At 34.5% G+C, this 72,089-nt stretch overlaps 1 protein-coding gene and 3 long non-coding RNA genes across 4 annotated transcripts; 2 read left to right on the forward strand and 2 right to left on the reverse strand.

Annotated features, from left to right (window-relative positions):
• Positions 1-6,731: 6,731 nt before the first annotated feature.
• On the reverse strand, positions 6,732-9,122 carry LOC147405820 (uncharacterized). The gene is made up of 2 exons (XM_086432738.1): positions 8,833-9,122; positions 6,732-8,246 (listed from the first exon to the last, which is right to left on the reverse strand). The coding sequence occupies exon 2, from the start codon at positions 8,132-8,134 to the stop codon at positions 6,821-6,823; it is 1,314 nt and encodes a 437-aa protein (XP_086288864.1). The 5' UTR covers positions 8,135-8,246; positions 8,833-9,122; the 3' UTR covers positions 6,732-6,820.
• Positions 9,123-11,240: 2,118 nt separating this feature from the next.
• On the reverse strand, positions 11,241-12,999 carry LOC147405821 (uncharacterized). Its single transcript, XR_015175749.1, has 3 exons — positions 12,783-12,999; positions 11,686-11,755; positions 11,241-11,596 (listed from the first exon to the last, which is right to left on the reverse strand). It is a non-coding gene; the product is annotated as an uncharacterized LOC147405821 (long non-coding RNA).
• A 9,491-nt stretch (positions 13,000-22,490) lies between these two features.
• On the forward strand, positions 22,491-24,631 carry LOC147405822 (uncharacterized). Its single transcript, XR_015176106.1, has 3 exons — positions 22,491-22,747; positions 22,958-23,030; positions 24,360-24,631. It is a non-coding gene; the product is annotated as an uncharacterized LOC147405822 (long non-coding RNA).
• Positions 24,632-50,320: 25,689 nt separating this feature from the next.
• Positions 50,321-51,120, forward strand: LOC147405823 (uncharacterized). Its single transcript, XR_015175750.1, has 3 exons — positions 50,321-50,621; positions 50,835-50,882; positions 50,975-51,120. It is a non-coding gene; the product is annotated as an uncharacterized LOC147405823 (long non-coding RNA).
• Positions 51,121-72,089: the final 20,969 nt, after the last annotated feature.

Here is a 72,089-nt window from a genome sequence, read left to right on the forward strand (position 1 = left end):
AGGCAATAAAAAAAAGTGGACTCGACACTAAATAAAAAATTGTCAAGTTCGACAATAAAAATTATGAACTCGATAGTACGAGGGACCATTAAGAAAGAAAACGTTTACTAAATGTCATGTCAAGCTAGTATCCACAACTTAGGGACTATTTAGAAAGGAACTCCTCCGTGATAGTCCTTAAGGTAATTTTTCCTAGGTAAAACCATTGAATCATGAGGCACCATCAAATAAAAAAAATTGAAACTGGTTGCTTCAGTGCCCTCCCATGTCAAATATTCTTTGGATTCACTAACAATTTCATTGTTTAAGTTAGAGTTTTAAAATTCATCAAGTTAACTAAAATGTTTCCAAGTGGACTTAACTTGAATGAATTTTGAGACGGATAGGCCCCCAAAATTAAAGGAATCAAATCATTAACCCAACTCCAGAAAATATTTTATCAACTTGACTACATTGTTCATGAGCTCGAAAATGCATCTAGACATGTCAAAAAAGTTAATTATTTGGGTACAAGACTTTTGTACACAATAAAAAATTTATTCATTTTAAAATATTTTTATTGACTCATCCAAGACAACTCTTTAGTCAATTTTGTTTGTTTGTTTATTTTTAGTTTATTTTTATTTTCATTTTAAGAAATGCTAAATGGGCGTCGTTTTTGGCCAACTCCCAGAGGCCCTATGGCATGTTGGCTCACAGCCCAACAAACGTTAGGCATGTTACACAATGATATCAACAATAGAGAGAGCTTCTCTCTCTTGCCCGTTGCCCAAATACTTATTTTTGTAGATTTCAAAACTAGAAAACGGTCGTTGGGCCCACATTGACAATCCAACAACACAGTCTTTTAGATTTCATGAAAATATTCATAGTAAAAAAAAGTAAAGAAATTAAAAAAAAAATATTGTTTTTCGAGGTTGATCCAACGTATTCAAAATGGATGGCCACCAAGCACCTATATTTAAAATAAAATCAGAAAGTTTGCTTTTTTCACTATGGAAAAAAAAGAGAAAGAGACGTTCGCCAAAAATTACGTCCATTTAGCATCACTCTTATTTTAGTTTTTTTTTGCTTTGGCAGGCTGCTCATACAAACACCCTAGCATGTGCTCAACAACTAAATATTTAGTCGCATGCATACTAAATTTCTTAATTATTTACTTTTACAGATTTCAAACAATGACCTACCCCCCGCGTGTGCCGAGAAGGACGTGGTTGTCCCTCAATTCTTTAAATATTTTACAGATTACCTTCCAAGAATAGTTGGGATACAGCTATGTTCCAAACTGATCACATGCTCCTCTTGATCTCATTCTTCTCTAATAAACTACTAACAAATGCCAATAATGCCTTAATTTTAATTTGTAGCCAAAACCATGAATTTTTCACAAAAAATAATCATCTTCAAGCTCTTCAATCCTTGTGATATATATATATATATTATCAAAATATGTTGTGGAATCATCTTATTTTTCGGGAGAATACACTTTTCTAGACTATTAAATAAAAAAAGTGTTTTTGGTTGACAATTAATTTTTTAAATGATTAAAAGCTATTACTAAATATGTTAAAAATGACTTTGATATTAAAAGTGCAAAATACAAATTTTGACCATGTTGTCCTAAGGTTTGAAATACACTTCTTTTTCCCCTTAAAATTAATCACATCTTCGGCCTTTGATTTAATTTCTTTCAAAACAATCATCTTCAACCTTAAGATATTATATCAACTTCAACTTTCAAATTTTAATGAAATATAAGATTTTTTAGGAGACGCAAAATGAGAGAATTTTGAACAAAACAATCTAGGATTTTCTTCAAATGATTAAGGCAAGGATGAAAATAATGGGTAATTTATATATATCCCGCCACATTTTAGTGAATATTTGATATATCCCTTTATTTTTTAAAGTGATGAAATACTCTTTGATCTCAATCTTCGATGAGAAATGATTTTATTGGACACTATTACCAGACCAACATTTATTGTAGTTTTTCCCTTTCTCGACACTGTCATATTAAAACATGGACAATTCCCAAGATAAAAAATTGTGGAGTCAAGGATGACTGTTTCAGCAACAGAGGTTTGGGCTTGAGACAACAAATGGTGCAATAGGATTGATACTTGCACGTCTCATGGAGTAAAGTTGGTTGCTTTACTTCTTTCTACTTTTTCTTTGGGATACCATTCTGTTGGAATGATTGATACTTGCACTCCTCATGGAGTAAAGTTGGTTGCTTTACTTCTTTCTACTTTTCTTTGGGATACCATTCTGTTGGAAAGAATCCTATTGGAGATAATGCTGCTGAAATGTAGCTCAATCAGAATCCTATTGACTGCTGAAACGTAGCTCAACCAGAATCCTATTGGAGATAGAATCCTATTGGAGGAACAATTCTTCCTCAAGATAACGCTGCTGAAACGTAGCTCAATCTGTTGTTGAAACGTAGCTCAATCAGAATTGCGATGGACTTAAGATTCAAGACCGAATCAGAGATAAACCAGTTTCCTAATAAGAAACTCATTCTCTATTGTCGATTGATTTTATTTACTTATAAATAAGGAAAAAAAACGAAAATAAAAATAGAGAGAGAAACAAAGAGAGAAAACAGAGAAAAAAAATATAGGGGTTAGAAGTTTTGGATTGAGCTGATTTTTTGTGAGGATGATCTCTATGATGGGAAGATCATCCGGAAAAAAAAAAATCAGTCAAATCTGAAACTTCTAACCCCATTAAAAGTGATTTAGAATGTGCACCGTCGATTTTTGCCAATTTTTGTTAATAATTTGTAAATCACTTTTGATGGATTTAGAAGTTTCTTATTAAGCTGATTTTTTGTGAGGATGATCTTTTCATCACAGTGGCCATCCTTGCAAAAAATCAGCTCAATCCAAAACCTCTAACCCATGTTTTGAAAAACCATTGTTTTTTCATATGTTTTTACATATGGCCCTTGAACCGCCCCCTTTTTATATATATATATATATATGGGTCCCGTTCAGCACCTTAAGTTTTACCACACACTTTAACAAACGCGTTTTGTCCTACATGGGTTAGAAGTTTCGGAATGGGCTGATTTTTGGTGAGGATGATCTCTATGGTGAGGAGATCATCCTCACCAAAAATCAGCTCATTCCAAAACTTCTAACCCCATCAAAAATGATTTACAAAAAATGGACGGTCCACGATTTTTCAACGTCTAAACATGGGGCTAAACATTTCGGAATGGGCTGATTTTTGGAGAGGATGATCTTCAAACGTAAGTTAATTTACAAGTTGAAAAATCGTGGACCGTCTATTTTTTGTAAATCATTTTTGATGGGGTTATAAGTTTTGGAATGGGCTGATTTTTGGTGATGATGATCTCCTCACCATAGAGATCATCCTTACTGAAAATCAGCCTATTCCAAAACTTCTAACCACATTTTGGCCATTGAACGCTACTCATATATATATATATTTCTCCTTAAGTTAATTTATATGATAAATATGTTTTTAGGAAAAGTTGAAGAGGATGAATTCAAGTAAGTATATATATATATATATATATATATATATATATATATATATATATATATATATATATATATATATATATATATATATATATTTCTCCTTAAGTTAATTTATATGGTAAATATTGTTTTTAGGAAAAGTTGAAGAGGATGAATTCAAGTAAGCTTGAAAAGTTTAATAGGTTAAAATAGGAGGTTTTAAGAAACAAAACAAAAGGTTTCTATCAAAATTAAATTGAAGATAAGGGTGTTTTGATCATCCATATTAATTTCACATGCAGGCCAGGTCTGGATGGATTAAAACCCATTAAAAAATCTTGAGATCCACCAGAGAAAATTCAGAGTCAAGCTGATTGTTTGTATGTGGCTTCCCAGTTGAAGTGCAAAACATTCATTAGTTGGTAACCATAAATAATAGAAAATATATAATCTTTAACATGCTAATAAACCATCAAAATGACATTAAGGCTGGTCTAGTAATCTTACATAGATATATTAAAAGAGAATCAAAGCCAAACTTCAAAACAGAACCACCACCACAACACTATGTGAAAAAGGCCCATATTTGACGGTTTGTTCATATATGGGGTTAGAAGTTTTGGAATGAGCTGATATTTTCAAAACTTCTATTCATATATGGGAAATGTTCAGCACCCTAAGTTTTACCACACACTTTAACAAACGTTTTTTGTCCTACATGGGTTAGAAGTTTTGGAATGGGCTGATTTTTGGTGAGGATGATCTCTATGATTAGAAGATCATCCTCTCCAAAAATCAGCCTATTCCGAAATGTTTAGCCCCATGTTTAGACGTTGAAAAATCGTGGACCGTCCATTTTTTGTAAATCATTTTTGATGGGGTTAGAAGTTTTGGAATGAGCTGATTTTTGGTGAGGATGATCTCCTCACCATGGAGATCATCCTCACCAAAAATCAGCCCATTCCGAAACTTCTAACCCATGTAGGACAAAACGCATTTGTTAAAGTGTGTGGTAAAACTTAGGGTGCTGAACGGGACCCTCTATATATATATATATATATATATGTATATATATATATATATATATATATGTATGTATGGGGTGGAGTGGGGGCAAATAGCCAACCTGAACTTTTCAAATATTGTAAATAGCCCTGTACAGTGGTTGCTCCTCAATTCTTTAAATATTTTAGAGATTACCTTCCAAGATTATTTGGGATACAGCTATGTTCCAAACTGATCACGTGCTCCTCTTGATCTCAATCTTCTCTAATAAATTAATAACAAATGACAATAATGCCATTTTTTTAATTTGTAACCAAAACCATGATCTTTCCACAAAAAATAATCATCTTCAAACTCTTCAATCCTTATGATATGTATACTAATGGTTGTAGAAAGTAACTAATTTAAATAGGGAAATGTTTTAGCACCCAACCATTTGCCCAACATGTTTTGTCCTACATGGGTTAGAAGTTTTGGAATAGGCTGATTTTTGGTGAGGATGATTTTTAACTGTAAAGTTCATCCTCACCAAAAATCAGCCCATTCAAAAACTTCTAACCCTATGTTTACAAGTTGAAAAATCGTGGACCGTCCATTTTTTGTAAACCATTTGTGATGGGGTTAGAAGTTTTGGAATGGACTGAGTTTTGGTGAGAATGATCTCCTCACTGTAGAGATCATCCTCACCAAAAATCAACCTATTCCAAAACTTCTAACCCATGTAGGACAAAACATGTTGGGCAAATTGTTGGGTAAATGATTGGGTGCCGAACGGGACCCATTTAAATAATATGGTTCCCTTGGACCCATAATTTGGGTTAGGCTTTACAATAAGAAATTTAAGTAGGAAAAAAAAAATATTCACTATATATTAACTTCAAATGGGCATAATTTCAATTGATTATTATAATAACAATTGAACAAATTAATTAATGACAATATCTACTACATTGTCTATAATAAGCATCTCAATGATTTCTATAGAACAAACACTTACATTCATCAAGAAAGGATTTAGTTTACTTTCCTTATTTTTTGAGACAAAGAACTAAAGTGGATCACATTGCAATATTTATGTGTGTTCATATGCTATGGTTTTGAAACTTATAGGAGCCCATGACAATTTGGTGGATTACAAGAAATTCATTGTGTATCACCGGTGAAATTGACTAACTCAAGATCCAAAATGAATCACCTAATGATATTTTGAAAATCTCGGTCAAGTTTATGAAAATTTAACCAAGTCATCCGGTTTTAATTATTTTTGAAACAAAATAATCTATTTTTAATAATTAAATATTTGTGATATATATAAAATATGATTTTTATTATTTAGCATCTATTAATTCACCTTAATAGAAAATTAATAATTGTGGGCAAAAATTTTTCAACACCCCACCTAAAAGTAGGATATATGTCTTGACAGGATAGTCAAAATATAATCTACCTTAGAGATCACAAGTACTTGATCAAAATATGAATCAAGAACCATAAGCCAATTTACCTCTTATCAAACTAATGTACGAAGTCTGACTGAGAAAAATTAAAGTTAGTTTCCCTATGATATGTGAAGGTTTCAAATATATTTCGAGTTTTAATTTTATTTGACTTGGTAAGCCCAGATAGAAGGGCAATTTCAGCAAATTTCATCTCAAATGGTATGGATCTGAAGGAATCTGGAGTAATTTGAAAGAAAAAACATTTTTAACTAATTTTAAAATATATAAAACTAATCATTTAAATGTAAAATAAATCTGATTTATATATTTAAGAGAAATTAAACAAACACACATAACATGGTTTCTCTCACTTAATAACATCCATCGTAGCATAGTTCCTACTTGGATATATGGCTAAGAGACAAACAAACTACCAATATTTCGCATCACCCAATTATACATTACAAATATTCAAATATGTTTCCTAATTTTGTACCCTTTTAGATCAAACAAGGGAAAGCTATAGGAACTATGATGAACACAAATAAAAAGAAATTTAAATAATAATAAAAAAAATACATGACACTTTGCACAACATGCCAGCCTGGACATACTTGAAATAAAATGGAGTGAACGAATTAATCTCAACGTAATAAAGCCTCATAAAACATCGATGTTCTCCAACATGTATGCTAGGACACTGTCTATTAAAAAAGCATGCACACGCCACAACCTGTAGAAGGATCCATGGGACTAGATTACTAATTAATCAAAATAAAAGATCGTCATAATTAAGGAAAAAAAGAAGAAATTTGTTCAACCAATACTGTAAAATTAAAAATTAAAATCAAAAACAAAAAATGTACTTACATGACATGTTGTTCAAACAAGTTCTGGAATTTCCCAATCTTCACTCATTGTAGGAGTAACATCTACATTTTGTTCCACTAGTTCGATACGCTGAGTGTCTATTGCAGGATCAACAGTTATAAATCTAGTAATGCCAGTTCCATCCGGAAATGACCAACGAATTTTATGCTCTAACGGTTCAAGTTTGCAAAGGAATTTCAAGACAAATCCTGCTCTTTCTTCACGTTCTATAATGGGACCCTCGAGAACATGTTTGAATATGGCAAGTGGGAGTTGAGGGAGGAAAAAGTGCAATATGTCCACGAATATGTGTTCCATGTGAACATATAACTCGTTGATTGACGTGTATGTTCTCTGAGGCTCCTGTCCGATGATAAACTCATAGAAGATGTTTATAACGCCGCTTGGATTTAGATATTGATCAATGAAACACCAAGTTTCACTAGATGTCACTTTTAATTCTTTAATAACCCCAAGTGCACAACGTATGTCCAATTGAAGTTGCGATCGAGAACCTCCATCCATAGAATTCTTAAACGATGGTGAATAACATTTTTTAACCGTGGGTTTAATGAATCTCGTATGAAACCAATGGCATGCATTGTCCCTATTCATCCACAATTCTTTTGCCGTTGCACATCTCCTCTTGCAATCCATGTCTTTGGCATTCACTTTCTCGTCAATGAAACAAATGATTTCGAAGGCTTCATCTAAGCTTTGAACTAGAGAAGAAATAAGGGTATCTGGTAGAGCAACGATAGCAACTCTTGTAATGATTACCAATAAAAGAAAAGAGAATTTGTTCTCATGTGAACTAGACATCGTATTGGTAGTTGACTCTTCAGATGGAGTAGTTTTGGAAAGCAATTGGATTAGATGAGTGGGATAATCATTTTCATGTTTCTCCATCAATCTCTTTATCTCTTTTTCACAATTTCCTTGTATCCACTCTTGCATATCCATATGGACTATTTCATTGTTTCTTTGTTTACCAAAAGAAACTTTAGGGATTGCCATCAAACACACCATTAACACCAAAGATAAGAGATAACTCAAGCAAAACAATGCCATGGTCAATATGTGTAAGATCCACAGGCCATTCGTTGCGATCATTTGAAAGATAAACATGAGGCTCATTCTAAAGATTTTAAAAAATGCTAAATTGCGGAGCTTTATCAAAGACGATGAAACCCAGGAAGAAGGGAAGAAGTAAACATCAGAAAATTTTATTTCTTCATAGATTTTGAATTTAAACCACCATCTCAATACACTTGCTATACTTCCTATTAGGACAGTGAAAATTTGAGTTGAAACCACCATCCACATTGACCATTTATAAGCAGAAATTCCACATTGAAACTCCACGTCCTTAAGAACAAGTGATCGAAATACGGCTTGTGAGAGAACGAGTGTGCAACGTGTGGACAATATGCCCGTACTGAACACAAAAATTTCATTGCCGATTAGAATCTCAGCATCTTTTTTATAGTGGGATACATAAAACAATTTCAATCTATGTACCATATTCTTACTCTCTGAATTTAAAGGGTCACTCTTTTTAAGTTGATCATCAGTGTTAGAATATGAGGACATATCAAGAAAGTGATTTATTTTGAACGAGGACCACAACACTCCGAGTAATAATAGCATGCAGGACATAATTATGACATGTTCTACAAGGAATGAGAAGATCACACCTGTGAAAATCTGTATACAAACATTGACAATCACAGTTACTACGAAAATGCTCAAGGAGATGATATTGTAAAAGCATTCAGAATCACTCTGAGTTAGAAGTGAAGATGAGAAAAAACTCATAGAAATGCATATTAAGACAGTGCCAGTAAGTTTGGATAGTTGATCTTGAGCAGAAGGCATTGAACTAGTGAGATCTACAGGAAGCTTTGTAGCTATGGCGAGAGAGTGAGTGTAAGTGAGTTGAGTGAGAAGAATCGACAAGGAATCCATGGCTTCCTATTATGCTACCCATTTAATAGATCACAAATCATAAACAGAAAACATACCGAAGTGGCGGCCGCTGTATATAAGCCAATCAAAGGAATTGGTGAAGAATACATGCTTCCATCATCATCATGGGATGTTGCATTGAAACATGAATGGATCGCCATTTTCCCTTCTTTGATGGATCAAACAAGCAAACCCTCTTCTTCTCCTAAATTTCAATAACAAACATTCAATGTTTCTTTCTCCCTTTTCCCACTTTAGTATTCTAACTTGAGGACAATTTCCTATTTTACTCCTACTTTTAAGGTACGCTTTTAAGGTATTTTGGTCTCTGGCAAAATATTGTAATTGGCGGACCAACTTTCCTCTCCCTTCAATTATTATCTTGTAAAAGAGTTGTTGTTTGTTTTAATTATCTAAAAAATAATAAATAAAACAAATATGAAATTTGGAGTTATTATGACCTCTTTGTATTATATAATTTAAGGTTTCACATGGTATAGGTCTCAAGTAGAGCCTGTAATACTTTAGAATAAAAAATCTTGTTAATTAATTTTAAAATATGACACTAATTCTAAAGATTAAATAAATTTTATATATAATTACTGAACTAAGTCATTCAGGGTATTTGACAAAATCTAGAATTGCAATATATGATAAAAATAAGTTTGTCAAAAACATGAAAAATGAAAAGACCTCATTGCAATTTCACGTACCCCACCCTTGGTGAATGTTCATTAAAAGAATTAGATTTATTAGTGATTTCTAGAAAATGATTTGATTTTTACCTGAGAATAATGCACAAATATAAATGATTTAATTTTTACTTTGATTTTAATTATTGTCCTTACTGATCATCGTTAGATCCAAACCGTTAAATGGTCTTCATAGGAGGAAGATCAACAAGTTGATATTTTAATCTAGCGACCTCCTTTCATTATCACCCCATTGATGTCCTCCCTAGATAAAAGGGAAAATTAGTTCAAGGACCCTCGCGTGGGGAATTCTTTTTAAATAATCCCTAAGTTTTTTGAGGTTGCTTGGCATGATATTTAATAAACTTTTTCTTTCTAAATATTCTTTGGACATCACCTCCCACATTTCTCACAATTGAATGCCCTAACCGTTCAAACGCTCATATTCATCCAAAAATTGGATTTTTTATACTTCAATCGAAGACTCTATTTCGTCATAATGGATTTAAGAAAGAAGAAAAAAATCATTTTCAAGGATTTTTTCAAACATTTTGAAGAGGTATGTAAAAAAAAACTAGGTTTTCTTCACTTTTTTTCGTAGTTTTTTTATGAAAATATATCTATAATGTTTCTATACTAGTGTAACTATAAAGAGCAGTGTTTAAAAATTGGACTGAACTGATGGTCTGATTGGGTTCCACCAGATTTTATAATAAAATCGGTTCGTCTAACAAACCCAATTGATCTTTTGAGTACGATCAGAATGTTCGTGAAAATTAAATGTTTGACATAATAAGCTAACATATATTTACGACGCTCCTAACGTAAGAATCCCACTCTTGGACTTCGTGCTTCCTGCACAAGGGCTTGGAAGAGTGAACCCGTAATGAATCAAGTAGTGAGTGAAGGGCTCAAATGTGACCAAACCGAACGGGAACCCTCTTCAAGCTTCTAAATTCAACACAGGTGTGTGTGTGTGCTCTTATGTGACCGCATGGGCACTAGATTCGGGACAGGTGTAGGCCTCCGATTAGGGGGCCGAATGGAAGGGGGCATACTTCTTTATAGTTTTGTCACACTCGAAGAGAAAGTGTAGTATAGTCAATTAAGCGAGTACTGGCTGACGTAGGCTTAACTGACGTTTCCTACTTCTATCAAGTAGTGCAATCTTGTTCTGGTCTATGTTCGTAGGAACCACTTACGTTTTCAGAGTTGACAAAACAGAGGAGACATGTAGATGGTTCGCAATCAACCATTGTCAATGTGTATGTCTCGTTCATCTTCAACCTCTTATTTTTTATGGCAGTTACGTAGATGAAATGACAAGGTAAAAAGCTTAATCTGGAACTTCTTTGCATTTCTATCCTTCCTTTGGAAGCCTAGAAATCGATTGGGGGCAGGATTTTCACCAGGCCCCATGTGATTGCACATGGTAAATTGTAGAAAAAATGATTTTCCCTGAAAAATATTCTGATTTTAGGTGTATAATTGCACATTGTGTTTCCCAAAACTAAAATCCAGCTCTCTTTTCGACATTTTCCTCGGAAGTGCTATCCAAGGGAAAAATTCGTTTTACTAAGACGACCTTCCTTGAGGAATACAAATTCTCTGCAATCACACAGACCCTGGAGGGGCATCCCAAAATTACCCTTTTCATTTAAAGGTAAAACAAACGATGTAAAAAGACACATAGGACTGACTTGGTTCTGACTCTAAAGATGAAATCACACACCATGTCGGTGACAATTGAAAGCAAAGATGAAGTGAGGGCAAACAAGTTTGCTGCCATTGCACTTGACCATACCAATAAGTCATGAGCACAACATATTCTAATCTACCTACAAAATTCTACCATCTGATCCCAGAACAATAGTTTCTATGATAAGTTTTACGCTGTTAGGTGTATCTTAATGATATGTGAATATAGAGTTTACAGTACACTCAGTAAGGGCCAACATGGGCTCACTCTTACAACAAGTATGACGATCATTCTGTATTTCTTATTCAAGGAAACATCAGAAAAGATGTCACCATTGGATCATTGACGTGGATGGACGTGGAGGTCTCACCAAGGATTGCTTGCATCAGCTCTGGTCCTCTGAATCGGCATTGTTGTTATTGCCCCCATCTATGAGAGGGGGGAAAAATGGAACTGTATTCAATCAATAGAACAACAAACATATGGCATTTTGGAATGGAGTCATCAACTGTGCTCACCTTCACCTTCACCGTCATCTGGAGGAGCATAAGCTGATCTCCTGGATCTCGCTTGCTGGTGTGGTGTGGGCTAATTAAAAAACATAAAAGAGAAGAAAAGATAAAAGGCAATGTCAGTACAAAATCCTGTTAGAGGATCCATATATACTTATTGTCAACAAACCTACTACTCCGAAAGACCAATCTGTTGGAGACGGGGAATTATGAATATAAGAGAGCCACGGGGTTTAATTGGGGTATGACACACACGAGAGTGGAGGAAAATATACACTCAACAACCCCTCTACCACCCTCCATAAGGGTGGCAAGAATCGAACTTGTGAACTATACAACCCTAGTGCTTTGATACCATATTAACCAATCAACTATTCCAAAAGATCGATCTGTTGGAAAGGGGGAGAACTATGAGTATAAGAGGGTCATGGGGCTTGACACACCCGAGAGTGGAGGAAACTATACATTCAACACGTATGTGTTGCATGGACATGGCGGTACAAAACTATGTGCATTTGTAATCTATGAAAGACTTTCCTCTTCTTTTGTTTTTCATGCATCCAAGATACACATTCAACCAAACCATGTGCATTTGTAATCTATCTTTTTTGGCTTCATGCATCCAGAGACACATTCAACCAAGTAAGTTAGTGACACATTTTACCTTAATGAATGATGCTTCTTTAACAAATGAATTCTAAAAAAGGGCACGAGAAGAGAAGAGATTGACATAGGTTTCGGACTTTAGACTTCAGTTATGCTGTCATGACCATTTTTTATAGTTAATTAGGTTAATTAAACCAGTAAGGAGTGTCAACAAATGTGTTATTTGTAGATGCAACCTGAGCCTCCCCATCACTAGAGTCTTTGCAGCACAGGAAATATAATATGGTGGTGTAAGATATGACAACTCTTGAGGGTCCCAGTAGATGGAATCAATACCAAGAACACATGGATGCACATGTCTATGCATGTATCTATTTCGTCTTTGACTGGATTTTGTGTTATAATGCCATGGATAACAGACTAAACAGTAATAGAAAGAAGGCCAGGTGTGTTTGTGGCAGAAATAAGTTCTTATGTGGAAAGCTGATAGAAAATACCTGCAATTTCGGCCGAAGTGCCTCGAGTGGTCCTTTGGGCTTCTGATCTAAAGGTGTTCCTTGCTGTTGTTGGCATCCAATTCAGTACACCAAGACATTAGGCATTTAATTTGACATGGCACTCACTCAAACTCATGTTTGAAGCACACAACAAACGGTTAGTCATCATTACAAAGTGGAGCTTACATGAAACAAAAGACTAATACCTTTCCCAATACCCAATTAAGAACAAACCACATTTGTTATTAAATTTAAGAACCAGGAAAAGAATTGTTACCTTGGATATTAACGGAGGCTTCTTGGGTAATAATCCTCTGTACTTCTTCTTGATCATTACCTCCTGTAGAACATAGTGACAAAGTCAGGATTCGGGAATAATTCAGAAATAGAAAGCTTCAGAAAAAGAAAACATTGGAAAAATTAATAAATAAAAATTATCTTTTTAAGAACAAAAATGTATTTCATATACTAAATGATAAAACAACACTTCAAAACTACTAAAAATAAAAATAATCTATAATTTTTTCAAAAAAATTGTTAATTAAATCACGATTAATAGTGATTTTTTGAAAAATCAAATATTTTTTCAAAAACTTCATGACTTTTTGAAAAAAATTGTGATTTAATAGACAACATTTAAAATCATGATTTTTTGAAGAAGAAAAAAATCGTAGATTTTGTCACTATGCCGTAGAAGACAAGGTCAACAATACTATTAGTTTTTAGAAACCATGTGCACTAACCAGTATCTATAACAATCCTCTGCATGTTCTGGCCCTTGACATCCTCGGGATTCATGTCTGACATTTTGTAACTGGCCTACCATACACAAATAGAGAAACTTCAACAGTAAAAGTACTGTCTTTCATGAGTAGAAGTGGGTGTTCATGAGCTATTATCCGGAGACAAATTTTCTGTTGGAGCTAAAATCTAAAACTGTCTAGCAATTTGAATAAATAAATCAAATAAAGTTTCTTGACAATGAAAACAATGATTTCTTGGGGGAAAAATCAGGTGATATGAGAAATTGTAAGGTACTAGAAGTCATGTAAAGGGAAAAACCAGCCAAAATGGGATAATTGATTCCACTGCATTATATCTAAAATCTGACATTATTTTTGTGAGACAAGACTGACTTAAAGCATCTACAATTGAATTCTCATGACAAACTTCTTGTTCATTGAATGATCTTCCTTCATTTCAACGAAACATAAATGACAGTTGAGAAGTAAAAATTGAAGATAAGTTAAAGATGAGGAGGTTCCCACAATAGATATCGAAGGTAATTAGTTCATAAACCTAGGGGCGGAGCCAGGATTTAACTCATGTGGGGGCAATGTAAGAGAGGAAGTTTTTTTGTGAGGGCAACGAAGATTGTAATTTTTTTTTTGTGGGCAACATAACAATGGAAACTATTTTGTGGGGGCAACTAAGAGTGTAAAACAAATTGGGAGAGCAGTAGTTCATTACTCCAAAGAAGGTTTGAAAATTCTTACGGGGGCAAGTGCCCCCATTGCCCCACTCTAAATCCGCCCCTGCATAAACCTATTGAGGGCTATCCTAGAAATCTGACCATGGTTAGAAATTTGGTTTACGGCAAAAGTATGGTAAATCAGGTACAATTCGGAAAAGTCATCTAATAGTTTGTTGAAAAATTCAGCAAAAATTGGAGAATGATAGAAATAGTTTGGGTATAATTCGAGCTTAGCACTCCAAAAAATGTAAAAATTCGGCTATACATATCAATAAATGTAGCCTATTACCTTTTATGTTAATCTTTATTCAATAAAACAGAATAAGACACAAATAGATCAAATCAACAGTTCAAGCAACCAAAATAAAATTAAAAACATCCAAATCTAAAATAAAGCAGGTCCACAATTCACATCCACATGATATATATAAATTTAAAAATTCAGAATTCTGATTTTCCTACTAACCAATTCAAATAAAGTATAAAATAAAATAAGACATATTTACTAATCAAGTTACCAAACTCTGAAATTAAGACATCCAAAATAGAAAAGGTCCATTATCTAAGCCCAAATAATTCGTGAAAAATATTATCTTCACAATTACTTGTAGTAGCTTCATCTGTTTTTTTTTTTTGAACTCCTCTGGAGTACATCTACTTTTTCAAGAAGCAGTCTAAAATGCTTAGGATTGTTTATTTTTGTCTTGCTTCTCAAGATCATCACAACTGATCTTCATTTTAAAGTTCATTCTTACATAAATCAAATCTTCTAGAAAATCTAGTGTCAGTTTACTTTTCTTATAATTTCAATCATATGCAGATGAACGACATGGTTAACTTAAGATATGTACGACAATCCTATGAACTACAATAATTGGTCCACCATTTTGTGACTACATACCTAAATGTAAGTAAAAAAGATTCACACATACTCTTATATATTAAAAAATGAGTTAAAAATAAATATTAAATACTTATGAGAATAAATAGTTTTCATCAAATTTCTTGCTAGGATAGTAAAAATATTTGAAAATTACTATTGTACTCAATTATTTGCATTCCAAAGGTCTAATGATCTCCATTTGTACTAAGTATTTTTTTTATACAATAAAGAATACCCCTTTCTAATTTCTAGGTCATCATATGCAATCTTCCCACTTGAAATTAGAAATGGATTTAGATAGGTAATAATCACATAAATTCAATGAATTATATTAACATCTCTTCTAAATTAAATAATTTATATAATTTATAATAATCACATAAATTCAATGAATTATATTTACATATCTTCTAAATTAGATAATTCATATAATTTATAATTTTATATACCTTACTTAATCATTATTATTTCAATAAATCCTTCTTGACTTTATCAAGGATTAATCACAATTTTTTTTTTTTTTTTTCGCAGATTATGCTATGGGTAGCAATTCCCTCTCTGTTGGAAAGAGGATCAACGACAATGGTGACGACGGTGTTCTTGATAACGTTCCTTTTCCAATATCTCCCAAAAATCTACCACTCCGTCTGCCTCTTACGTTGTATGCAAACCTTCTCTGGATATATTTTTGGCACTGCTTGGTGGGGTATTGCACTTAACATGATTGCGTACTTTACTGCATCACATGTGAGTATTCGTTCTACTTCACTATCACCATATCGATAGCTTCTCTAGTTCTGAGTCTATGTCACTTAACAGTTTCGATAAATTTCTTATCTATATTGGAGGTACCATAGAGATTAATTTGTTTTTCTTTCTGATATAGATATATATATATATATATATATATATATATATAGGGATATTATTGATCGAAGATTAGGCTTACTAAGTAGCATTTTCCTTTTGAAATCCTTGTTCAACTTGAACCAAATTAAAGAAACAAAGTTGCTTTTATGTCTAAAATTACCTCATTCATCATTTTCCTTTACAAAGACTCTAGGGTTTCTCTCTTTCCACACACACCATAAAATAGCTAATATGGTTCGTCCTCTAGTATTAATTAAAATCATAACATGATCATCAGCTAGAAAATAAATAGCCCATAAAAATGAAAAATCCAAAACACATGGAATAAGAAAAAGAAATGGGACAATTGTAGGCAATTTGATGGGACAACGACCAGACATTTGATTGTTAATGCTTTCAACATTTTATCTTTTTTTCCTTATTTTTGCACATGACATAGCTTACTATGATTTTTCCACAAGTGCAAAGTTGGCTAAGCAAAGACGACTACTTTGGATAAAACTTTTGGTCCCCAAATGAAAGCTCCACCAAATGACTCATCAATAGGTGAATTTTTTTTTTTTTTTGATCGATATCATTAGGTGAATTAGATAGGGACAACTTTAGTATATGTGATATATAATAGTTTGATAATTCATCTTAGGGTTACACGCGAGAGTGAAATTGAACAAAGAAACTAAGATTTTAGGAGAGCTTTTGATAGAAGCATGTGGAGAATTGTCGGACAGTAATTTTTTTCCAAGTGGTGATGAATTACTCTCGAGGGTAGAATTTTAAGACAATAGGGACCATTTATATGTAAATCATACTTTGTTTTGTGTACATTATTTTCTTTTTTATTGCTTTTGTCATTCTCTTCTAAGTTACGCAGCAAAAAAAGGTTCAATACGAATATTAGCTTTACGAAATAATGAACGAATCATGCATAGAACAAGAGCACACACAAGATTTGTAGTGGTTCGGCAAATTGCCTACATCCACGTGCAAATGGAGAGGGATATTATTGATGATATGAAGGGTTGCAATTCGCTCAAGAACTAGAGAGAGTTTCTGTCCTCTCTATCGTTTTTTTTTTCTCTATGTTTTCTCTATATTTTATTTTCATTTTTAATTACTTATTTATAAGTAAATAAAATCAGTCGATAATAGAGAATGAGTTTCCTATTAGGAAACTTGTTTATCTTTGATTCAGTCTTGAATCTTAAGTCCATCGCAATTCTGATTGATCTACGTTTCAGCAATAGATTGAGCTACGTTTTAGCAGCGTTATATTGAGGAAGAATTGCTCCTCCAATAGGATTCTATCTCCAATAGGATTCTGATTAAGCTATGTTTCAGCAGTTAATAGGATTCTATCTCCAATAGGATTCTTTCCAACAATTCTCCACCTCGATGAAGATTTCCCAAAACTGAGCCGAACCCCAAGCATCCCAAACAGCAAAAAATTAACACCTATCTCCCAAATGTCCTGAAGGACTAAAAACGACTGCACCAACAATGGCTGCCTACGTACTGTGATAAAATGGATCAAGCCGCTAGTAGTTCTTGTAAATCCCTCTCAAGGGCCAACTCAAGCCATATAAACAATTTGGACCAAGTCCAAACAGTGATTGAACTTAATCCCTGAAACAATCTTTGCAAACATATCAGCAGGATTATCATCTATACGAATCTTCTTTAAATGAATCTCACCTTCTTCAAGAATTTCTCTTACAAAATGGTATCACACGTCAATATGCTTCGTGCGCTGATGATGAACCTGATCCTTTGCCAAGAAGATATCACTCTGACTGTCACAAAAAAACATCAAGATGTTCAATCTTGATCCCCAAATCATGCAAAAGACCCTTCATCCAAATTGACTCCTTTATAGCTTCCATCACAGCCATATAGTCTACCTCTGTAGTCGACAAGGCTACAGTAGACTGTAACGTTGACCTCCAACTAACCGGTCATCCACCTAAACACGTACCCAGTAGTAGACCGCCTCTTGTCCAAGTCACCCATATAGTCGAAATCCATATAACCAACACAAAATTGATCCATAGAACCCTGTTTACGAAATTCCAAACCAATGTCTACAGTACCTTTAAGATACCATAGAATCCACTTCACAGCTTTCCAGTGATCCCTACCAGGATCATGCATATACCTGCTAACCATCCCAACTGCTTGTGAAACATCCAGTCAAGTACAAACCATAGCATACATCAAAATACCAACCGCACTAGCATAAAGAACGTGACCCATATAAAACGATCCTCATCAGTAGTAGGAGACATTGAAGCCCTAAGCTTAAAATGAGGAGTAAGGGGAGTACTCACAGTCTTTGTATTTTCATCAACACCAAATCGAGCAAGTACCTTCGTCAAATATGACATTTGTGACAGATGAACTATTCCCTTCTCCCTATCACGAACAATCTTCATACCTAAAATCTTTTTAGCGTCACCCAAATCCTTCATTTCAAATTCTTGACTCATCTGTTTCTTCAACTTATCAATCTCACATTTATGCTTGCATGCAATAAGCATATCATCCACATACAAGAGCAAATAGATAAAGGACCTGTCACGTAGCTTGCGTAAATAGACATAGTGATCATAATGACTTCTCTTGTACTTCTGTCCAACCATAAACTGATCAAATCACTTGTACCACTGTCTTGGAGATTGTTTCAAACTACACAATGACTTCTTCAGTTTACACACATACTCTTCCTTACCAAAAACTTTAAAACCACTCGACTTAGTCATATAGATCTCCTCATTTAGATTTCCATGTAGAAATGCAATTTTCACATCTAGTTGATGTAACTCCAAATTGTATTGTGCTACCAAGATCAAAAGGATACGAGTGGAGAAGTGCTTCACCACTAGAGAAAATACTTCATTGTAGTCAATCCCCTCCTTCTGAGCATAGCCCTTGGCTACGAGTCTTACCTTGAATCGCACATCATTCTCTTGAGATCCATGTTTCTTTGTATACACCCACTTACACCCAATCGCTTTCTTTCCTTATGCAACTTAGAAAGTTCCCAAGTTCCATTCTTATGAAGAGAAAACATCTCTTCCTTCATTGCTTCTTCACAAACGTTAGCTTCAGGACCATAAACAGCTCTATGATAAGTGGAGGGAACATCTTCTTCAATGATTGGTAATGCATAGGCTACCATAGCCTTTGCACTAAGAAGTTCCATATTTGACATCTTCTTTGGATGTACCATATCTTTAATATACCAACCAGGTTGCTTATAATTCCTCTTTGGTTTTGTAGTTGCAATTGACTTCACAATCTGTACCTTCATCTACCTCTTCTTCATCTATGTATTGATCAAACGAGACATCAGCTAACTGCCCAATTCTCGCTGTCACATCGGTAAGTGAACCATCTCTTGGTACAGAATTAACAGAATTTGGTGAATACACATCAATCTCCACCTGCTGCAATATCTTGCCCGTTCTCTTCTCTCCATGCCTAGAGTCCTGTGACTTAAACATAGAAGCCTCATTAAAACTGACATCCCAGCTAATAACTACCTTTCTGTAATCTGGATCCCAAAGTTTATAACATTTTACCCCTTTCTTCTTACCCAAAAAAAGCGTCTTTCTTGCATGCGGATCCAATTTACCATTATTAAACATGATATTAAGTTGGACACCCAAAAATCCGAATATTGTCATAATCATTAGCAGGTTCTCCAGACCAGGCTTCCAATGGTGTTTTACCACCAATTGCAAATGAAGGCAATCTATTTACTAGGTAACATGCTTAAGTGATTGCCTCAACCCAAAACGCCTTGCCTACCCCAGAATTAGACAACATACATCGAACTTTCTCCAACAAAGTCTGGTTCATACGTTCCGCTACCCCATTCTATTGTGGTGACTTTCTAACGGTGAAATGTCGAACAATACCCTCATTCTGACATATGTGCAGGAGCGGATCACTAGTATACTCCCCGCCATTATTTGAATGGAGCATTTTGATCTTTTTGCCAGTTTGAGTTTCCATAGCCTTCTTCCACCTCAACAATATCTCTAGGACTTCATCCTTATGTTTCATGGTATATACCCACACATGCCTAGAATAATCATCAACAAAAGACACAAAATAATGCATATCTCCAAGCAATGCATTCCTAGAGGGTCCTGAAACATCTGAGTGAACATAATCGAGGATTCCACGAGTACGATTGATAGCTGTGCCAAACTTCACCCTTATCTGCTTTCCCAGAACACAATGCTCACAAAAATCTAACTTGCACGTCTTAGCACCCTTCAATAACCCTTGGTTTACTAGAACACGCAAAGACTTTTCACTAGTATGTGCCAATCGCATATGCCACAACCTTGTAGTATCTCTGGAAATAGTTTCGACATTTCTCGCAGTAGCAACATCTCCCATAACAACCTCACCATCCAAATAGTAAAAATTATTACTCCTCCTATGCCCTTTTATAACCACCATGGATCCTTTAAGGATCTTCCTCACACCATTCTCAGACACGACTTTGCACCCTTCAATCTCAAGAATGCCCTTCGAGATGATATTCTTTTTCAAAACAGGAACACAACGAACATCTTCCAACTCCTTAATTGTACCGTTGTGCAGCTTAAAACGGAGCATACCTATTTCCAAAATGCGACAGGATTGATCAGTTCCCATCAACACAGTACCGCAGTCTAGCTTCTTAAAGCTAGAAAACCATTCCCTTTTGGGACATATATGATAGGTAGCACCTAAATCCAAAATTCATCCCTTCAAATTAGCAACACACACACTCGACGATACAACCAAAGAAAAATCAGAATCAGAACCGTCCTCACGATGAACAACATTCACTGAGGAACCATCTTTCCCACCTTGCTTCCTTTTCAAGAGGACAGGGCAATCCTTTTTCCAATGTCCCATCTCCCGATAGAACGCACATTGATCCTTTGCCAATTTCTTCCGATCAAAACTACGATTTCTCGATTTCAATCGAGAGTTGTTACCACTAGATTTCTCTTTCTTTTTCTCCTTATACCTAACACGGTCTACAGACCTCCCTCTTGTCACTAATACTTCTGACGCCGCCTGGTTACCATCGCGTTTCTCCTCTTTCCTGTACTCATTGTTGACCACCGCCTTCGTAACATCTGTATACTTCAAACTATCCTTCCCATAGGTTATCGTAGTAACAAAGTGCTCATATTCCTCGGGAAGAGAGTTCAAGAACAACAAAGTTTTGTCCTCATCACCAATAACCTCTTCAAGATTTGCCAAGTCTGCAAGTAACTTGGTGAAATCATTCAAATGCTCAAACATAGAAATACCCTTCCTCATACTGAATCGATAAAACTTCTTCTTCAAATGGAGATGATTTTGAATACTGTTAACCAGATACTTCTCTTTCAGCATCGACCACATAGTCTTAGCCGAAGTCTCGTTCATAACTTGGTACTTTATGTCTTGTGCCAAACATGACCTAATTTGGCCACATGCCCTTTTATTCATCTTACTCCAAACACTATCATCGATCTCCTCCAGTTTTTCCTCCAACACCTCGTCCAAATCGAGTTGACAAAGGGCATCAATGACCTCACATCTCCACATGCCGAAGTTTTTTGTGCTAATAAATTTCTCGACTTCGATCTTAGCATTAGAAAGCATCATAGTTGTGTTACCCTTTTTACCACTTGTTGAAGCAATAAAACTATTCACCAATTCACTAGAATTCACCATAGTTCTTTCAACTTTCATAAACTAATCACCAAACCAATGAATTAAGGTAAAATCAATTACCTTAGCTCCTGATGAACACCAAGAAGCTAACCATGGCGCTTTGATACCAATTTGTTGAGTTACACAGCAAAAAAAGGTTCAATACGAATATTAGTTTTACGAAATAATGAACAAATCATACATAGAACAAGAGCACACACAAGATTTGTAATGGTTCGGAAAATTGCCTACATCCACATGCAAACGGAGAGGGATATTATTGATGATATGAAGGGTTGCAATTCGCTCAAGAACTAGAGAGAGTTTCTATTCTCTTTATCATTTTTTTTTCCTCTGTTTTCTCTATTTGTTATTTTCGTTTTTAATTACTCATTTATAAGTAAATAAAATCAATCTACAATAGAGAATGAGTTTCCTATTAGGAAACTTGTTTATCTCTGATTCCTTCTTGAATCTTAAGTCCATCACAATTTTGATTGAGCTACGTTTCAACAATAGATTGAGTTACGTTTCAGCAACGTTATCTTGAGGAAGAATTGTTCCTCCAATAGGATTCTATCTCCAATAGGATTCTGATTGAGCTATGTTTCAGCAGTCAATAGGATTCTTTCCAACAGTTTCATGATCACATGATCGATAAATCTAACTTGATTCACATCAATCAAACAAAAAAAAATCTAACTTAATTCACATGTGAATAGGTGGTGGGTGCTTGTTGGTACCTGCTTGGAATCCAAAGCGCTACAAAATGCCTAAGAGAGCAATGTAGGACCACACATAGGTGTGGGCTAAGGGCATAGCATGTGAAGAGCCTATTTATTATGAAACAACCTTGGTGAAAGATATAGTAAGACTGGCTTGGGCAGAGAACAAACGTGTCAGATCTATGTGTATAGAAAGTGCCGATAATTTTGATTATAGAGCTTACAAATGGACAGTTCAGCTAGTTAAAAACAATAGCCGTTTGGAGAAAATATTATTTCCCATCTTTTGGGGCTTAATGACTCTAAGGTAAGATACAAATTTCTTAATTTTGACTCATGGTAAGGTGTTACTAAATTATACAACGCTCATTATCATCGAAATTTTATTCTAAAGACTTGGGAAAACATATTGCATACTTATAGCACCATTTGCATCCATTGAAAGAGTGTGTCAAGTTGGATTGTATTATTTGTTTTATGCCATAATAGGGGTTTTCATTTTTTTATGTTCTTGCAGGATCTATGGTATAAATGTATGCGGTGAAGGAGGGGTATATGAAACACCAACACTTGACTACCCTGTTTTTAAAGTAAGTTTATCGTTCTCGTCTCTTCTAGCAATATACTTTGTTTTCCAGCATATGAATCATTGTGTGAATGTGTACTTTTTAAAGGTCATCTATAAAATCCAAGCATATGAATTACTTTAATGCTGTATTTAGAACTTTTATATTGAAGGTTTACTGATTACTTGAACTTTAGGCTTCGATTCATAGCTCAGTTTTTTGACATATTGCAATGCAACTCTGATGTCTTGAGTATCAATTCCAGCTTACCTTTGAAAAAATATGCTTGAACTTCCACAATTTCCATTTTCATTGTTATCATAAAAACAATTAACATCTATCATTTTGGTATTAAAAGAACATGCATGTGGTTAGGGGAATTCTCTGATAATTTCACACCTTCAAATCTTTAACATATTAAGAATAATTTTTTCTTTGGAGGGATTATCTTCTGAATTAAAATGTAGAGAAATTTCCCAAAACGTGGTCAACTTTTGACGAAATTCTAATTTCGGATCACTGTTCATTTTAATTCCCAAAGCTTGAACAACGATTTCACAGGTTTCTTAAGTGACTAACTTGCAGGTTCAAAGTGACAATCTCAAAGGTTTCAAGTGGCTATCTCACAGGTTTGCTATTTTTTAGCTAGATTGTCACTTGAAAAACCTGCAATCTCGTACATCATGTTTGGGGAATTAAAATGAACAGTTAGCCGAATTGGAATTTCGTTATATTTATCTCACGAAATAGTAATTTACTCTAAAATGTACATTATGACTGCGCATGGTATACTGCTTTGTTAATCTTACTACCACATTATTCCTCTTTGCTGGAATTAGTTTCTTTTAGAGGAGAACAATGGATTTCATGGTTAAACTATTAAAAGTAATCTAAACCCTCTAACTGCATTAATTACAGATATAGGATTGTTCCATACATGGATTTCTCCTAATAAAACTTTTGTAGTAACTAAAGTACCAAACTATAGAAGTTTGCAAATACTTTTTTAAAAACTGACTATATTCTTAAATCAAGTGGATGGATATATCCAGTTGGGCTTTAAATTTGGTGGAAACTGGTCTCTGTTGACTGCTGAGATGATGACCTTTGTTTTTTTTTTTCCCAATCGAGTGCAATTTTTTTCTCATATTGATTTTCTTTGCATGATCAGGCTTTGTTAATTTATGTAGATGAAAATCAATCTTTCATTTTTCATTTGTTCTACATAGCATAATCAGTGTCATGTGTTTCTAACCTCGAGCAAATGTCAGCATCTCTCTTATATCTTGGGACCTCTATGAGCTGTTTCCTGGTTTTTGCAACTAATTTGTATGTATTTGTGGTTCACAACAGGAGATTGAGAACGAAAAACTAAAGTTAGAACATGTTCAAATAATGGAGGAGAACAGTGGATTGCGTGTGCAGAATCAAAAGTTGGATTCCTCCCTAAGATCCTCAACCTCATAAATAATTAAACACATTTGTAAAACACACATATTATATCTTGTAAAAGAGTCGTTGTTTTGTTTTAAAAATCTAGAAAAATTATAAATAAAACAAATATTAAAGTTGGAGTTGTTAGGACCACAATATATTATATAATTTAAGGTTTCATATGGTGTAGATCTCAAGGAGAGCCTGTAAAACTTTAGAATAAAAAAACTTGTTAATTAATTTTAAAATATGACACTACTTCCAAAGATTAAATTAATTTTATTTATAATTATTTGTCAAAATCTGAAATTGCAATATATGATAAAAATATGTTTATCAAAAACATGAAAAAGATGTACCAAAATGAAAGAGCTCATTAGTAATCTTGTAAGCCAACTTGCCTCATTGCAATTTTACCTACCCCGTCCTTGGTGAATGGTCATTAAAACAATTAGATTTATTAGTGATTTCTAGAAAATGATTTGATTGTTACATGAGAATAATGCATAAATATAATTGATTTAATTTTCACTTTCATTTAAATTATTGTCATTACTCATCATCCTTAAATGGTCTTCATAAGAGGAAAATCAATAATTTGATATTTTAATCTAGCAACCTCCTTTCATTATTACCCCATTGTCGTCTTACCTAGATAAAATGGAAAACTAGTTGAAGGACCCTCGCAAAGGGAATTCTTTCTAAATAGTTCCTAAGTTTTCAGCAGTTACTTGGTAGGACATTCAATAAATTTTTCTTTGTAAATGGTCCGTGCACCTCAGTTCCTAAATTTCTCACGATTGAATGTCTTAACCGTTCAAGCTCATCGTATTCATGCAAAAATTGGATTTTGACACTCAATCAAGTTTCCGAGATTCTATTTCGTCGGAAAGGATTTAAGAAAGAAGAAAAAAAATCATTTTCAAGAGATTTATCAAATTTTTTGAAGGTGTATGTAAAAAAACTAGGGGTTTTTTCCACTTTTTCTCAGTTTTTGGATGAAAATTGATGTATAATGGTTCTTTTTGTTAAAATCATTTAAAGAAGTCGTTATCTCAAGTTTTTAATAATCTTTCCATGGATTTTAGTCGAAAAACCTCAAAAATTGAAAATGTGTGGGTTTTACTAGTGTTGAGTTCACAACTTTTGCATAACAAAGACTTCTTTCTGTGGACTGTTCTTTTGAATCTGTTTGGAAGGAAAAAATCAGGCAGCGGATTTTTTAGTGAAACAGGGTACTTTTTTCAAATGGTTTCTTCGTTGATGAAGAAATGTGTAATGTTATTCAGGAACTTTTGAGAATCGTTGAGGAAGATTTAACTTGTATCTACACTCGGTAGTAATGTTTTCAGGGTGAGGTCCCTTTAACCCTAGCTTATCAATAAATAAAAAAAAATCTTTTTATATAATAAAATCGGTGAATTAAACAGTAATTAAAAAAACGTCAAGTTCGACAATAAAAAAAAAAAGGGAACTCAACACTAAATGAAAAAACGTCGAGTTCGACAATAAAAATTATGAACTCGATAGTATGAGGGACCATTAAGAAAGAAAACGTTTACTAAATATCATGTCAAGCTAACACCCAAAACTTAGGGACTATTTAGAACAAAACTCTTTCGTGAGGGTCCTTAAAGTAATTTTCCCTAAGTAAAACCATTGAATCATGAGGCACCATCAAATAAAAAAAACTGAAACTGGTTGCTTCAATGCCCTCCCATGTCAAATAGAATTTCATTGTTTAAGCCAGAGTTTTAAAATTCATCGAGTTAACTAAAATGTTTTCAAGCGGACTTAACTTGAATGAATTTTGAGGTGAATAGGCCCCCAAAATTAAATGGAATCAAGTCATTAACTCAACTCTGCAAAATATTTAATCAACTTGTCTACTTTCTTCATGAGCTCGAAAATGCATCTAGACATGTCAAAAAAGTTAATTATTTGGGTACAAGACTTTTGTACAGAATAAAAAATGAAAATTTTTATTCATTTTAAAATGTTTTTATTTGACTCATCCAAGACAAATCTTTAGTCAATTCTGTTTTTATTATTTTTCTTTTTTTGAGAAATGCTCAAATGGATGTCGTTTTTGGCCAATGCCCAGAGGCCCTATGTCGTGTTGACTCACAGCCCAACAAACATTTGACATGTGGGGCAATGACATCAGTAATAGAGAGAGCTTCTCTCTCTTGCCCGCTGCTCACATATTTATTTTTGTAAGTTTCAAAACTTAAAAAAAGGTCGTTGGGCCTACATTGATTATCACATCGACAATCCAACAATATAGTCTTTTAGATTTCATGAAAATATTCATAGTAAAAAAGGATAAAGATATTTAAAAAAAATATTGTTTTTTGAGCTTGATCCAACGTGTTCAAAATGGACGCCCACGAAGCACCCATATTTCACGGTGAAAAATAACTATTTAAAAGAAAAGAAAAAAAAATTAAAGTTCATATAATTTTGTCCCCAACAATTCATTTAGCATCACTATTGTTTTTGTATTTTTGTATTTTTTTGCACCGGCGGGCTGCTCATACAACCACCCTAGCATGTGCTCAACAATTAAATATTTAGTCGCATGTATACCAAATTTCATAATTATTTACTTTTACCAAAGCAGTTATATATATATATATATATATATACATGTGTGGGGTGGAGAGGGGGCAAATGGCCACCCTGAACTTTTCAAATATTGTAAATACCCCTGTACAGTGGTTGCCCCTCAATTCTTTAAATATTTTAGAGATAACCTTCCAAGGTTAGTTGGGATACTGCTATTTTCCAAAGTGATCACATGCTTCTCTTGATCCTAATCTTCTCTAATAAATTACAAACAAATGACAAGAATGCCATTTTTTAATTTGTAACCAAAACCATTATCTTTTTTCAAAAAATAATCATCTTCAAACTCTTCAATCCTTATGATATGTATATTATTTTTCAATTTCTCCAACCACAAAACAAACTTATGGAAACTACTTAAATGCCTTTGATCAAACTACCCCTCAATCATCTAGTATTTACTTTAGAAATGACATCTATTTATTGAACTATGTTAGATTCCATCAAAATAATATGACAATAAATAAATAAATAAGTAAAGGGTGCCACATATACTAATAGTTATAGAAAGTAACTAATTTAAATAATATGGTTCCCTTGGACCCATAGTTTGGGTTAGGCTTTACAATAAGAAATTTAAGTGGGAAAAAACAAATAGTCACTCAATATTAACTTCAAATGGGCATAATTTGAATTGATTATTATAAAAACATTTGAACAAATTAATTAATAACAATATCTACTACATTGTCTATAATAAGTATCTCAATGATTTCTATAGAACAAACACTTACATTCATCAAGAAGGAATTTGGTTTACTTTCCTTATTTTTTTAAACAAAGAACCAAAGTGAATCACATAGCAATATTTCTGAGTGTTCATATGCCATGGTTTTAAAGCTTATAGGAGCCCATGAAAATTTGGTGGATTACAAGAAATTCATTGAGAATCACCAATGAAATTGACTCACTCAAGATCCAAAATGAATCACCTAATGATATTTTGAAAATCTCAGCCAAGATTATGAAAATTTAGCCAAGTCATCCGGTTTTAATTATTTTTGAAACAAAATAATCTATTTTTAATAATTAAATATGTTTTATATATATATATATATATATAATATGATTTTCATTATTTAGCATCTATTAATTCACCTTAATAGAAAATTAATAATTGTGGGTGAAAAGTTTTCAACACCCCACTTAAAGTAGGATATGTGTCTTGACAGGATTGTCAAAATATAATCTACCTTAGCGATCCCAAATACTTGATCAAAATATGAAACAAGAACCGTAAGCCAATTTACCTCATATCAAACTAATGTATGAATTCTGACTGAGAAAAATAGAAGCTAGTTTCCCAGTGATATGTGAAGGTTTCAAATATATTTCGAGTTTTAATTTGCAATTTCTGCAAATTTCCAATTAAGTGTATTTTTAATTTCATCTAAAATGGTTTGCTTCCCAAATTTAATTTACTTGTGCAGGAGTTGCAGGCATCAAGATTACTAACAAAAAAATAAAAGTTCATAATAACCATTAGCATTGGGTTCCTTTAGATAAAGTCAATATACCCAAAGTACCCTTATAGGGTGTTTTGATAATTGTATATTATAAAAAGAGAGAATCTAAGGCTGCAACAAATTTTTCTAAGAACACCCCAATGATATGATATTAATGGAGATTAGCACACATCTTTGGGTGCTTTTAGTAAAAGTTGGTGTGGCAATATAATTTCTCTATAAAAAAAATTCTTGTAAAAGTCAATTACACATTCTAATTGGTCGGTGAACCTTCCTTTCTATTCAACGAATCTTATAAAAAATTTACATTTATTTTTAATATCTAAAAATATTATATATATATATATATATACATATTAAATTACAAGTTGTTATGTCCTCTTTATATTATATAATTAAAGGTTGCTTATGGAATGGATCTCAAGGAATCTAGAGTAATTTAAAAGAAAAAACATTTTTAACCAATTTTAAAATATATAAAACTAATCATTTAAATATTAAATAAATCTTATTTATATATCTGAAAGAAATTAAACAAACACACACACCCACACATAGCATGGTTTCTCTCACTTAATAACATCGTAGCATAGTGCCTAATGGGATATATGGTTAAGAGACAAACAAACTACCACTATTTTGCATCACCCAATTATATATTACAAATATTCAAATATGTTTCCTAATTTTGTTCCCTTTTAGACCAAACAAGGGAAAGCTATAGGAACTATGATGAACTCAAATAAAAAGAAATTAAAAAAAAATAAAAAATACATGACACTTTGCACAACATGCGAGCTTGGACATACTTGAAATAAAATGGAGTGAACGAACTAATCTCAAAGTAATATAGCCTCATAAAGCATTTATGTTCTCCAACATGTATGCTAGGACTCTGTTTATTAAAAAAGCATGCACACGCCACAACCTGCAGAAGGATCCATGGGACTAAATAACTAATTAATCAAAATAAACGATTGTCATAATTAAGGAAAAAAAGAAGAAATTTGTTCAACCAATACTGTAATATTAAAAATTAAAACAAAAAAACAAAAATTGTACTTACATGACATGTTGTTCAAACAAGTTCTGGAATTTCACAATCTTCACTCATTGTATGAGTAACATCTACATTTTGTTCCGCTGGTTCGATACGTTGAGTGTCTATTGCAGGATCAACGGTTATAAAGCTAGTAATGCCAGTTCCATCCGGAAATGACCAATGAATTATATGCTCTAACGGTTCAACTTTGCAAAGGAATTTCAAGACAAATCTTGCTCTTTCTTCACGTTCTATAATGGGACCCTCGAGAACATGTTTGAATATGGCAAGTGGGAGTTGAGGGAGGAAAAAGTGCAATATGTCCACAAATATGTGTTCCATGTGAACATATAACTCGTTGATTGACGTGTATGTTCTCTGAGGCTCTTGTCCAATGATAAACTCATAGAAGATGTCTATAACTTTGCTTGGATCTAGATATTTATCAATGAAACACCAAGTTTCACCAGATGTCACTTGTAATTCTTTAATAATCTCAAGTGCACAATGTATGTCCAATTGAAGTTGCGACCGAGAACCTCCATCCATAGACTTCTTAAACGATGGTGAACAACATTTTTTAACCGTGGGTTTAATGAATCTCGTATGAAACCAATGACATGCATTGTCCTTGTTCATCCACAATTCTTTTGCCGTTGCACATCTCATCTTGCAATCCGTGTCTTTGGCATTCACTTTCTCGTCAATGAAACAAATGATTTCGAAGGCTTCATCTAAGCTTTGAACTAGAGAAGAAATAAGGGTATCTGGTAGTGTTACGATAGCAACTCTTGCAATGATTACCAATAAAAGACAAGAGAATTTGTTTTCATGTGAACTGGACATCGTATTGGTAGTTGACTCTTTAGATGGAGTAGTTTGGGAAAGCAATTGGATTAGATGAGTGGGAGAATCCTTTTCATGTTTCTCCGTGAATCTCTTTATCTCTTTTTCACCGTTTCCTTGTATCCACTCTTGCACATCCATACAGACTATTTCATTGTTTCTTTGTTTACCAAAACAAACTTTAGAGATTGCCATCAAACACACCATTAATACCAAAGATAAGAGCAAACCCAAGATATACAATGCCATGACCAATATGTGTAATATCCACAGGCCATTTGTTGCAATCATATGCAAGATAAACATGAGGCTCATTCTAGAGATTTTGAAGACTGCCAGACTGCGGAGCTTTATCAAAGACGATGAAACCCAGGAAGAAGGGAAGAAGTTAACATCAGAAAATTCAATTTCTGCAATGATTTTGAATCCAAACCACCATCTCAATACACTTGCTATACTTCCTATTAGGACAATGAAAATTTGAGTTGAAACCACCATCCACATTGACCATTTATAAGCCGAAATTCCACATTGAAACTCCACCTCCTTAAGAACAAGCGATCGAAATGCGGCTTGTGAGAGAACCAGTGTGCAAAGTGTGGGCAACATGCCCATACCGATCCAAATCAAGCCATTTTCGATTACCATCTCAGCATCGTTTTTATAATGGGATACATAAAACAATTTCAATCTATGTACCATATTCTTACTCTCTGAATTTTGAGAGTCACTCTTTTTAAGTTGATCATCAGTTTTAGAATATGAGGAAATATCAAGAGGGTGATTTAATTTGAACAAGGACCACAACACTCCGAGTAATAATAGCATGCAGGACATAATTATGACATGTTCTACAAGGAATGAGAAGATCACACCAGTGTAAATCTGTATACAAACATTGACAATCACAGTTACTACGAAAATGCTCAAGGAGATGATATTGGAAAAACATTCAGAATCACTCTGAGTTAGGAGTGAAGATGAGAAAAAACTCATCGAAATGCATATTAAGACAGTGCCAGTAAGTTTGGATAGTTGATCTTGAGCAGAAGGCATTGAACTAGTGAGATCTACAGGAAGCTTTGTAGCTACGGCAAGAAGAGTGAGTGTAAGTGAGTTGAGTGAGAAGAATCGACAAGGAATCCATGGCTTCCTATTATGCAACCCATTTAATAGATCACAAATCATAAACAGAAAACATACCGAAGTGGCCGCCGCTGTATATAAGCCAATCAAAGGAATTGGTGAAGAATACATGTTTTCATCAGATGTTGCATTGAAACATGAATGGATCGCCATTTTCCCTTCTTTGAAGGATCAAACAAGCAAGCCTTCTTCTTCTCCTCAAATTTCAATAACATATAGACCTAAGCATTCATTGTTTTTTTCTCCCTTTTCCCACTTCAGTTTCTAACTTGAAGGAAATTTCCTATTTTACCCCTACTTTTTAAAGGATGGATAGAAAATTCTTGATAGTCCATGCTTGTTGACAAAGAATTTAAGCTACCCTTTTAGGGTATTTTGGTCTATGGTCATCGTATGTTAGAAACAATTCTGGCAAAATATCCTAATTGGCGGACGAACTTTCCTCTCTATTCAATTATTATCTTCTAAAAGAGTTGTTGTTTGTTTTAATTATCTAAAAAAATAATAAATAAAACAAATATGAAATTTGGAGTTATTATGACCTCTTTGTATTATATAATTTATGGTTTCATATGGTGTAGATCTCAAGGAGAGCCTGTAATACTGTAGAATAAAAAATCTTGTTAATTAATTTTAAGATATGACACTAATTCCAAAGATTAAATAAATTATATTTATAATTATTGGACTAGGTCATACAATATATGATAAAAATATCTTTATCAAAAACATGAAATAGATGTTTAGTAATCTTTTAAGCCAACTTGCCTCATTGCATTTTTTTCACCTACCCCATCCTTGGTGAATGGTCGTTAAAAGAATTAGATTTATTAGTGATTTCTAGAAAATGATTTAATTATTACCTGAGAATAATGCGTAAATATAATTGATTTAATTTTTTACTTTGATTTTAATTATTGTCCTTACTCATCATCCTTAGATCCAAACCATTAAATGGTTTTCATACGAGGAAAATCAACAATTTTGATATTTTAATCTAGCGACCTCCTTTCATTATCACCCCATTGACATCCTCCCTAGATAAAAGGGAAAATTAGTTAAAGGACCCTCATAGAGGGAATTCTTTTTAAATAATCCCTAAATTTTTAGCGGTTGCTTGGCATGACATGTAATAAACTTTTTCTTTTTAAATAGTCCTTGGACCTCATCTCCCACATTTCTCATAATTGAATGCCCTAACTGTTCAAACACATCATATTCATCCAAAAATTGAATTTTTGACATCTCAATTAAAGACTCTATTTCGTCAGAACGGATTTTCTAACTTGAGGACAATTTTCTATTTTACCCCTAATTTTTAAGGATGACTAGAAAATTCTGCCAAAACATCAAAATTGGCGGACGAACTTTCCCCTCCATTGAATAAATAAAACAAATATTAAATTTTGAGTTGTTATTACCTTTGTGTATTATATGATTTAAGGTTTCTTATGGTGTAGATCTCAAGGAGAGCCTGTAATACTTTAGCATAAAAAATCTTGTTAATTAATTAAGCCAACTTGCCTCATTGCAATTTCACCTACGCCATTCTTGGTGAATGTTCGTTAAAAGAATTAGATTTATTAGTGATTTCTAGAAAAAGATTTGATTGTTACATGAGAATAATGCATAAGTATAGTTGATTTAATTTTTTACTTTGATTTTAATTATAGTCCTTACTCATCATCCTTAGATCCAAATCGTTAAATGGTCTTCATATGAGGAAGATAAATATTTTGATATTCTAATCTAGCAAACCTCCTTTCATTATTACCCCACTGACGTCCTACCTAGATGAAAGGGAAAACTAGTTAAATGACTCTCGGAGAGGGAATTCTTTCTAAATAGTCCCTAAGTTTTGCGTGGTTACTTGGCAGGACATTTAATAAAATTTTCTTTCTAAATGGTTCATGCACCTCATTTCTCATATTTCTCACGATTGAATGCCTTAACCGTTCAAACTCATCGTATTCATCAAAAATTGGATTTTTACACCTCAATCAAGTTTCGGAGATTCTATTTCGTCAGAAAGGATTTAAGAAAGAAGAAAAAACTATTTTCAAGGGTTTTTTCAAATTTTTTGAAGATGTACGTAAAAAACTTGGGGTTTTTCACCTTTTTCTTAGTTTTTGAATGAAAATCGATGTATAATGGTTCTTTTGGATTGAAATCATTTAAACAAGTCGGTATCTCAAGTTTTTAGTCAATCTTTTCATGTATTTTAGTCAAAAAACTTAAAAACTGAAATTGGGAGGGTTTTACCTGTGTTGAGTTCACCACTTTTTATTTAATAAAATTGGTGAACTAGACAGTAATTAAAAAAGCGTTGAGTTCGACAATAAAAATTATGAACTCGATAGTACGAGGGACCATTAAGAAGGAAAATATTTACTAAATGTCATGTCAAACTAACACCCAAAACTTATGGATCATTTAGAAAGAAACTCTTCCGCAAGGGTCCTTATAGTAATTTTCCCTAGGTAAAACCATTGAATCATGAGGCACCATCAAATTAAAAAATTTGAAAATGGTTGTTTCAGTGCCCTCCCATGTCAAATATTCTTTGGATTCACTAAAAATTTCATTGTTTAAGTTAGAATTTTAAAATTCATCGAGTTAACTAAAATGTTTCCAAGTGGACTTAAATGAATTTTGAGGTGAATAGGCCCCAAAAATTAAATTGAATCAAGTCATTAAGTCAACTCCACAAAATATTTAATCAACTTGTCTACTTTCTTCATGAGCTCAAAAATGCATCTAGACATGTCAAAAAAGTTATTTCTTTGGGTACAAGACTTTTGTACAGAATAAAAAATTAAAAAATTTATTCATTTTAAAATGTTTTTATTTGACTCATCCAAGACAACTTGTTAATCAATTTTGTTTGTTGTTTGTTTGTTTGTTTGTTTGTTTTTTTTTTTTTTTTTTTTTTGAGAAATGCTAAATGAACGTCGTTTTTGACTAACGCCCCAGAGGCCCTATGACACGTCAGCTCACAACCCAACAAACATTTGCCATGTGTCGCAATGACATCAGCAATAGAGAGAGCTTCTCTCTCTTGTACGTTGCCCACATATTTATTTTTGTAGATTTCAAAACTTAAAAAGGGTCGTTGGGCTCACATTGATTATCACACTGACAATCTAACAACACAGACTTTTAGATTTCATGAAAATATTCATAGTAAGAAAAGACGAAATTAAAAAAATATTGTTCTTTGAGCTGATCCAACGTGTCCAAAATGGACGGCCAAGCACCCATATTTAAAAATAAAATTCAATGGTGAAAAATAACTATTTAAAAGAAGAAAAAAAAAAAAAATGAAAGTTCATATACTTTTGTCCCCTACAACTCCATTGCATCGGATCATGTTTTTGAATGTCACAAGGTGATCAAATCAGAAAGTTTGTTTTTTTTCACTACGGGCAGAAAAGAGAAAGGGACGTTAGCCAAAAACAGCGTTCATTTAGCATCACTATTTATTTTTTCTTTGGCGGGCTGCTCAATCAACCACCCAAGCATGTGCTCAACAATTAAATATTTAGTCGCATGCAAATGGCCAACCTCAACTTTTCAAATATTGTAAATACCCCTGTACAGTGGTTGCCCCTCAATTCTTTAAATATTTTAGAGATTACCTTCCAAGATTAGTTGGGATACAGCTATCTTCCAAACTGATCACATGCTCCTCTTGATCTCAATCTTCTCTAATAAATTACTAACAAATGACAATAATGCCATTTTTTTTTAATTTGTAACCAAAACCATGATCTTTTCACAAAAAGTAATTATCTTCAAACTTTTCAATCCTTATAATATGTATATTATTTTTCAATTTCTCCAACCACAAAACAAACTTATGGAAACTACTTAAATGCCTTTGATCAAATTACCCCTCAATTATCTAGTATTTACATTCGAAATGACATCTATTTGTTGAACTATGTTAGATTTCTTCAAAATAATATAATAATAAATAAATAAATGGTGCCACATACACTAATAGTTATAGAAAGTAACTAATTTAAATAATATGGTTCACTTGGACCCATAGATTGGGTCAGGCTGTACAATAAGAAATTTAAGGGGGAAAAGACAAATATTCGCTCAATATTAACTTCAAATGGGCATAATTTCAATTGATTATTATAATAACAATTGAAACAATTAATTAATGACAATATCTACTACATTGTCTATAATAAGTATCTCAATGATTTCTATAGAACAAGCACTTACATTCATCAAGAAAGAATTTGGTTTACTTTCCTTATTTTTTGAGACAAAGAGCCAAAGTGGATCACATAGCAATATTTCTGAGTGTTCATATGCCATGGTTTTGAAACTTATAGGAGCCCATGACAATTTGGTGGATTACAAGAAATTCATTGTGTATCACCGGTGAAATTGACTCACTCAAGATCCAAAATGAATCACCTAATGATATTTTGAAAATCTCGGCCAAGTTTATGAAAATTTAGCCAAGTCATCTGGTTTTAATTATTTTTGAAACAAAATAATCTATTTTTAATAAGTAAATATTTTTTTATATTTAGCATCTATTAATTCACCTTAATAGAAAATTAATACTTGTGGGTGAAAATTTTTCAACATCCCACCTAAAAGTAGGATATGTGTCTTGACAGGATAGTCAAAATATAATCTACCTTAGAGATCACAAATACTTGATCAAAATATGAATCAAGAACCGTAAGCCAATTTACCTCTAATCAAACTAATGTATGAAGTCTGGCTGAGAAAAATTAAAGTTAGTTTCCCGGTGATATGTGAAGGTTTCAAATATATTTTGAGTTTTAATTTTATTTGACTTGGTAAGTCCAGATGGAAGGGTAATTTCAGCAAATTTTTAATTAAGTGTATTTTGTAATTTCATCTAAAATGGTTTGCTTCCCAAATTTATTTTACTTGTGCAGGAGTTGCAGGCATCAAGATTACTAACAAAAAAATAAAAGTTCATAATAACAAAAAAAAAAAAACAATAGTTCATAATATCCATAAGAATTGGGTTCCTTTGGATAAAGTCAATATACCCAAAGTACCCTTATAGAGTATTTTGATCATTGTATATTATAAAAAGAGAGAATCTAAGGCTGCACCAAAATTTTCTAAGGGCACCCCAATGATATGATATTAATGAAGATTAGCACACATCATTGGGTGCTTTTAGTAAAAGTTGGTGTGCGAATAGAATTTCTCTATAAAGAAAACAAATTCTTGTAAAAGTCAATTACACATTCTAATTGGTCAATGAACCTTCCTTTCCATTCAATGAATCTTATAAAAAAATTATGTTTATTTTAAATATCTAAAAATATTATATCTATATATATATATATATATATATATATATATATATATATAATTTAAGGTTGCTTATGGTATGGATCTCAAGGAATCTGGAGTAATTTAAAAGAAAAAACATTTTTAAGTAATTTTAAAATATATAAAACTAATCATTTAAATATTAAATAAATCTTATTTATACATTTGAAAGAAATTACACAAACACACACACACACACACACACACACACACACACACACACACACACACATGGCATGGTTTCTCTCACATAATAACATCCATCATAGCATAGTTCCTACTCGGATATATGCCTAAGAGACAAACACAAACTACCAATATTTTGCATCATCCAATTATACATTACAAATATTCAAATATGTTTCTTAATCTTGTTCCCTTTTAGACCAAACAAGGGAAAGCTACAGGAACTATGATGAACACAAATAAAAAGAAATTTAAAATAAAAATAAAAAGTACATGACACTTTGCACAACATGCGAGCCTGGACATACTTGAAATAGAATTGAGTGAACGAACTGATCTGAAAGTAATAAAGCCTCATAAAGCATCAATGTTCTCCAACATGTATGCTAGGACTCTGTCTATTAAAAAAGCATCCACACGCCACAACATGTAGAAGGATCCATGGGACTAGATAACTAATTAATCAAAATAAACGATCGTCATAATTAAGGAAAAAAAGAAGAAATTTGTTCAACCAATACTGTAAAATTAAAAATTAAAACTAAAAACAAAAAATATACTTACATGACATATTGTTCAAACAAGTTCTAGAATTTCCCAAACTTCACTCATTGTATGAGTAATATCTACATTTTATTCCACTGGTTCGATATGCTAACTGTCTATTGCAGGATCAGCGGTTATAAAGCTAGTAATGCTAGTTCCATTTAGAAATGACCAATGAATTTTATGTTCTAACGATTCAACTTTGCAAAGGAATTTCAAGACAAATCTTGCTCTTTCTTCACATTCTATAATGGGACCCTCGAGAACATGTTTGAATATGGCAAGTGGGAGTTGAGGGAGGAAAAAGTGCAATATGTCCACAAATATGTGTTCCATGTGAACATATAACTCGTTGGTTGACGTGTATGTTCTTTGAGGCTCTTGTCCAATGATAAACTCATAGAAGATGTCTATAACTTCGCTTGGATCTAGATATTTATCAATGAAATACCAAGTTTCACCAGATGTCACTTTTAATTCTTTAATAATCTCAAGTGCACAACGTATGTCCAATTGAAGTTGCGATCGAGAACCTCCATCCATAGATTTCTTAAACGATGGTGAATAACAGTTTTTAACCGTGGGTTTAATGAATCTCGTATGAAACCAATGGCATGCATTGTCTCTATTCATCCACAATTCTTTTGCCGTTGCACATCTGCTCTTGCAATTTTTATCTTTGGCATTCACTTTCTCGTCAATGAAACAAATGATTTCGAAGGCTTCGTCTAAGCATTCAACTAGAGAAGAAATAAGGGTATCTGGTAGTGCTATGATAGCAACTCTTGCAATGATTACCAATAAAAGATAAGAGAATTTGTTCTCATATGAACTGGACACCGTATTGGTAGTTGACTCTTCAGATGGAGTAGTTTGGGAAAGCAATTGGATTAGATGAGTCGGAAAATCCTTTTCATGTTTCTCCATCAATCTCTTTATCTCTTTTTCGCCGTTTCCTTGTATCCACTCTTGCACATCCATATGGACTATTTCATTGTTTCTTTGTTTACCAAAACAAACTTTAGAGGTTGCCATCAAAAACGGCATTAACACTAAAGATACAAGATAAGCCAAGAAATACAATACTACGGTCAACATGTATAATATCCACGTGCCATACGTTGCGATCGTTTGAAAGATAAACATGAGGCTCATTCTAGAGATTTTGAAAAATGCCTGACTGCGGAGCTTTATCAAAGACGATGAAACCCAGGAAGAAGGGAAGAAGTAAATATCAGAAAATTTTATTTCGTACTGGATTTTGAATCCAAACCACCATCTCAATACACTTGCTATACTTCCTATTAGGACAGTGATAATTTGAGTTGAAACCACCATCCACATTGACCATTTATAAGCAGAAATTCCATATTGAAACTCCACCTCTTTAAGAAAAAGCGATCGAAATGCGGCTTGTGAGAGAACTAGTGTGCAAAGTGTGGTCAACATGCCGATACCGATCCAAACTATGCTATCATCGAGTTCCAGCTCAGCTTTGTTTTTATAGTGGGATACATAAAACAATTTCAATCCATGTGCCATATTCTTACTCTCTGAATTTCGAAAGTTACTCATTTTAAGTTGATCATCAGTGTTTGAATATGGGGAGATATCAAGAGGGTGATTTAATTTGAACAAGGACCAAACCATTCCGAGCAAGAATAGCATGCAGGACATAATTATGACATGCTCTGCAAGGAATGAGAAGATCACACCAATGACAATCTGTATACAAATATTGACAATCACAGTAACAACGAAAATGCTCAAGGACATGATATTGGAAAAACATTCAGAATCACTCTGAGTTAGGAGTGAAGATGAGAAAAAACTCATCAAAATGCATATTAAGACAGTGCCAGTAAGTTTGGATAGTTGATCTTGGGCAGAAGGCATTGAACTAGTAAGATCTACATGCAGCTTTGTAGCTATGGCGAGAAGAGTGAGTGTAAGTGAGTTGAGTGAGAAGGATCGACAAGGAATCCATGGCTTCCTATAACGCAGCCCATTTAATAGATCACAAATCATAAACAGAAAACATATAGAAGTGGCCACCGCTGTATATAAGCCAATCAAAGGAATTGGTGAAGAATACATGTTTTCATCAGATGTTGCATTGAAACATGAATTGATCGCCATTTTCCCTTCTTTGATGGATCAAACAAGCAAGCCTTCTCCTTCTCAAATTTCAATAACATATGGACCAAGCATTCAATGTTCTTTTCTTCCTTTTCCCACTTTAGTTTCTAACTTGACCCCTACTTATTAAAGGATGACTAGAAAATTATTGATAGTTCATGCATGTTGACAAAGAATTTAAGGTACCCTTTAAGGGTATTTTGGTCTATGGTCCTCGTATGTTAGAAAAAATTATGGCAAAAGATCCTAATTGGCGGACGAACTTTCCTCTCCTTTAAATTATATCTTGTAAAAGAGTTGTTGTTTGTTTTAAAAATATAAAAAAATAATAAATAAAACAAATATTAAATTTGGAGTTGTTAGGACCAGTGTATTTATATAATTTAAGGTTTCATATGGTGTAGATCTCAAGGAGAGCTTGTAATACTTTAGAATAAAAAATCTTGTTAATTAATTTTAAAATATGACACTAATTCCAAAGATTAAATAAATTTTATTTATAATTATTGGACTAGGTCATATGGGGTATTTGTCAAAATCTAGACTAGCTCATTAGTAATCTTTTAAGCCAACTTGCCTCATTGCAATTTTTTCATCTACCCCATCCTTGGTGAATGTTCATTAAAAGAATTAGATTTATTAGTGATTTCTAGAAAATGATTTGATTGTTACATGAGAATAATGCATAAATATAATTGATTTAACTTTTACTTTGAGTTTAATTATTGTCCTTACTCATCATCTTTAGATTCAAACTATTAAATGGTCTTCATATGAGGAAGATCAACAATTTGATATTCTAATCTAGCAACCTCCTTTCACTATTACCCCAGTGACATCCTACTTAGATAAAAGGGAAAACTAGTTAAAGGACCCTCGCAGAAGGAATTCTTTCTAAATAGTCCTTAAGTTTTTAGTGGTTACTTGGCAGGACATTTAATAAATTTATATTTGTAAATGGTCCATGCACCTGATTTCCCACATTTCTCACAATGGAATGCCCTAACCATTCGAATTCATCGTATTCATCCAAAAAGTGGATTTTTACACCTCAATCGAGTTTTGGAGATTCTATTTCATCAGAAAGCATTTAAAAAAGAAGAAAAAAATCATCTTCAAGGGTTTTTTTCAAATTTTTTGAAGATGTACATAAAAAAACTAGTGGTTTTTTTTTTCACTTTTTTCTTAGTTTTTGGATGAAAATTGACGTATAGTGGTTCTTTTGGGTTAAAATCATTTAAACAAGTCGTTATCTCAAGTTTTTAGTCAATCTTTTCATGTATTTTAATAAATAAATAAAAACTCAAAAATTGGAAAAGGGTGGGTTTTACCGGTGTTGAAAAATCGTGAACCGTCCATTTTTTGTAAACTGTTTTTGATGGGATTAGAAGTTTTGGAATGGGCTGATTTTTGGTGATGATGATCTCCTCACCGTGGAGATCATCCTCTCCAAAAATCAGCCCATTCCAAAACCTCTAACTCATGTTTTGAAAAATGTTTTGCCAAAAAGTTTGCTAAAAAGTTAGCCATTGAACGCTACCCATATATATATATAAAATCAAAATATGTTGTGGAATCATCTTATTTTTTTGGGAGAATACACTTTTCTAGGCTATTAAATGAAAAAAAGTGTTTTTGGTTGACAATTAATTTTTTAAACGATTAAAAAGCTATTACTAAATATGTTAAAAATGACTTTGATATTAAAAGTGCAAAATACAAATTTTGACCATGTTGTCCTAAGGTTTGAAATACACTTCTTTTTCCCTTAAAATTAATCACATCTTCGGCCCTTGATTTAATTTCTTTCAAAACAATCATCTTCAACCTTAAGATATTATATCTACTTCAACCTTCAAATTTTAATGAAATATAAGATTTTTTAGGAGATGCAAAATGAGAGAATTTTGAATAAAACAATCTGGGATTTTCTTCAAATGATTAAGGCAAGGATGAAAATAATGGGTAATTTATATATATCCCGCCACATTTTAGTGAATATTTGATATATCCCTTTATTTTTTAAAGTGATGAAATACTCCTTGATCTCAATATTCGATAAGAAATGCCTTTGATTTTATTGGACACTATTACCTGACCAACATTTATTGTAGTTTTTCCCTTTCTCGACATTGTCATATTAAAACATGGACAATTCCCAAGATAAAAAATTGTGGAGTCAAGGATGACTGTTTCAGCAACAGAGGTTTGGGCTTGAGACAACAAATGGTGCAAAAGGATTGATACTTGCACTCCTCATGGAGTAAAGTTGGTTGCTTTACTTCTTTCTACTTTTTCTTTGGGATACCATTCTGTTGGAAAGAATCCTATTGGAGATAATGCTGCTGAAACGTAGCTCAATCAGAATCCTATTGGAAGAACAATTCTTCTTCAAGATAACGCTGCTGAAACGTAGCTCAATCTGTTGCTGAAACGTAGCTCAATCAGAATTGCAATGGACTTACGATTCAAGACCGAATCAGAGATAAATCAGTTTCCTAATAGGATACTCATTCTCTATTGTCGATTGATTTTATTTACTTATAAATAAGTAATAAAAAATGAAAATAAAAATAGAGAGAGAAAACAGAGAGAAAAAAAAAAAAAACAATAGAGAGAACAGAAACTCTCTCTGGTTCTTGAGCGAACCCTTCATATCATCAATCATATCCCTCTCCATTTGCACATGGATGTAAGCAATTTGCCGAACCACTACAAACCTTGTGTGTGCTCTTGTTATATGCATGATTTGTTCATTATTTTGTAAAGCTAATATTCGTATTGACCCTTTTTTTTTTGTTGCTGCGTAACTCGACAAATTGGTATCAAAGCGCCGAGGTTAGCTTCTTGGTGTTCATCAAGAATTAAGGTAATTGGTTTTACCTTGATTCATTGGATTGGTGATTAGTTTATGAAAATTGAAAGAACTATGGTGAATTCTAATGAATCAGAGAATAGTTCTATTGCTTCAGCAAGTGGTAAAAAGGGTAACACAACTATGATGTTTTTTAATGCTAAGATCGAAGTCAAGAAATTTATTGGCACAAACAACTTCGACATGTGGAGATGTGAGATCATTGATGCCCTTTGTCAACTCGATTTGGACAAGGTGTTGGAAGAAAAACCGGAGGAGATGGATGATAGTGTTTGGCGTAAGATGAATAAAAGGGCATGTGGACAAATTAGGTCATGTTTGGTGTATGACATAAAGTACCAAGTTATGAATGAGACTTTGGCTAAGACTATGTGGTCGATGTTGGAAGAGAAGTATCTGGTTAAGAGTATTCAAAATCGTCTCCATTTGAAGAAGAAGCTTTATCGATTCAATATGAGGAAGGGTATTTCTATGTCTAAGCATTTGAATGATTTCACCAAGTTACTTGCAGACTTGGCAAATCTTGAAGAGGTTATTGGTGATGAGGACAAAGCTTTGTTGTTCTTGAACTCACTTCCTGGGGAATATAAGCACTTTGTTACTACGATAACCTATGGGAAGGATACTTTGAAGTATACAAATGTTACGACGGCGGTGGTCAACAATGAGTACAGGAAAGAGGAGAAACGCGATGGTGACCAGGTGGTGTCAAAAGTATTAGTGACAAGCGGGAGGTCTGTAGATCGTGGTCGGTATAAGGAGAAAAAGTAAGAGAAATCTAGTGGTAACAACTCTCGATCGAAATCGAGAGATTGCAGTTTTGATTAGAAGAAATTAGCCAAGGATCAATGTGCGTTCTGTCGGGAGATGGGACATTGGAAAAAGGATTGCCCTGTCCTCCTGAAAAGGAAGCAAGGTGGGAAAGAGGGTTCCTCAGTGAATGTTACTCATCATGAGGACGGTTCTGATTTTGATTTTTCTTTGGTTGTATCGTCGAGTGTGTGTTGCTAATTCGAAGGGATGGATTTTGGATTCAAGTGCTACCCATCATATATGTCCCGAAAGGGAGTGGTTTTATAGCTTTAAGAAGCTAGATTGTGGTACTGTGTTGATGGGAACTGATCAGTCCTGTCACATTTTGGGAATAGGTTCACTCCGTCTTAAGTTGCACAACGGTACAGTTAAGGAGTTGAAAGATGTTCGTTATGTTCCTACTTTGAAAAAGAATATCATCTCGAAAGGCACTCTTGAGGTTGAAGGGTGCAAAGTTGTGTCTGAGAATGGTGTGAAGAAGATCCTTAAAGGATCCATGGTGGTTATGAAAGGGTATAGGAGGAATAATAATCTTTACTATTTGGATGGTGAGGTTGTTATGGGAGATGTTGCTACTGCGGGGAATGTGGAAACTACTTATAAAGATACTACAAGGTTGTGGCATATGCGATTGGCACATACTGGTGAGAAGTCTTTGCATGTTCTAGTAAACCAAGGGTTATTGAAGAGTGCTAAGATGTGCAAGTTAGATTTTTGTGAGCATTGTGTTCTAGGCAAGCAGACAAGGGTGAAGTTTGGCACAGCTATCGATCGTACTTGTGGAATCTTCGATTATGTTCACTCAGATGTTTAGGGACCCTCCAACAATGCATTGCTTGGAGGTATGCATTGTTTTGTATCTTTTGTTGATGATTATTCTAGGCGTGTGTGGGTATATACCATGAAATGTAAGGATGAAGTCCTAGAGATATTTTTTGAGGTGGAAGAAGGCTATGGAAACTCAAATTGGCAAAAAGATCAAAATGCTCCGTTCAGATAACGGCAAGGAGTATACTAGTGATCTGTTCCTGCATGTATGTCAGAATGAGGGTATTGTTCGACATTTCACCGTTAAAAAGACACCGCAACAGAATGGGGTAGCGGAATGTATGTGTAGACACCCCATTTTTGCATCTGCCTAATTCGACAATTCGTCACCTAATTACCGTAAATTCCTAATGATGAGCATAAAGAACTCAAAGGCTTGTAAGTACTGTCATTGATTCATTTCGTTTCCACTCTTTTCATCTCCTCTACTCGTTACAACTCGACATAGAAATGTACGCATGCTTAGGATCGCTACACCTTACACCTGATTTAGCAAGTATGTACGTTTTAGGTTTAATACACAGTTCAAGAACTTAGAGACCTCGCTACACTAGAAAAATATGACTTTGAAACATAGAAATAATCATGTTGGGACTGAAAGAAACCTCATGGTAGAATTCGTAAAAATCCTCAAAAATTGGCAAAATGACAAAATTACCCTTCATAAATTTCGAACCTCTGAAAAATCTCGTAAGTAACTCCATTGCACTCAAAATGTGATTTCGAGTCTCACGGGATCCAAATCGACAAAAATTGAGAAATTTAAGAAAAATCATAAAAATGACTTAAAGGCCCCTCAACATCCAAATTCAACTTAGAAATCCCAATCCTTAGGAAAAGGTAATCAAAATCAAAATCCAATCTACACTAAAAATAAAATTCAAATTAAATAATTAAACCATTCAAATTAAAGAATCCAAACAATAAAAATTAAACAATTCAAATTAAAGAATCCAAACAATTAAAACTAAAAATCCAAACAATTAAAGCTAAACAATTCAAATTAAAAATTCCAACAATTAAAACTAAATAATTAAAATTAAAATCTAACAGTTAAAATGAAAGCAACCACATTTAATATAAAAAAACAAACTAAAAATTAACCAACCAACAAAATCAAAATAAAATCGACTTAAATTAAAAATTACATAACCCATTAAAATGAAAAATCAAATTAAATATCCAATTAAAATGAGGTGGAGTGGGGGCAAATGGCCAACTTGAACTTTTCAAATATGGTTGCCCCTCAATTCTTTAAATATTTTAGTGATTACCTTCCAAGAATAGTTGGGATACAGCTATGTTCCAAACTGATCATATGCTCCTCTTGATCTCAATCTTCTCTAATAAATTAATAACAAATGACAATAATGCCATTTTTTTAATTTGTAACCAAAACCATGATCTTTTCACAAAAAATAATCATCTTCAAACTCTACAATCCTTATGATATGTATATTATTTTTCAATTTCGCCAACCACAAAACAAACTTATGGAAACTACTTAAATGCCTTTGATCAAACTAACCCTCAATCATCTAGTATTTACCTTAGAAATGACATCTATTTGTTGAACCATGTTAGATTTCTTCAAAATAATATAATAATAAATAAATGGTGCCACATACACTAATAGTTATAGAAAGTAACTAATTTAAATAATATGGTTCACTTGGACCCGTAGTTTGGGTCAGGCTGTACAATAAGAAATTTAGGGGGGAAAAGACATTTATTCACTCAATATTAACTTCAAATGGGCATAATTTCAATTGATTGTTATAATAACAATTGAAAAAATTAATTAATGACAATATCTACTACATTGTCTATAATAAGCATCTCAATGATTTCTATAGAACAAACACTTACATTCATCAAGAAAGGATTTGGTTTATTTTCCTTATTTTTTGAGACAAAGAACGAAAGTGGATCACATAGCAATATTTCTGTGTGTTCATATGCTATGGTTTTGAAACTTATAGGAGCCCATGACAATTTGGTGGATTACAAGAAATTCATTGTGTATCACCGGTGAAATTGACTCACTCAAGATCCAAAATGAATCACCTAATAATATTTTGAAAATCTCGGTCAAGTTTATGAAAATTTAGCCAAGTCATTCAGTTTTAATTATTTTTGAAACAAAATAATCTATTTTTAATAATTAAATATTTTTTATATATATAAAATATAATTTTTATTATTTAGCATCTATTAATTCACCTTAATAGAAAATTAATAATTGTGGGTGAAAATTTTTCGACACCCCACCTAAAAGTAGGATATGTGTCTTGACAGGATTGTCAAAATATAATCTACCTTAGAGATCACAAATACTTGATCAAAATATGAATCAAGAACCGTAAGCCAAACTAATGTATGAAGTCTGACTGAGAAAAATTAAATTCAGTTTCCCTATGATATGTGAAGGTTTCAAATATATTTCGAGTTTTAATTTTATTTGACTTGGTAAGTCCAGATGGAAGAGCAATTAAGTGTATTTTGTAATTTCATCTAAAATGGTTTGCTTCTGAAATTTAACTTACTTGTGCAGCCATCAAGATTACCCAAAGTACCCTTATAGGGTATTTTGATCATTGTATATTATAATAAGAGAGAGTCTAAGGCCGCACGAAATTTTTCTAAGAGCACGCCAATGACATTAATCTTCTTAGCACACATCTTTAGGTGCTTTTAGTAAAAGTTGGTGTGGCAATATAATTTCTCTATAAAGAAAACAAATTATTGTAAAAGTCAATTACACATTCTAATTGGTCGATGAACTTTCCTTTCCACTCAACGAATCTTATAAAAAAAATTACGTTTGTTTTAAATATATAAAAATATTAAAAAATAAAATAATATATATATATATATATATATATATATATATATATATATATATATATATATATAAATTAAATTTAAAGTTGTTATGTCCTCTGTATATTATGTAATTTAAGGTTGCTTGTGGTATGGATCTCAAGGAATCTGGAGTAATTTAAAAGAAAAAACATTTTTAACTAATTTTAAAATATATAAAACTAATCATTTAAATATTAAATAAATCTTATTTATATATTTGAAAGAAATTAAACAAACACACACACACACACATAGCATGGTTTCTCTCACTTAATAACATCCATCATAGCATAGTTCCTACTCGGGGTATATGGCTTCGTCCCCAGACCCCCGATAATCAACGTGCAAACTCCACATGTTACAAATTAAATGGGTCGTTAACGGATCATCAAAAGATCCGATTTGAATCCACGACAATCTCCATATATAAGAATAGAAGACATAACCCAACAGTTTCTTGACAATGAAAACAATGATTTCTTGGGGAAAAATCAGGTGATATGATCATAGAATAAATATAGGATTCAGCCTTAGAAATTGTAAGGTACGTACTAGATGTCATGTAAAGAGAAAAACCAGCCAAAATGGGATAATTGATTCCACTGCATTATATCTAAAATCTGACATTATTTTTGTGAGACAAGACTGACTTAAAGCATCTTCAATTGAATTCTCATGACAAACTTCTTGTTCATTGGATGATCTAACTTCATTTCAACGAAACATAAATGACAGTTTCATATCGAATTATTACATATATTTTCTTATCAATAGCTTGAGAACTAGTCATATTCAGTTGTCATACACTTTTCATTTGGATATGCAAGGCAGTTTCATTAACCAACAGAAGGGAAAAAAAAGGCAGAAGTGGAAGCTAAAGCAATGGTTAAGAAAACTAACAACTTAGCAACCCAAGGAAAAGAGGAAAAACTAAAAAACAAGACCATCATGTTGGTGCAAACACCAAAAATACAATGAAGCTCATACTCTTATCAGATGAAATAATATATTCCCATCTAAAGGTGAAATTTTTCGAAGAAGTTTCTAAGAAGACCCCTTTGAACTCTTCTTAAAGTGGACATCACAAAAAGGGAATCTATCCCTACTTCCTTCCCTCCGAAAGCTCTAGCATGCTTCATTCCTTCTACATGAAAGAGACCTATTACTTGGCTTTGAAAGATTTCCTATTTAAATTGAACTCCACCTAAGTTGATGCAAGACCATGAAGATAATCCCTAGGATAATGAATCTAAGACCATACGTAAAGCCTTCCTCTAAGCCAGGGTTTCAATTAGATGCTCAATACATATTTCCAAGCTCAATTTCAATGCAAAAATAACCAAAGAAGTAGTGCTGATTTGTTGGGCAGCAAATTAATAAGGTCTTGAGAAGTTTTAGGCTTAAAAAACGGAAGACGGTTAGGTTTCGGGTTGTTGGTTAGGTGCTAAACAGCAAGTAGGGCTTGGAAAAACAAGGTTTAAAGTGGTTTAGGTCCAGTAAAAAAAATCAATAATTTGTTGTAAATAATATAAAAGTATTTAAATACTAAAAAAAGCCCTAAAGCAAAGAGATCGAAATATCTAAATTATCCTGTGTTGCGGAAAGAAAGGAATAGCAGGATTTTCGAGGACAACGAGTACTCTTTTCAGGATGACAACTTACTCTGTGTTGGGATTCTTGTTCTTTTGGGAACAAGTTTTCAAGGAGTATAAGAGAGTGTTTTCTGATGATTTTTTTTTTATTAGATGGGATGTAATTTGTAATTTGGGCCATGTTTGGTATAATGCAAATGATTTGCTGGAATCTAATTTACAAATGCTTGGTTACATTCTGAAAATTATTTGCTTGAACCTCTTAAACCCTTTACAAATTTCAGCAAATAGTTTGCAGCCTAAACAGTGTTGCAAATTATTTGTGGTATAAAGCTTTTGCATGGTACCAAGCAGGCAGGGGCAGATTTAGAGTGGGGGCTCTTGCCCCCACAAGAGTTTTCAAATTCTACAGATTAATGTGCTATTACGACATATTTTAGGGGCGGATAAAGAAATTTATCACTATTGCCCCCACAATTTTTTTCCCTCTCTTAGTTGCCCCCACAACTATTTTATTTATCTTAATTGTCCCTAGAATTTTTTTTTCTACTCTTGGTTGCCCCACATGAGCAAAATCTTGGCTCCGCCCCTACAACCAGGGCCTTTGAGTCTAATTAATTTTTTTGTTTTCTTTTTCTTGTACCTCTGTGGGTAGGTCACCTCAGCCTCCTTTTTTTTATTGATTTTTTTTTTTTATTTATATACTTATAAAACAACCTAAACTACCCTTAACTTAAAGATAAAAAATTACAAAAATTCCTAATTATCACAATTTTATCTCCCTTATATTTTTGACCTATATAAGCTTTTAATAAAAAGACATAATAAATTTACCAAACTACCTCCCCCCCCCCCCAACAAAAAAATAAAAAATAAAAAAAAAAACAACTATACTAAGATCATGTACTAAAAACATAAAAATAAACCCAAATATAAGATCCAAATATAAAAAAAGTAACTAAAACCTTTAAATAAAACATAAAGTAAAAATCTTAAGTTGAAATTTGTATGTATGATATCCTCATCGGTTATGGATGTTGCCTTTATTTGTATATTGAGTTCTCTTTATTGGAAACATAGGAGGTTCTGTTTTTACAAGAACGAACCTTTTTTGTCTCTTTCTTTGTGTTTTTTTACTCTTCTAGTATTGACTTGTGGGTATGGCTACATATCGTATACTCTTGTGATCATGTGTGTGATCTACGTGATTGTCAATTTTTGGTTTTGGATGTGCTAAAGTCCATCACATACATAACCAACCAAATCAAAAACAAAACAAAAATAAATAAAATCAACAGTTACGTTATTGTTGCTGAAATCTTCTATCAAACTCATGCATGTATGCTTAGTTATGTGTTTTTCCAATTTTGAATCTTTATATGGATCTTTTATTCTTATGCCTTCTATTGGTGTTCTACAATCTAGCTTGATGGATGGTAAATTTTATTAAGCTGAAATTCACCTAATACAAATGCCAATGCTTAGGCTATGCTAAGAATGTTTGAGGAAGTTTTGGGTGCAATTGTTATGTATCATCATGATTCACAATTTATCTATCACAAAATTCTTGCTGCCTGTTTTTCTTCTTTTTGGTTATGGTGTTCTTCACGGTGTATGAACTCCCATTCTAAGCACTTGTTATAGAACATTGGGCACTCAATCTTTGGAATGCCCTTTTCAGTAATGGTAGTCATGAATGTATATTCGGGAAATCCATGCGTTGGTTGTTTTCCCTTGAATGATAATTCCACATGGTTTTATCCTTTCAGCTATTGGACTCATCTAGATAAGATCACCAATACAGAACATCTCAGGGCAATGCAAGAATCTCTCAAGGAATCGCTTAATCGCATTCGAACACATAAGGTAAGGCCTACATTTTATATAGTTGGTTTCTTTGATTACAAATTTGATGATTCTGCTTTGCTCATATACGTTTTTCTTTCATTCTACTCCCCAAACATTTTAGATCAATAACTTCTAATTTAAAATTACAGAACGTAACTATCATTTATAGGTCTAGTAATTGACCTGAAAGGATGATGTCATACATTGATACCATCTACTTCAACTTGGCAGGAAAATTTTGGTAAGCAGCAACTTGTGTCACTAGAATGCACTAATCAGGTAACAATTGTTCTATTGTTGTAAATTTCTCTAAATTGGTTTATGGGTGCAGAAATGGGAAAGTTCTCACGTAAATTAGTTTGATCTTGTAGTTTCAGATTGGGATGCATTTACCCTTGGCAGTGGGAGGAGAGCAGCATCCTCAACACCTAGCATGGATTCCTACTAATGACACTGAACTTATGATGCTACCTAAGGATCCAAACTTACTGCCTCGGAGGTGAGTGTGCTACTTAAATTTAAGCTTTTGTATTTAATACTCCAAAACTTGCAGTTTTGAAATTTTGAATTTTATTAAATTGTTGAATAAGTTAAATTATCAAGCACAACCATGTATAATTGGGGCAAAAATAAAGCAAATTGAAGTTTTTCATATTTTTTGAGTTATCAATCCAAAATCCTTTAATTGTGCATGGTTCCAATGTAAATGCATCATAGATACATAGACCTCTGAAGCCTCTTTTTTTTCAACAAGCAAGTGAGTTAGTAGGTGAAGGCGGGTTTTGAACCAGGTTGTGGTATCAACAATCACGCACTTCAACCAACTTAGCAAGTTGGCACCTTCACGTAGACCTCTGAAACCCATTTTTCAAGAAAATACCGAAAAGAAAAAAAACTGTTCTAAAAATTTCCTTATTACCTTTAAATAGAAAAAAAATGTTCTTGATCCACTTTATCAATTGATTAGAGTGACAAATATCCAACAACCAATCATAGTGGATTTGTCATTTTTTTATTTACAATGCTAGAAAAATCACATCATTTATAGGGGGACATAAATTTGAGAATTGAAATATTTCGAGCAATTATTGCACTATATTAATGCATATTGCAACATTTCAGTCAAAATTTGTTGTACAGCGAAATTCAAATACAAATGAACAGTGGTTTCATGAAATAGTTTGTCAAATATATACGGAATGAAAGCTTAAGTGATATTTCCTGTCAAATTCCTTTGGAAATGGAAATATTTCTGAAATTTGTGGAAATCTAATAAAATGCCAATGACCTTATATTACCTATTATATGCTTGTTCCTAATCCATGATTTTAATGGAGGCCATGATATTGTTGTGATACCAGATTTCAGCCATCTCTGTTGTGGCATATGTGTAAGTAGTTGCTGTTTTTTACACCGTTTTTAAAACTGTTATAATGTTTTTTTTTATATAGTTTTTTAATAATAATATGTTATCACTTATCCAACGTAAAATCATCGTTAGCATTATCTTCATGAACCATTTTTCCTATTCAACTTTATTTTGAGCCTATCTCCCCTTTTAGAGCTTTCAACATGCACCAAATATCTCAAACAAATTTATCTTATCTTCTATTTAAACTATTCATAGAAATAAGTACCACTTTATTTTGTACTTAGTGCTGAATTTGTCTATCCTAGTCTTACACACTAAATATAGTAATAATGTTAGAGGCCCTTACAAGTTACAACTGTTAAAATGGTGAAGGAGGGTTAAATTATAGGTCAGTTGACCCCCTTTTTATGTTATTTTTAGAGAGCTTCTATCGGCACCCCAACAAGATTCTCTTTTTCTTTTTATACTAGATTTCTATTTTTTGGGTTTAAGATTTTATATGAGCCTGATCATAATTGTAAATAACTACTGAAATTGTTTGAATTAGTCTTATAATGTTTTGTTCTACTGAGATAATAATTATACCCAAACCTTTGTAATGTTTGATGAATGGTCTGTTTTAATCTTTAATTCAGGTTTGAGAAATAATTTAGGAAATTGAGGTGTAATAAGTAAAAGTTGGGGTGCCAATAACAGCTCTCTATTTTAAATCATTAATTGTGTCTGCCTTGTGTTTATGCGGTTCAGGTGGTTGGACTAAGAGCTTGGTATGCTAACTGTAATAGCATCGCAAAGACCTAGGCGAGAAACAATCAAGGTTAGACAGATAGAGACCGTTGGGGGGGGGGGGCCAAAACCAGAGTTGGAACATCGGTAGGGCCTAGCGCGGTGGGCTTTATACGAGACGGACCGAACAACTAGACCTGGTGGTCCATTGATTCATGAGTTTAATATTCGGGCCGATCGTGGGATGGAGCAGATTTCTGGGCCAGGCCCGTTTTATGCAATGGGCGCCTCCCAACCCAATCGTGAGACATACCAGCAGCTGCTTAACCACATGGGCCCAGCTATTAACCAACAGCTTAACGAACAGCCCGAAAACGAAGTGGAAAAGTTCTCTGGATCAGGCGGCCCATTATATTCAGGGGGCAGTCCACAGCCCGATAGTGAGATAGTCGAGTTGGTTAACAAAGTAGGCCCAGCGCATAGTGTCCTTAATGTGCAGCCCGTTGGTGAGGTGGAGATATTCTCTGGATCAGGCGGCCCATCATTTGCAGTGGGCAGTTCCCTGCCCAATTGTGAGACAGATTAGCTGCCTAACCATGTAGGCCCAGCGTTTAATACTCAGCCCTCTTACGAGACGATTGAAAGGCACAATCCAGGTCCAACGCATTCAAATGTATGCATTCAGTCTGTTTCTGATTTGGCTCAAATAGTTGGTCCGGATAGAGAAGTGAATACAAAAGAGGGTGTTATAGTTACAACAGATAGGGTTTTAGCAAGTGAAAGCGCCAGTGGATTGGTAGGGCCGAAACCTTCGAGCCCTATATTCTTGGAAGGGGATCTCATTAAGGACATGATGAAGATGGAGGCAGTTGGGGCTGGTGGTCTAGATAAGATCGGCTATCAGGAAGATGATGTAGAGTGTTAAGAAAAGTTGAATGGTTAAGGAAAATGGACTATTAAGAAAAGTTGAATGGTTAAGGAAAGTGGACTGAATCATATCTCCTGGATTACCAAAGATTCAGTCCATAGATATATTACTTGATTTCAGCACCAAATTAGTGTGAATCATATTCTAAACATAGAAAATCCAGCTGGTTGAATCAATCAAAAAATGTGGCCTGTAATCTCTTGTGTAAGTAAATACAAAGCTTTCTTTCTCTAAAAGAGTCAGAGAAGAAGAGCACAATTCTCTCCCTTTATATTATTTACTTTCACATGGTATCAGAGCACTCACGCTCTGCACAATATTTCAACCATTGCGACTTCTATTTCCTCCACCATTCCGACCAACATCCATCGATATCTTCCAACCAAATTATCACCAACAAACTACCTCATATGGCGATCACAATTTTTGCCATTGCTAAAAGGATATGATTTGATGGGGTTTGTGGATGGATCAAATCTATGTCCATCTAAATTTACAGATAAAAACTCTTTAGACATCAATCCTGAATTCATAGCATGGCATCGCCAAGACCAACTACTACTTAGTTGGATCATTTCCTCATTAACAGAATCTGTTGCTGCTCAAGTCGTAGGACTCACCACATCTCGAGAAGTGTGGAATCATCTTGCTGCAACGTTTGCCGGCCATTCAAAGGGACGAATCATGCAACTTCAAATGCAACTCCATTAAATGAAGAAGGGCGGTGACACAATGTCAGAATATCTCTTAAATGCTAAAATTATTGCAGATCAACTGGCCATGGCATCTAGACCAGTTGATGATGAAGATTACATTTTGTATGTTCTTGGTGGACTAAGTCCAGAATAAGCGCCATTTGTGACATCTGTCACCACTCATGATGCCCAAATTTGAATCTTTGATCTACAAGGTCTTCTTCTAAGCGAAGAAATCCATATCAATGATGTCGTAACATATCAAACAACATTAGTATTAATGCTGCTGTTAAAACCTTGTTCCCACCAAACCGTGGGAAACAAGATTTCAAAGGAAAGGGGCCCAATCAACATCGTGGTCGTGGACGAAGCCAACACTATGGACGTGGTACACCATTACCACATTTCAATCAAAACAATGGTCGATCCCTATGCCAAGTTTGTAACCGGGTTGGTCACACTACTTTACAATGCCATCACCAATTTAATCATGCATTTCTTCTAGATAATGGCACTCCACCAACTGCCTTATATGCAACCCCAAATGCATCATCATCTCATGCCCTTTACACTTCCCAGAATTATCCTCATAAGGTTTGGTATCCAGATTCTGGGGCCACAAATCATATCACTTCTGAACTCAGCAATCTCAATGTTCACATTGATTATAATGGTAAAGAGATGGTGAAAGTTGGAAATGGAACAGGTTTGGACATACATCATATTGGACACTCTAATTTGCCTACAAAGTCCTTTAATTTTCATCTTAAAGATATGCTACATGTTCTTGCAATAACCAAAAACTTATTATATGTTTCTTGCTTTACTCAAGATAATAACGTATTTTTTGAATTTCATCCTTCTCATTTTACCATCAAAGATCGATGTTCAGGGAAGATACTCCATCAAAGACTGAATACCAATAGGCTTTATGAATTCGTCCCTCACCATGAAAACAAGCATAAAACATCTCTTATTGGCAAGATGCAATCTCTTAAACAATGGCATAATTGGCTTGGTTTCCCAGCATTTTGTACTATTCGTCAAATTCTCAACAAACATGGTCTTCCACTCATTTCGGATAAAGGATCAGGAGTATGTGTAGCATGTCAACTAGGCAAATCTCACAAATTTCCTTTTTCAAGGTCTATGTCTATAAGCAGTGGCCCATTGGATCTCATCTATTCCGATGTATGGGGCGTCTCTCCTATACCATCTATAGAGGGACATCGTTATTATGTCCATTCTTAGACAATTTTTCTAAGTTGACATGGGTGTATCCTTTTTTTAATAAATCTGAGGTATTATCCACCTTTCAGAAATTCAAGTCATTAGTTGAAAATCAGTTTTCTCAGAAAATTAAAGAGTTTCAATCTGATTGGGGAGGAGAATTCCGTTCACTTTCATTGTATTTAAGCGATTGTGGGATCGTACATCGCGTATCATGCCCTCATACGCATGAACAAAATGGTACTGCAGAAAGAAAGCATAGACACATAGTGGAAACGGGACTATCTCTAATGGCACATAGTTCCATTCCTCTTCAATTTTGGAATCATGCATTTGAAGTAACAGTTCACCTCATTAATCGGCTTCCAACTCAGAATCTTAATAATATATCTCCATGGGAAAAATTGTATGGAGGTGTACTGGACTATCCCTCATTACGCATTTTCGGTTGTGTTTGCTATCCCTTACTTCATCTTTATAACTCTCACAAATTACAGTACCGCTCAGCCATGTGTGTTTTTATCGGATATAGTTCACGCCATCGTGGCTACAAATGCTTTAGTCTCACCACCTGAGATCATCATCACTCGCCATGTCATCTTTGATGAAGATAAATTCCCTTTTACCATACCAAATCATTCCTCAATCCAATGCCCAGCCATATCCATGTCATATCCTACCTCACCACCACCAATATATTCTTCTCTTCATATAAACCAGCCTTCCCCTCCAACTACTTCTCCTAGTGCACCCCCACATGCCTCTACACCTACCAACTCCCTTAATCAATCCTTACCTCATCCAACTGCCTCTACAAACTCCCCTAGTACAACTAACATAATCAACCCCCAGTCCAATGAAGCAGTTACTAATCCCTTTACATCTCTACCTATGCCTTGTCCCACTCAAACACCACCATCCCATACTCATCATATGACTACCAGACTTAAGGCTGGCACCCACAAACCCAACAACAAATATTTGTCTTCCTCTATCTTTCAAACATATACAGCCACAAAACATCCATTAGCTCCTCCTGATACTATTGACATTGAACCCACTTATTTTACCTAAGCCTCCAAATTCCTTAAATGGCGAAAAGCAATGTCTTCTGAATTTGATGCTCTCATACGGAATGGTACTTGGATTCTCACACCTCCACCGGGCCATCGTAAAATCATTGGAAGTAAATGGATCTTCAAAATCAAACGTTGTGCGAATGGTTCCATTGAACGTCATAAGGCCTGCTTAGTCGCTAAAGGGTATAATCAACAAGAAGGAGTTGATTACACAGATACTTTTAGCCCAGTCGTGAAACCAACCACAATTAGAATTGTCCTTTCTATCGTTGTCTCAAAAGGATGGCCAATCCACCAACTTGACGTCAATAACGCCTTTTTCTACGGCAATTTAATGGAAGAATTATATATGGCCCAACCCCCAGGCTTTGTTGACAAGCAACATCCTCATCATGTGTGCCAATTAAGGAAGTCACTTTATGGTCTAAAACAAGCCCCACGTGCTTGGTTTCATCGACTTAGCTCTTTTCTTCTTGAACTTGGCTTTGTCGGCTCCAAAACTAATACATCTTTGTTTATCTACCGCCGCGATGGAATTATCATCTTCTTCCTTGTCTACGTTGACGATATTTTTGTGACTAGTAATCAAGATACAGCTCTCTCTTACCTTCTCTCTCGGCTTGGGAAAGAATTTTTCATTAAGGACTTGGGTGTATTACAATACTTTTTGGGCATCCAGCCTTCACCTTTCTCAGCGCAAGTACATATATGAAATTCTTCGTCAAACAAAAATGGATGGTTCAAAGCCTATCACTACTCCGATTGCATCAAACAGCAAGTTGTCAAGGCACTCAGGCACTCCCATGCTTAATCCCACCTTATATCGTAGCACCGTTGGCGTTCTCCAATATGTGACTCTCACTAGGCCTGATATCTCATTCGCGGTTAATAAGGCATGTCAATTCATGCAACAACCTACTGAAGATCATTGGGCACTTGTCAAAAGGATTTTATGATACCTAAAACATACTGCCACTCATGGCTTTCGCATTGATCGGTGTCCATCACTCCATCTATCCGCCTACAGGAATGTCGATTGGGCTGGTTGTCTCGATGACCGCAAATCCTAAGGTAGCTACCTAATTTTTTTGGGCTCCAATCTTATCTCTTGGCAATCTCGCAAACAACCGACAGTGGCCCGTTCGAGCACTGAGAGTGAATATCGTGCCCTAGCAGGGGCAGCTGCTGAACTTACTTGGCTTCAATCTCTACTGTATGAGCTCGGCTTGTTCCTATCTCATTCACCTACTATATTGTGTGACAACATTGGCGTAACATATTTATCTGTCAACCCTGTCTTCCATGCTCGAACAAAGCATGTTGAAATTGATTTCCACTTTGATAGAGATAAAGTGGCTAAAGGTGATCTTCAAGTTCGGTTCATTTCCACGAAGGATCAACTTGTTGATATCGTAACTAAGGGTCTCTCTACTACCCGCTTCCACCATCTTTGCAACAAACTCACCATCACACCCGTGACGTCAAGTTTGAGAGGGCATATTAAAGAAAACTGAATGGTTAAGGAAAATGGACTATTAAGGAAAATTGAATGGTTAAGGAAAGTGGACTGAATCATATCTCCTGGATTACCAAAGATTCAATCCATAGATATATTGCTTGATTTCAGCACCAAATTAGTGTGAATCATATTCTAAACATAGAAAATCCAGCTGGTTGAATCAATAAAAAAGATGTGGTCTGTAATCTCTTGTGTAAATAAATACAAAGCCTTTTTTCTCTAAAAGAGTCAGAGAAGAAGAACACAATTCTCTCCCTTTATATTATTTACTTTCACATAGAGACAGTACCAATCGTCGAAGGGTCTATGGTGTTGGTCCATGAGGAACCGATAGTGTGTAAGCGATTATCTAGTGTTGGAACTCAGTCCGGAAGATATGAAGTGTTGCAACATGAGTTGGTAGATGATTGGAAGTGGGGAGGAACATATGCCTTGGGACAGGAGATTTTCTATAGCTACTACAATTCGTTGAAGATTTGGATCTTCGGAGAAATGGTTGTGATAGTGGGGAGTTCGTAAATGGAGGAGAACACGATAGCTTTGTTATAGGAGACGTCATACAGGTGGAAATTGAAACGGATGTCATCCCCTTAGACATGGTAGATAAAGAGGAGAGTTCAGGGAGCTGGGGAAGGAATAGATCGAAAAATCAAATAGTGGAAATACTAGATGACTGGATCATTTATAATCTGAGTGAAGTTAGTTGGGCTACTGGGTTGACTACAGAAGGGTTGTCAGAAGGTACCAATATTCTATTAGAGCTGGTACTTAAGAAACAGATTGGGATTGGCGAATTTTATGATCCACAAGACGAGGAACAAGCGAGTATCCGGGACGTGGTGGAATTAATCCTAAGTACAGAGGTGGATCAAGAGGAGACAAGATAGCAAAGTTGTCGAAGTAAAGGGAAAGGAATTGAGATGGTGGATGAAAATAAAGTGAAGAAGTTAAGGGTCAGATTGGTTAAAGAGGTCCAAGAACTGCAAAAATCAGGGGATATGATCAATACTGGAATGTCCTTAGTCTTAAGGAGCAGGAGGAAACTTAAGGTTGCGAATGACGATTAGACTTTTCTTTTAGAATGTGTGTGGACTCAAAAACAAGATCAAAAGGGCTTTGATTAAGGCATTGCTTCAAGCACATAAGCCACACATTGTAATACTTCAAGAAACTAAATTAGACTAAGTGGATACGGCGGTGATACGTAACATTTGTGGTGGTGGGAATGTGGGTTGGAAGGTTCTTACAGCAAATGGGACAACAGGGGGAGTTTGGGTGTTTTGGGACAAAAGGGTGATCGAGGTGGAGGATTCTTTATTGGGAGCCTTTTCTGTATCTATATTGTGTTGGTGTGTTGGAAGGAAGATAGTTGGACATTCTCAGGAGTGTACGGTCCTAATAAAAAGTGGAACGTAAGCAGTTCTGGAAGGAGTTGGATGGCGTGGGCAGTTATTGGAACTATCTGTGGTGCTTGGGAGGAGATTTCAACGTTATTAGGTTTGTATGTGAGAAATAAGGAAGATCGCGGCTAACAACAAGGATGAGGAGATTTGGGGAATTTGTGAATCGAAACAATTTAATAAAGATCCCTTCTAGGGTAGAATCTTTACTTGGTCCAATCATCACGATATACCTACCCTTAATAGATTAGACATATTTTTGGTTTCAGATAATTGGACTTCATTGTTCTGCCAGATTTCTCGAATGGCTATTCCAAACCCAGTTTTTGATCATTGCCCTATTTAGTTGGAAACAGGGCCATTCAGTAGGGGCCCCATTTCGTTTCTCTTCGAAGTGATGTGGCTGAAGCAACACAATTTTAAGGAGTTGGTAATTGAATGGTGGAGGAGTTTTTCATTTGCAAGATCAGTAGGGAGGTATTCAGAAAATAGTTGAAGGCCTTAAAGAAGGCATTAAAAGAATGGAATAAAAAATTCTTCAGAAGGGTGGATGCGCAGATAAAGGAGGTTCTGTCGAGAATTGAAGACTTGGATCGTAAGGAAGAGATGAACCCTATCTCAGTGGATGATAGGGCAACAAGACTAAACCTTTGTGAGAAATATCAGTGGTTGGCACTTATGGAAAAGATCAGTTGGAAGCAGAAATTCAAAATTAGATGGCTTAAATAAGGGGATAGTAATACAAAATTCTTCCACAACATGGCCAATGCTCGAGGCAGGAACAACCACATCATGAGACTGTAGGTGAATGGGGAGTGGTTGGAAGGAGAAAAGGCGGTTGCTAAGAGGATCGTGGATTTCTACTCGAAATTGTATACTGACAGAACTGATGATAGACCGAAACCTGATTTACTACAGTTTAATAGATTATCTGAGTTACAAGGCGAATGGCTGGAAAGACCCGTTGAAGAAGACGAGGTTTGGGATGTTATCTCAAACATGAAAAACGATAAATCACTTAGGCTTGACAGTTTCCCTGTGGAGTTCTATAAAACTTGTTTGGATATCATCAAGTGTGACTTCATCGCGCTAATAAATGAATTCTTCAAAGAGGGAGTGTTGGACCGGGACTCCAATTGTATTTTCATCGTTTTAATCCCAAAGGTGGCAGGGACTAAAGATGTTAAAGACCTGAGACCTATCAGCTTGGTGAACACTAGTTACAAGATCATCACAAGCATACTTGCTAAAAGATTAAAAGGTGTCATTCAAAGCCTAATAGGGTGTAATCAGAGCGTGTTTATCAAAGGAAGACAGATTCTGGATGGAGTTCTGATAGCAAACGAGTGCATTGATTCGAGATTGAAGTCTGATAAAGTGAGTGTGGTGTGTAAGGTGGACCTTGAAAAAGCCTACGATCACGTCAATTGGCAATTTTTGGAATATATGCTGGGGAACTTGGGATTTGGAAGGAAATGGATCTCATGGGTTATGGCGTGCATTACTTCCCCATCTTACTCGGTGTTAGTGAATGTGACGCCCCCACGATTTTTTTAGGAGTACGAGAGGGCTTAGACAAATGGTCCTTTTGTCCCCTTTCTTATTTATTATAGTAGTAGAAGCATTTGGGGAGATGATGGAAAGAGGAGCAGCGAATAGATATTTCTCGAGGTTTTCAGTATGTGCATGCACTGTGACTATTTCACATGTTCAATTCGCAGATGATACGCTAGTATTTTTGGATGATTCCATAGATTCGACAAGGAGATTAGGTGGATTGTTGTGTTGTTTCGAAGCGGTGTCAGCTATCCCAGTTAACATGAGGAAAAGTAAAGTAGTCCCGGTTGGATTGGTTAGATGCGTAACTTTTCTGGCAGTTTCGTTGGGTTGGTAGGTGGGTAGTCTGCCTTCGTCATACTTGGGGATGCCTTTGGGGGCCCCATATAGGAGGGTGGCAATTTGGGGTCCAATAGTGGAAAGAATCAAAAGGAAGCTAGCAATGTGGCAGGCCAATTATCTATCCAAGGGAGGTAAACTGACATTGATAAAAAGTGTACTGTCTAGTATAGTAATATACTTTCTCTCTCTTCTTTCAAAGTCTCGAAGTGTAGAATTAAGGTTAGATAAGTTGTTTCGTAACTCTTCATGGCATGACAGAGATGGGAGTAGAAAGCATCATCTAGTGAATTGGAAATAGGTTTGTTCAGCTAAGAAACAAGGAGGCCTCAGTGTTAGGAAATTCCAGGAAATAAACTTGACTTTGAGGGGGAAGTGGTTGTGGAAATTCGGGACTCATGGGAACAACTTATGGAGACAAGTCATAGAAGACAAGTACGGATCTAAGCAAACATGGTGGGAAAGCGGACCAATAAGACAACCATATGGGTGCAGATTGTAGAAAGGCATCACGAAGATTATCCCATTACTCATAGCGAGAATCAAATTTAAGGTGGGTCGAGGCAACCGGGTAAGATTTTGGGAAGACACATGGTGTGGCAATCGACCTCTAATGGAGGTATTTCCAAACTTATACTCCATATCCTCAAAGAAAGGGCAACCCATTACATCCTTCCAAAGAGATGTGGGTGGAGAATGGGAATGGGATCTTGGTTTCCGAAGAGATGTTAATGAGTTGGAACTGCAAGAAGCTGGTAAACTAGTTATCAACTTTTCAAGTATCGAGCTACGCACAGGAAGAGAATATGAGAGGATATGGACAGCGAGTAAGGATGGAAGGTTTTTTATTCGTTCATTCTATCAATCCTTGTGCAATGATGGGGAATCATTACTTCCTCATGTTTCAATTTGGGGCCTGAAAGTGCCAAGCAAAGTTTTCTTCTTCACATGGACAATAGCTTTAGGAAGGATTCAAATGACGGATTTTTGATGCGGCGTGGATGATGCGGGGCGAGTTGGTGCTTGCTATGTATGGATAACGGAGAATCATCACCTTCTAATCCACTGTAAATTCTCACATGCCATTTGGATTCATTTTTTTAAGTTTGACATACTTACCCAAATCGGTTTAGGATATATTCATTGGTTGGTCGACAATTGGGTACTTGTTTGGCGGCACAAGGAGAATGTCGTGGAGTATTACACCATTCGCAATTTGTTGGGGGATGTGCTGGTTTGAAAAGAATAGACGTATTTTTGAGGAAAAACACAAAGATTGTACCGATTCGATTATGTCTATTTTGGGTTTTATCTTTTGTTGGTCCAAAGTTTAGAAGGAGTTTAGGGGCTTGTTTTTTTAGGATTTTTTGTATAATTGGGATGGGATTTGTGGGTATATGCGTGAATAGTTCTGATCTATACAGCCTTTCCAGATTGGTCAACTCGATCGATTTGGTTTTTTCTTGAATGCAATGCTACTTATCAAAAAAAAGATATTGAGTGCTCCGCCGATGCTTCCCTACCAAGCTATTCTAGTTACTTTGGCACGGGTAAAGAAGCAGAAATAGATACCTTAGGACATGAAAGTGGTTCCTTGAACGAGTTGAGCAGAACTGTGTGCTTGAGGCTACAATTAAGTGGTCAATACCCGTACTTGCCATATAGTTTCAGTATGCTGAACGATAGGAAATTTAAGCCCAAGGGCCAGATGAATGTACAAGAACACGGTGTGGATTATCAAGTTAGCAACAACTTTGAACCGCCCTTACCACAATTCGATACCAAACATCATTGTTGGGCTTCTACATCTGGATCCTGTGCTGTTGCCATGTTCAATGAGCACTCATTTCCCCTGGTAAGAGTCTGGCACCATATTATATGTTTTTAGCTCTATTTAATAAGACTTCATTTACTATATTTTTGGATAGTGTTTTTATTTATTAATGAAAGTACAAAAGAATATTTACAAGGAAGTCGAGATGACCGACCTAACAAGAAAACACAAACTAACTCAAGCACAAAGATTCCCACCTAAATACAAACTCTTCGGAGAACACACTTTAAAGTCTATAAAAATTTTAACCAACAAAACAACAGCCCTAGAATACCAATTAAGAGCACCTGAGCTGAGGATTCCACCCCTTGGAATAGTCTCCCGGTCCTCACCAACCAAATCCCTCGACATACTGCAAAGGGTGGAAATCTCCACAATGAATGCAAACCCCACCAATAAATTGATTCAAACAGTTTAGTTCTTGGGCCATCTCTTAGATAAGAGATGACCTAGTAATATATATATATCTATAAAATAAAAGTAAAATCCAAAGATTCTGAAATTTTCTATATATTGGTTGTTCTCTATTCTAAATCCTTTTTCTTCAAAGCTTTTGCTTGGTTTTTCTCTTGAATGGCATTTTTTTATTTTATGGGTCATTATGTTCTGTATGCATACCTCACTAACGAATTAATTTGAACTGTTTAATTTTTGGGCCATCTCTTAGGTAAGCAATAACCCATAATCCAAATAATAGTAAATTTTACCACCCGAGTGGTGGAGCAATGATTCAACGATCTGGGTGTTCTCCCCAGGGTCGTGAGATCAAGTCTCCCCACCCCGCGACTTTACCCGATACACCTCTTTGTGGTAAAATCCAAAGATTGTTTTTCTTCAAAGCTTTTGCTAAGTTTTGCTGTTGAACGGTAATGCCCACAATCAAACTACCCCCCAATCATCTAGTATCCAAGATCTAAGTAGGCTTAACATCGTAGGTCACATCTTCTTTAACCTTTATTTCTTGTCATTCAATGACATGTGTTGGATCCCGGACATATTTTCGAAGCTTCGACCCATGGAACACATCATGAACTCTAGATAGTTGTGGTGGCAATGCTAAATTATAAGCAAATTCCCCAATCCTCCCAATAACTTCGAAGGGTCCAATAAATTTCCGGGCTAACTTCCCTTGTTTACCAAAACGTATCACACCTTTGTGTGGAGTCACTCTTAAAAATACATGATCACCAACTTGGAACTCTAAGGGTCTCCGTCGTATGTCAGCATAACTCTTTTGATGGCTTTGTGTAGCAACCAACCGATCCTGAATCAATTTAACCTTCTCAGTAGTTTCTAGGATCATTTTTGGTCCAAGGAGAGTCCGCTCTCCAACCTCTGCCCAACAAATAAGGGATCTACAAGGCCTCCCGTATAATGCTTCATATGGAGCCATTCCAATACTCGACTGGAAACTCTTATTATATGAGAACTCGGCTAGCAATAAGTGATCACTCCAACTACCCTCGAAATCTAGAGCACAAGCCCTTAACATGTCTTCTAAAATTTGAATAATCCGCTCAGATTGACCATCCAATTGAATATGAAAAGCAGTACTGAACTTTAACTAGGTCCCCAATGCATTCTATAAACTTTGCCAAAACTGATACGTAAATCGAGAATCCATATCTGACACAATCGACAAAAGTACTCCATGCAATTTAACAATTTCCTTAATATAAAGTTAACTTAGCGTATTCAAGGAATTTTTCATCTTTATCGCAAGGAAATGTGTCGATTTGATCAATCTATCAACAATTACTCAAATAACATTCTTACCTTGTTGGGTTCTAGGTAATCTTGACACAAAGTCCATAGTTATATGATCCCACTTCCATTCAGCTACCAGCAATGGCTACAACAATCCTGCAGGCCTCTGATGCTCTACCTTCACTTGTTGACATGTGAGGCACCTTGACACATACTTTGCAACGTCCTTTTTCATTCCTTTCCACCAAAATTGACGTTTTAGGTCACAATACATTTTGTTGCTTCCAAGATGAATGGTATATCTAGATCAATGAGCCTCATTGAGAATGTCTCTTTTCAATTGAACACTACTTGGTATACACAGCTTCCCTAGGTACCTTAGACCACCATATGTACCGAATGACCATCCATTTATATTCTTCCCATCTTCTATCTCAGCTCGAATTTCTTTCAATTCATGGTCATCCCTCAATGCTTCAATTAATATATGGATAAGGGTTGGTTGGGCTACCAAGTTATAAACATAAGTTTGAGATTCTTATCTTCCAACACGGAGATCATAGTCTTCGATTACATCAAGCATCTTCTTCTTATGCAAGTTTAAACCCTCTATTAGTTCCTGAGATTTTCTGCTTAAGGCATCTGCTACGACGTTCACCTTACCAGGGTGATAGTGGAGACTAAAGTCGTAGTCTTTTAAAAATTCCATCCACCGCCTTTGTCTCAAGTTCAGTTCCTTCTAGGTAAAAATATACTTCAAACTTTTGTGATCTAAATAAACTTCAAATCTCTCTCTCTACAAGTAATGTCGTCAAATCTTCAAGGCAAAAACAATCGCCGCAAATTCTAAATCATGTGTAGGATAATTTTGTTCATTGTTCTTCAATTGACGAGACGCGTAGGCAACCACTCAACCTTGTTGTATCAAGATACATCCTAAACTTCTTAGTGACGCATCACTATAGATAGTATACCCTTCTCCACTTGTTGGGATAACCAATACAAGTGCTAAGGTCAATCTTTTATTAAATTCTTGAAAAGACTTTTCACACTCTTTCGTCCATTTAAACTTCACTCCCTTCTTGGTCAACTGAGTCATCGGTGCCACTAGACGAGAGAAACCCTCAATAAATCGTCGGTATTACCTAGCTAGACCCAAAAAGCTATGGATGTCAAAAATACTCTTCGATTGTTCCCAATTCAAAACTGCCTCGACTTTAGTTGGATCTATCGAAATTGCATCTTTAGAAAGAAAAATGTATTAAATGTCTTGCCAAGTAATCGCAGAAAACTTAGGGACTATTAAGAAAGTATTTCCTCTCCGAGGGTCCCTTAACTAGTTTTCCCTTTCATCTAGGTAGGACGTCAGTGGGGTAATGCTAAATGAACGTCATTTTTGACCAATGCCCCAGAGGCCCTATGACATGTTGGCTCACAACCCAACAAACATTTGCCATGTGGCGCAATGACATCAGTAATAAGAGAGCTTCTCTCTCTTGCACATTGCCCACATATTTATTTTTGTAGATTTCAAATTTTAAAAAGGATCATTGGGCCCACATTGATTATCACATTGACAATCCAACCACACAGCCTTTTAGATTTCATGAAAATATTCATAGTAAGAAAAGAAGAAATTAAAAAAATATTATTTTTCGAGCTTGATCTATCGTGTTCAAAATGGATGGCCAAGCACCCATATTTAAAAATAAAATTCAACGGTGAGAAATAGCTATGTAAAAGAAAAAAAAATTAAAAATTGAAAGTTCATATAATTTTGTCCCTTACAACTCCATTACATCGGATCATGTTTTTGAATGCCACAAGGTGATCAAATCAGAAAGTTTGTTTTTTTTCACTACGGGCAGAAAACGTTCATTTAGCATCACTATTTTTTTTTTTTTTGGGCTCAGGCAGGCTGCTCAATCAACCACTCAAGTATGTGCTCAACAATTAAATATTTATTCGCATGCATATTGAATTTCATAATGCATTACTTTCACCAAAGTAAACCTGAACTTTTCAAATATTGAAAAAAAAAAAAAACAAATATGCCAATGCACAAGGAATTATTGAATTTTAGATGATTTTAATAAAAAGGGAAAAAAAAATGTTAAGGGGTCAACAAGGAATTATGCCAAAGCACAGGGGGTCAAAGTGTAATTTACCCTAATTTATATAAGAAGAAACGTAGAAGAATCATCTTATATTGAAGCAGGAAAAATTCTCACTTGACAGGCCCAATGATAATGGATGGAATGGGTCGGTCGGGCGGGTCGGACCAAATTAAAATTCACTTACATTTTGTTCCACTGGTTCGATACGCTGAGTGTCTATTGCAAGATCAACGGTTATAAAGCTAGTAATGCCAGTTCCATCCGGAAATGACCAATGAATTTTATGCTCTAACGGTTGAACTTCGCAAAGGAATTTCAAGACAAATCTTGCTCTTTCTTCACGTTCTATAATGGGACGCTCGAGAACATGTTTGAATATGGCAAGTGGGAGTTGAGGGAGGAAAAAGTGCAAAATGTCCACAAATATGTGTTCCATGTGAACATATAACTCGTTGATTGATGTGTATGTTCTCCGTATCTCTTGTTCGATGATAAACTCATAGAAGATGTCTATTACTTCTCCTGGATGTAGATCTTTATCAATGTAAAGCCAAGTTTCATCAGATTTCACTTTTAATTCTTTAATAATCCCAAGTGCACAATGTATGTCCAATTGAAGTTGCGATTGAGAGCCTCCATCCATAGATTTCTTAAACGACGGCGAATAACATTTTTTAACCGTGGGTTTAATGAATCTCGTATGAAACCAATGGCATGCATTGTCCCTATTCATCCACAATTCTTTTGTTGTTGCACATCTCCTCTTGCAATTCTTGTCTTTGGCATTCACTTTCTCATCAATGAAACAAATGATTTCAAAGCCTTCGTCTAAGCTTTGAACTAAAGAAGTAATAAGGGCATCTGGAAGAGCCTGTAATACTTTAGATTAAAAAATCTTGTTAATTAATTAAGCCAACTTGCCTCATTGCAATTTCACCTAGCCCATTCTTGGTGAATGTTCTTAAAAGAATTAGATTTATTAGTGATTTGTAGAAAATGATTTGATTGTTACATGAAAATAATACATAAGTATGGTTGATTTAATTTTTTTACTTTGATTTTAATTATTGTCCTTATTCATCATCCTTAGATCCAAACCGTTAAATGGTCTTTCATATGAGGAACATAAATATTTTGATATTCTAAGCTAGCAACCTCCTTTCATTATTACCCTACTGACGTCCTACCTAGATGAAAGGGAAAACTAGTTAAGGGACCCTCGGAGAGGGAATAATTTCTTAATAGTCCCTAAGTTTTCCGCGATTACTTGGCAAGACATTTAATAAATTTTTCTTTCTAAATGATCCATGCACCTCATTTCTCATATTTCTCACGATTCAATGTCCTAACCATTTAAATTCATCGTATTCATCAAAAATTGGATTTTTACACCTCAATCGGTTTCGGAGATTCTATTTTGTCATAAAGGATTTAAGAAAGAAGAAAAAACTATTTTCAAGGGTTTTTTCAAAATTTTTAAAGATGTACGTAAAAAAAACTTGGGGTTTTTTCACCTTTTTCTTAGTTTTTGAATGAAAATCGATGTATAATAGTTCATTTGGGTTGAAATCATTTAAACAAGTCGTTATCTCAAGTTTTTAGTCAATCTTTTCATGTATTTTAGTAGAAAAAACTCAAAAATTGAAATTGGGAGGGTTTTACCAGTGTTGAGTTCACCACTTTTTATTTAATAAAATTGGTGAACTAGACAGTAATTAAAAAAGCGTCGAGTTCGACAATAAAAATTATGAATTTGATAGTATGAGGGACCATTAAGAAAGAAAATATTTACTAAATGTTATGTCAAGCTTACACCCAAAACTTATGGACCATTTAGAAAGAAACTCTTCAGCAAGGGTCCTTATAGTAATTTTCCCTAGGTAAAACCATTGAATCATGAGGCACTATCAAATTAAAAAATTTGAAAATAGTTGCTTCAGTGCCCTCCCATGTCAAATATTCTTTGGATTCACTAACAATTTCATTGTTTAAGCTAGAGTTTTAAAATTCATCGAGTTAACTAAAATGTTTCCAAGTGGACTTGACTTGAATGAATTTTGAGGTGAATAGACCCCAAAAATTAATAAATGGAATCAAGCCATTAACTCAACTCCACAAAATATTTAATCAACTTGTCTACTTTCTTCAATAGCTCAAAAATGTATCTAGACATGTCAAAAAAGTTATTTATTTGGGAACAAGACTTTTGTACAGAATAAAATATTAAAAAATTTATTCATTTTAAAATGTTTTTATTTGACTCATCCAAGACAACTTGTTAATCAATTTTGTTTGTTTGTTTGTTTGTTATTTTTTTTTAGAAATGCTAAATGAACGTCGTTTTTGACCAACGCCCCAGAGGCCCTATGACATGTTGGCTCACAACCCAACAAACATTTGCCATGTGGCGCAATGACATCAGCAATTGAGAGAGATTCTCTCTCTTGCACATTGCCCACATATTTATTTTTTTGTAGATTTCAAAATTTAAAAAGGATCATTGGGCCCACATTGATTATCACATTGACAATCTAAGAATACAGCCTTTTAGATTTCATGAAAATATTCATAGTAAGAAACAAAGAAATTAAAAAAATATTGTTTTTCGAGCTTGATCCAACGTATTCAAAATGGATGGCCAAACACCCATATTTAAAAATAACTATGTAAAAGAAGAAAAAGAATAATGAAAGTTTATATAATTTTGTCCCTTACAACTCCATTACATCGGATCATGTTTTTGAATGCTACAAGGTGATCAAATCAGAAAGTTTATTTTTTTTTCACTACGGGCAGAAAAGAGAAAGGGACGTTGACCAAAAATAAAGTTTATTTAGCATCAGTATTTTTTGTTTTTTGTTTGTTTTTTCTTCTCGGGCAGGCTGCTCAATCAACCACTCAAGCATGTGCTCAACAATTAAATATTTAGTCGCATGCATATTGAATTTCATAATGCATTACTTTCACCAAAGCAGTTTTATATATATAAATATATAAATAAATATGCCAAAGCACAAGGAATTATTGAATTTTTTTGCTTTTGAGAATTCTCATAGATGATGTAACTTGTCTCAATTCTAGATGATTTTAATAAAAAGGGAAAAAAATGTTAAGGGGTCAACAAGGAATTATGCCAAAGCACAGGGGGTCAAAGTGTAATTTACCCTAATTTATATAAGAAGAAACGTAGAAGAATCATCTTATATTGAAGCAGGAAAAATTCTCACTTGACAGGCCCAATGATAATGGATGGAATGGGTCGGTCGGGCGGGTCGGACCAAATTAAAATTCACTTTTATAGAACACGGACAGGCACATTACTGTTAGGGCCTTTTTATTGGACCGCCTCCAAAGTGTCTTATTGCAATTATAATATGTATAGGTACTTAACAGGCCTAAGACGGACCATGCCCAATAAATAAACAGACCTATTTAAATTAAACAAAATTCGTCCCTTCGATAGTCCTATTCGTACAATTTTACAGCAACAACAAGCAGAACATGTGTCTTAATTCCTATCTATTATAGTGTTTAAATGGGTCAAAATTGGGCCAAGACACGTAGATATATGAATTAGGTGACATGGAAAAGAGACCCGAGAACTTACAAGGAGAGAGAAAAAATAATGAGTGTCTGATGTGGGACCAAACTCAATAAAGATTCTAAAAAGAATAAGACCAAACAGAATAAAATTAGTTAAGAATTTTGAATTGATCTCAACCGCTAATCCCAAATCTCTCACTAACTCAAACGCATTAAGTTTCTGCTCCGCATAAAAAGGCCAACCCAATATCGATACACCAAACCCTAAACTTTTCAAAATTGAGTTCCAACCGCAATGTGAAACAAATCCTCCAATCGCCTTGTGGGCCAGGATTGACACTTGTGGGGCGGAACCACACATTAAACCCCTCCCCTCCGTTCGCTCCAAGAACCCATTAGGAAGAACTTCCTCGAGATTTGTGTAATCACTTGGTTCATCAAACTTGGATGTTGGTGGACGACGTAGTGACCACAAGAACTTGTACCCACTTCGCTCTAGCCCAATTGCGATCTCCTGCACCTGTGGTTTATCGAAAGATCCCTTACTCCTGCAACATAAGAAGATCACAAATGATGTTGGCTGATCATCAAATCATTTTGTGATTTTCTCAAAGTGGACTCGATTAGACTCTGATTGGGTCTGTCCCCCATGATCGAGCAATGATCCGACGGGATAAACCGGTGGGTTTGAACCGTCTCAAACGAGTTAATTTTGTGAGTTTCCAACTCGACAAATGAATTTACAATAATACCCTTAAACTCTCTAAACTTTCTAGCGCTATTGAGGACCCAATCTTAACCCGCTCCCTTTCTCTTCCAAATACCATTTGGTGTAGACATCATATTAAAAAATTATAATTGGAAAGAAAGAATATAAAATTTCTCTTAAAAGACTTCATTTTTAATGAACATTTGGACCCTTTAAGAGCCATCTAACAACCTTGTAAAAGTCTTCCTCAATTTAGCATAAATTTCGGATTGGGTTTCCACACAATGGATTTTGAGCCTAAAGTCTTAAGACACAATTACGAGGATGTTTCCATCCGGCATTTATATATATAAATATAGGGTCCCGTTCGGCACCCTAAGTTCTACCATACACTTTAACAAATGCGTTTTGTCCTACATGGGTTAGAAGTTTCGGAATGGGCTGATTTTTGGTGAGAATGATCTCTATGGTGAGGAGATCATCCTCACCAAAAATCAGCTCATTCCAAAACTTCTAACCCCATCAAAAATGATTTACAAAAAAATGGACGGTCCACGATTTTTCAACGTGTAAACATGGGGCTAAACATTTCGGAATGGGCTGATTTTTGGGGAGGATGATCTTCTAATCATAGAAATCATCCTCACCAAAAATCAGCCCATTCCAAAACTTCTAACCCATGTAGGACAAAAAACGTTTGTTAAAGTGTGTGGTAAAACTTAGGGTGCTGA

The sequence above is a fragment of the Akebia trifoliata genome, chromosome 3, assembly GCF_017979445.1.
Source record: "Akebia trifoliata isolate Shusen 1 chromosome 3, ASM1797944v1, whole genome shotgun sequence".
Taxonomy (NCBI): Eukaryota; Viridiplantae; Streptophyta; class Magnoliopsida; order Ranunculales; family Lardizabalaceae; genus Akebia; species Akebia trifoliata.

Bases quoted from the DNA above. Each gene is read 5' to 3' on its own strand.
- LOC147405820 (XM_086432738.1), bottom strand. From the start codon at position 8,134: ATGTGGATGGTGGTTTCAACTCAAATTTTCACTGTCCTAATAGGAAGT.